Source organism: Pempheris klunzingeri, chromosome 7, assembly GCF_042242105.1.
Source record: "Pempheris klunzingeri isolate RE-2024b chromosome 7, fPemKlu1.hap1, whole genome shotgun sequence".
Taxonomy (NCBI): Eukaryota; Metazoa; Chordata; class Actinopteri; order Acropomatiformes; family Pempheridae; genus Pempheris; species Pempheris klunzingeri.
In genome coordinates this window covers 18,204,247-18,266,103 of record NC_092018.1, presented here as the reverse complement: position 1 = coordinate 18,266,103, position 61,857 = coordinate 18,204,247, and the positions used below count along the sequence as shown (strand labels likewise).

The 61,857-nt window shown below is 42.3% G+C and overlaps 3 protein-coding genes across 4 annotated transcripts; all 3 read right to left on the bottom strand.

Annotated features, from left to right (window-relative positions):
- Positions 1–1,701: 1,701 nt before the first annotated feature.
- On the bottom strand, positions 1,702–3,767 carry LOC139204394 (saxitoxin and tetrodotoxin-binding protein 1-like). Its single transcript, XM_070834415.1, has 6 exons — positions 3,605–3,767; positions 3,154–3,296; positions 2,948–3,015; positions 2,546–2,674; positions 2,299–2,394; positions 1,702–2,211 (listed from the first exon to the last, which is right to left on the bottom strand). The coding sequence occupies exons 1-6, from the start codon at positions 3,713–3,715 to the stop codon at positions 2,123–2,125; spliced, it is 636 nt and encodes a 211-aa protein (XP_070690516.1). The 5' UTR covers positions 3,716–3,767; the 3' UTR covers positions 1,702–2,122.
- A 1,590-nt stretch (positions 3,768–5,357) lies between these two features.
- LOC139204510 (uncharacterized) lies at positions 5,358–7,744 on the bottom strand. Its single transcript, XM_070834546.1, has 7 exons — positions 7,627–7,744; positions 7,061–7,203; positions 6,542–6,606; positions 6,307–6,441; positions 6,056–6,154; positions 5,869–5,969; positions 5,358–5,453 (listed from the first exon to the last, which is right to left on the bottom strand). Exons 1-6 carry the CDS (start codon positions 7,729–7,731, stop codon positions 5,914–5,916), a joined length of 603 nt encoding a protein of 200 aa, XP_070690647.1. The 5' UTR covers positions 7,732–7,744; the 3' UTR covers positions 5,358–5,453; positions 5,869–5,913.
- Positions 7,745–9,349: 1,605 nt separating this feature from the next.
- On the bottom strand, positions 9,350–61,067 carry ssbp2a (single stranded DNA binding protein 2a). Of its 2 annotated transcripts, XM_070833191.1 has the most exons (17): positions 60,980–61,067; positions 37,913–37,985; positions 34,449–34,510; positions 34,012–34,096; positions 17,745–17,834; positions 16,181–16,240; positions 16,022–16,088; positions 14,732–14,802; positions 14,570–14,637; positions 13,298–13,346; positions 13,180–13,215; positions 13,033–13,087; positions 12,881–12,951; positions 12,671–12,749; positions 12,478–12,506; positions 12,257–12,355; positions 9,350–11,594 (listed from the first exon to the last, which is right to left on the bottom strand). In XM_070833191.1, the coding sequence occupies exons 1-17, from the start codon at positions 61,033–61,035 to the stop codon at positions 11,565–11,567; spliced, it is 1,080 nt and encodes a 359-aa protein (XP_070689292.1). In that variant the 5' UTR covers positions 61,036–61,067; the 3' UTR covers positions 9,350–11,564. The 2 variants fall into 2 exon arrangements, with proteins under 2 accessions (XP_070689292.1, XP_070689293.1); XM_070833192.1 differs by lacking the exons at positions 37,913–37,985; positions 60,980–61,067 and adding an exon at positions 37,110–37,128.
- Positions 61,068–61,857: the final 790 nt, after the last annotated feature.

Genomic DNA, 61,857 nt, shown 5'->3' with positions numbered 1-61,857 from the left:
TCACCTGTTTTACCGTCGTAGCTATGGAAGTTCTCTGGGAAGTTCAGACACCCAACTTGCTTCTTGAAAATTTCAACATCTTTGGGTTCAATTTTTCCCGTCCTTGCTGAAAGACAAGGGAAATGTTAAAAAAAAAAAAAAAAAAAGGAGTCACCACATTCGAAACTGTGTTAAAACGGATGAACTCACTGAACTGCAGGATGTATCTGCCGGTGACGTCCCCGTTTCGAAAGGTGTCCGTCCACAGCAGGCAGTCAGAGCAAGTCTGGAGAATATGGCCTTTGTGGTCTGACAGGTTTTCTTTAAAAGTGGGCAGAGCGACTGATTATTATGCAATATTCTTTACATCTGTTGTTGAGTATGCTTTTAATCCTCCTGTTGATATCATGCCAAACACATTAACTGATTTATCTCCTCTCATGTGTTAATCTGTACATCATTTGTCTGAACTTCACTTACTGCGAAATGTGGTGGCAAGTCCCGACACTGTTGCATTTACTTCCCCCAAGATACACCGGTCACTGAGAGACAAAACCGTGTTGTGACTGAGCTTTGTTTTCACATCCTTATGATTAAACATGCCGTCTGAAAAGGAAGATCTTTTTTCTTTTTGAACAGTGCTACAAACTGTGCTTGAATATAGTTCTGCCCTACATATTTAATTACCTAAATCACCAAACTTACAAGCAGTGATCTCCCCAACGTAGTGTTACAATCTGACTGTCGGAAGAAGGAGACAAGTCTACCCAGGAGCTTTTCAGAGACTCCAGTGCCTTGTTGTACGGCTTGGGGTCACCAGCTCCCATCACATACACCCATTTTCCAAACACCTTCACATAAAAAGTCACAATTTGGGTAATTATGATAAAGATATCTGAGTGCTTTGAAATCCAATCAATCATTGTTAGGATGAGTGAGACAGAAAAAGGACTTTAAACACAACTTACCAGTTTGGGGTCGTCTGGCATAAAAGGTTTGACCAGGTCCTCACAGTCAGGTGCAGCTGCAGCACTGAGGGAAGCGACAGCCAGCAGAAATACTACAACAACAGGCAGAGCCATGGTCAGACAGAGAGGAGACGGCAGCACTGCAGAGGATGTTGCTGAAGCTACAACAGAGGACGTCTAATGCCGATTCATTTTCCCTCTGGGGTTTCTAATGAAAAAGAAGGTGTTGTGCAAAGGGGAGGAGGGGGTTTCTACATGCTCAGATGCACCAGTAAAGCTTTCGTAATGACCATGCAGATTTCTTTTTGCTCAGCTTTGAATAGCCGGCTCAACAGTCCTCTGTTGCCCATACCGCTGCCCCTGAATGAACTCAGGCAACGTGCCACATCTCGTCTGTTGAGACATTTAAAAAGGGGCCTGAAGCTGCTTTTCTTCAGTAGAACCGTAGTTGTTTCCTGGTGAGTCTGTGTGGACCCCTTGCGGCGACAGTTTCAAGGTTTGACGTCTTCTTTCTCCCTCTAACAGTGACGTTACCCAGCAACGGCCTTTTGTTGAAGTTTCTGGGAACTTTGGTGCATTTGAATAGAGCTGTAATAGTTTTGATGAAGCATATAATCTTGACATATGGGTCATCAGAGTGTCTGGCATCCCCATCTTGTATTTGAAAAAGGATAAAGGAATGTTGGAGCTCAGAAGCCAAACACTTCCTCCCCGAATAAGGGTCGAAATAAACGACAAGAACAGAGTACAGAGGGAGACTGAAAGCTGTTTTATTTACCTCACACAACCAATTAGAAACAGTTATGCACTCAACTATTGACAGATTGTTACGCTGATTTAAAATGAGGCATTTAAGGGGGATTTTCAGCCATTACTGTACATGCCAGAAGTTATTCAGATTTCACGTTTCCTAGACTAAATCAGGAAAGGTCAAACAGCTTAGCAGGCAGAGGCACACGGAAATACAGACTACAGATCTGACATGACAAGACACCGGCAGTGATTGAACTTGTCGCTGCCTCCGACACCAACTGGACAATGAATGATAAGTTATTCCACAGCAAAATATCATACCAATGCACATGCAGATCACTTTACAGCACTATCTAGTACATGTTAAACAGGGTGTGCTTGGGTTTATGCAGGCTGCTCACAGGGCTACGACACCTCTGTGTTTACTTTGTAGTAGGCTGAGCATCAGTTTGATTAGTCTCTGGATTCTCAGTCGCAGGTGAAGCACTTTCCCTGTCATCTGGGCACAGATCTGAAATAGGAGGAAAACTGTGAAGAAAGTAGCTCGAAGGAAATTCGTTTTCATCATTTGATCGGCAGAGCTGATCTGGCGGCTAACCTGTGCTTCCAAAGTGGTACTCGGGGAGGAATTTGAGGCACTCCGCCTGCTTCTTAAAGGTCTCTAATTCAGATGGCTCAAGACCTCCGGTCCGTGCTTTAAAAGAGGAATCCGAGAAATAAGATGGGCATGAGGTGGTTAGAGAGAGGAGAAGCCAGGGGAGAGACAAATGGTAAAGTAATATCTCAAACTACTGACCAAACACTATGTATTTTACACTAAATTTTGGAAAAACGAAAAGCCTTACTGAAGAGGAACAGGTATCGTCCTTTTGACTTCCTGTCAGGGAGGAGGGTGGTGTCTTCGGACAGGAGGCAGTCGGAACAGGTCTCATAGTACTTCCCATCATGATATGAAGTGTGACCGTTGATAATAACTGCGAATCATCAGAAAAACAAGGCTTCCACATGAATGTAGTGAAAGTGCAGAACAAGTCTTTTACTTTCATAGATCTATTTGAAATGGTGCATGAAATAAAATGCCGTATAATAATACTGTATTTGGAGCCTTGTGTGACTGTTTTCTTATGAAAACCACCTTCATCTTGTGGCTACGTGCATCACACTCATGACCTTACACAGCATATAAAAGAGAGATAGTAAGTAAGGGTGAACACAGAGATACACAGTTAATATTTCAAGATACATACAAGTGGTGTGACTGGTCATTCCTGAGATGGTAGCATTGGCTATGCCCTGAAGGCATTTCTCTTCCCCTCTGTAATGAGAAAAAAAACAAGAGAAATGCACACTCTCGGCTGTAATCTGTGACAGACAGCTTCATCGTTTGGTCGTGAGAGAAAATGGGACATAATGATGTGGTTGTGTAACAGATCATTTGCAGCAGTGTCCTTACAGGCGGTCGGCCCAGTAGATGGTGATGACTCCGCTGTCTGAGGACGCTGACAGTTCCACCCAGGAGCTGTTCACTGTCAACAAGTCGCTCTTCAGGCCGGGCTGGTCCCATGACCCCACATGAAGCACCCACTTCCCATAGATCTGCCACAGACACGGACACACAACATCCACACATCCCACTCACATCATATTATGCTCACATCAAACTTGAATTTTTTCCCCCCGGTAGAATAGTCTGTGACGGAGGTGAGAATAAACACAGATATCACAAAAATGTGTTTTATTTTTTTTTTTTAGCAGCCTTAATTGTTTTAAATTACAACATAGTACATTTCTAATACAAATACAAACACAAATCTCAGCTATTCGTGTAACGTTAACACACAGCACTGTGCTTCAGAGCGCCCTCACATACAACCAGAGCATAACAAATGATCTCTGATACTCACGGGGCTGTGGCTGTCCAGTACCAGAGGCTTAACCAGCTCTTTACAGTCCAGTTCAGAGGCAGCACCCAGAGAGGTGAGAGCCAGCAGAGCCACAACCAGCTGTGCAGCCATGATTCGAGACAGCAGGCAGCCACAAACTAACACTAATGTCAGGGATCCTGCCAGCCACAGTCCAGAACCAGGGGTGTTGTGCAACAGTGGGCTGGGCCACACACACACACACACACACACACACACACACACACACACACACACACACTGAAGGGAAGGAGCAGTTCACTTTTCACATCCTATCACTTGTGTCCTATTTATCCTGTTACATAACAGCCAGCTGGCAGAGTCTGAATAGCAAGACCCCTGAATGTTTCAATAGGTGAGCACCCATCCCCCGGCACAGAGTCACACACACTCACAAAGACAGAAAAATAGAAAGAAAGACACACACACACACACGTACAGGAACATCTCCTCTCATCTTTTATTTAAATAATGGCAATGGCCTGAAAAAATCAATTTTGGGTAATAAATCACCAATGTTTCGTGGCACTGCCCCCATCACTGGAAGGTTTGGTCAAGCACAGATTCAAAGCAAATTTGTGTTGTCATGGAGAAATGTTTCCGATATTGATGCAATCTTAAACTTACATATCTCTGTATATTATGTACTTAGTGATCTGTGTTATTTTTCACCTATCTTAAGGTATGGTATTGTAAATATAATCTTGGCTGCGTTGTTTGTAGCGAGACCACACACTCTCGTGCATTAATTCGTATACATAGGCATAGGAATGGACATATATGTAGAGGCATATATGTGTGTGTGTGTGTGTGTGTGTGTGTGTTGGTATTAGTTGATGTTTCAGCCATATGCTTCAAATCTAGTGTTGATACTAAGGGTGCCTTCAGTGACACAAGAAGGGTTTGCCTCACATGGAGGTCTCTTTATTGTGTGAATGATGAATGACATTTTGGATATGTATGTGTGGAAACTTCTTTAATACAATCAGACTGTCTCATGCGTCATGTTTTTCAATAATATCATACTGCTAATCTTTTAGTCACACTCCTATTGTCTGTCTCTCTCTCTCTCTCTCTCTCTCTGTCTCTCTCTCTCTCTGTCCAACCTCCACCCAACGCGAACCCCTACAGAAGCCGCCCACATTGAGCCTGGGTCTGTTCGAGGTTTCTTCCCGTTAAAGGGGAGTTCTTCCTGCCACTGTTGCTCAATATAATATCTGATGCTTGCTCATGTGGGAATTCTTGAATCCTTAATTTTGAATTCCTGAATCGTTGGGTCTCTCTCTAATTAAAGAGTTTGGTCTAGACCTGCTCTTTATGGAAAGCGTCTTGAGATAACGCCGTTGTGAATTGGCGCTATATAAATAAAGATTGATTGATTGATTCCTCAGCTGAGGAAAAAAACTCTCAACCCTTGGTCTGCACTTGTGTGTTTGAATTCTCATCTTGGCCCTGAAAACTCTCCTTAACAGTATGCCATCATTTGTCTGTGTGTGTGTGTGTGTGTGTGTGTGTGTGTGTTTGTTTCACCCTTTATTGCACTGATAATAGTTTGCGGCTGTGTTATGTAACACACACAAACTTTATTCACTTGCCATGTTTTACTTTTAATAAGATCCTCAAACCACAGTGAGTGAGGGAGAAATATTTCAATTTGATTTTACAGTAAAGGCGTTTAAGGTAAATTATCAAAAAACGCAGTGAAAATACGCAAGAGAAAAAAAGATAAAAGTTCAATTTCAGGGCAATAAGCACACAGTGCAACACAACTTCTGAACGGGCCAGCAGCCATGTGCAGTAAAACTGTTGCTCTCCGTCCTTCACGTGACCCCTGTGACAAGTAGACAGCATGAAAAGAAGCAACAAGAGTATGCATGAATGAAACAGTCAGCCAGTTCACAGCCCTGCTTAGTATGCCCATCATTTCACAGCCCATAGCAACTGCTGTAAGTTTTAATTTACTGTAATGCATAAAAGAAAAAGGTGGTATTTAGGTGGTGTCCGTCATGATTTATGAATCTGACAGTAAATGTGAAGTCAGTCTATTCACTTCTCCTACAGCAATCTGAATAACTTCAACAGTAAAATAACAATAAAATAACAAAATATAATTCCTCTTGTCTCACATTAAACCCCACTGCAGGGCGAAAAAAAATCTAAGATGTGTGTAAACTCCTTTGTGTGTATCAAAGAGAGCAAATTGAATACAAATTTGACTCATGGGGTATCTTCAGGTGTCAGGATACCTTCGAGGTGCAGCTGACAACAGTCCCGTCAACAGGCCTTTTTCTTTACTGCTCTTCCTTCTTTGCATCTGTGGCAGCCGCCCTAGTATCAGGGCACAGGCCTGAAACAGGGGCAGGAAATCCAGTTGATAAGTGCCTTGATAGGTTTACACATACCTGTTACTGTAGTTTTGAATGAGTTTCATACCCGTGGATCCGCTAAAGTGGAATTCTGGTGGGAAGTTGAGGCACGCAGCCTGCTTCTTGAAAACCTCAAAATGAGAGGCATCCAGTGCCCCAGTCTTTGCTGCAGGGCAGGGGGGGGAGAGTTAATGTAATCTCAATTAACCGGTCAAAACACATATTAAATAAATAATTAACACCAATGACTGCTGACATTTTGAGTTTTTGTTATACATATGTGCACAGAAAAGCTGTTAGAGACAACTGTGAACTCACTGAAGATGTAGATGTTTCTGCTTTTCTTGCTTCCCTGTTTGCTCTCCGACTCTGTGCTGTCTGTCCAAACGGTGCAGTTGGGGCAGGTCACCAGGTGCCTCCCAACAACTTTATGACTGGTGTTGTTGTAGTTAACTATTGAATATAAACAGAATATTAACATAGTGCTATTTTACTTGGAGCATTTCTAGTACACATAGAATATGTGTGTTATAACCAACAATAATTTACTTACATATCATCTGGGAGTAGTTTCCTAAGAAAGTAGTATTAAGGGTTCCATAATGGCATCCATCATTCCTAAGAAAAAGTAACTGCTATGAGCACAAACAAACTAAAGCAAATCACATTTTTAACCCCTTGTTGCCTGTTGTCGCGAATTCGCCTCAAACCTCTTCTGGTCTTGATGCAGCTGAGGTGGCCTCTGTATCCCACTAATGCTGGTTGATGCATATTCTATGTATTCATTATATATACATAGATGCATACATACATAAATAAATTCTTATTCTATATATTATTATTATTATTATTATTCTATATTCTATCCGTATGTACATATATATTTTATTATACTATTACTATATTGCACTAGTCTATGCTATGTTATATTCAAATTAACAATCTCCACTTCATTTAGCATCTGCTTGAATGCAAAAACACAAATAATTAATTTTTTTATATAATTGTAAATAAATTCAGGCAGTAAGGGGTTAAAGTTAATAACATTCATTTTCAGAAGATCAATAGTTACGTTTTGTCTGCCCAGTGAAGGGTCATATCATCGCTATCAGGTATGGGTGTGAAATCAATCCAGGAGCTATTGATAAGTTTAAGTTCTTCCATGGTCATTTTATTGTCGGATATTCCAGCATGCCATATCCATTTTCCATAAACCTAGACACAGATGTGCAAAGTTAAAACTCACACATTTGTACATGAAAGACAAATCTAAAAAATAGAGCAGTGTGTAGCACATTCAATTCAAATTGCTTACTGGTAACTGTTTATTAAAGCACCATGAGTTGTTTCTACTGTAGATTCAAGAAAATCTTATTTTTTTTAGGTGTGTTCAAGAGCCTCTGGGAAACCGAAACATTTGAGAGGTCAAAGTTTGCTGCAAAACCGGGACTTCTTCAATGCAACTACACTCCCAAACTCACATCATCCCTGTCATTGCATCATTAAATCCCCGTTTCCCTGCTGATTTTTTTTTTACTTCAGCAGCTCGATATTTTTGAAAACAGAGCTTGTGGATGGTTGTGGCTCACAGACTCAATTCTGCATTACCCTGAATGAAGGCTGAGGACACACACGTACCTGGCTTCGATCCTCCAGAGGTTTAAGCAGCTCTTCACAGTCTGGATCAGACGCAGCAGTCAGAGAGGAGAGAGCAAGCAAAGCTAAACAAAACTGGACAGACATTGTTAGAAGCCAACTGGATATCACACAGCAAGAGAAGAACAACTGCACTCTGGCAGGAAAGCTCTGCCCTGAAGACTAGCATAGGGGAAATATGAGAGAGAGAGAGAGACAGAGAGAGGGTGGGGTGGGGGGGTGGGCATATGAGGTAGGTGGATGACTGTACGTTTGTGAAATGGTGGGATTGTGTAACAAACGCATTCAGATGTATCTCTGAAGAGTACAAAGAGTGCATGTTCAGAGGACACTGCTGCAAGAAACACTATTCACAACTTACTCCAATATTTGGTTGGTTCTTATGCAGGAGATGGGGATGAATATTGAATATTGGGTGTTTACTGCATGTGCATGTTAGAAAGACATCTTTGCTGTAATAGATGCACAGTGTAACTCAAGAGAAACACCGTGGTCTTTCTTGTGGTTCCTTCCTACTGTTTTCTGTTGTACAAGATGAATTATTCCTTCAGTGGGTGATCGCCTCACTCCTTCTCTGTGTGTGCTGTATGTTTGAGGACGCAGACAGACGGAGAGAGAGAGAGAGAGAGATGCACTCATTTAACCATCACATAGTCTGAGATGTGCATATCTAAAACGATCTACGTACAGTGCTGACCAAACTATAGTCTCTGATTTGTACCGCTGCTGGATATAATGATGTGGCCGCTTTGAGTAAACCTCTAAAGCTGGCAAAAGTTTAATCCTCCACCTCCATATACTGGATTCCAACCACAGTGGAAATCAATTTGTGAAACAGCTGTTATTATGGTACCGATTCTGCCAGCTGCCGTGACTTGCTGCTCCATCAGTAAAAGTGAGCCCATAAAACATGGGGCATGGATGGCATGGATGGTGGTGTCTTCCTGAATACACCATGTATTTTACTTAAAGCAATTATTTGCTTTCTGACACTTAGATGACACCTCTCGACACCACTCTCATGTCTGAATGCTAAATACAAAGCCATAACCAGCAGCCGCTTAGATTTACGCATTTTACACATTCTATCTTGTTTGTTTTTTTCCATGCGAAAAACCCAAGTGTTAAAACAACAATTCACAATTTTATGGGCTGAAGCTAAACTAATCAGACGGCGGTTGCAGAGAGAGTGGTATCATTCTTCTAAAGTAAGCGAACACAGCCACACCGGGCTTACACTTGGAAGCTGTCCAGCGTCCTTGCTGAGGGGTGACGGCTAAAGGGCACCTTATTGATGGTAATGAGGGAGAGACTCTGCTTTTCCCCAACCAGATTTATCAGATGGTAGCAGGATAAGCCTGGATAGATTGCTTTCACTTTACCTACCCACATGTATTTTACCAATCCCAGGCTTATCCCGGTGACCCTCTGGTCACAAGCCTGCCTCTCTAGACAACAGCTCTATCACATACGACGGGGTTAGTAATCCTGGAATGAAGCTCAGTGGCAAAACATGGTGATCATTGTCAGTCTTTGTCCTTAAATGCTGTCACACTGGAGACACTGCTGTGCTGTGCAACACAGGGAGCCGATTAAACCACGGCACACGGTTTTGAGAGACATAACTCATGATAACATTATTTAGCCTCAAAGAAGTGGCTGCGTTCATGTCCACGGCACAAATGAAAAGAGATGACACTTTGACTAAGGGAAGAGAAGCTTTATACTAGCATATTCAAAACCCATGAAATACTTCTCTGTGTATTTACAAAAACATAATACAAGAATAAAAAAGAGAAAATGAACACATCACAAATGGAGTCCCATATACTGCCACAAAACAGAAAACATGATCCAATTTACAAATGCATCTTCTTGTTCTCCCACTTATGGCTTCAATCTAACACAAAAAAAACAAAATAAAATATCTCTGTTCAGTTGCGATGGTGCGTCATCAGTCCATCCCTCCCTTTTGCGATAATTTTCTCCAGATTTTTCTTTAAATAATAATAATAATAATATCAAATACACATACAAGACAGAGGAGCTACATTTGTGAGCTGTACACTTTGCAGTAAGGGATCGGAGAGGAGAATGTTCACAGGCATTTTGTACATGATGATAATACATCTTGGGCAGTGAAAAAAGTTTAAAACATTGATTAAAAACAAGCTTATTTTAGCTTTCTGTACCAACTAACCTTTCACATCGCACTGAGATCACAGTTTATCCGGATGACAATAAAGTACAAGTGACCAAAGTGACTTTGTAAGCTTGTGTCTCTATCTGCGATTTCTCTCTGTAAATGTACAAAGTGCAGGAGATAAGAGAGACCTCAACAAACAAAAACAACAAATCATATAACCACATGCACAGGTTCAGTGTCCTCTCTGGTTTGTTGACCTGGTCACTGAAAAAAGTCAATTCTTCTCATCTTAAACTTTGTCCTGTGTTTGCACAATGTAAAGTCTTTTACCACTGGGGCCTCTTACAGTTTGAATTTCAACAAAGTTTTAGCGCTGAATATAGAAAGATGCATCACATGATTATGAAAAAACGTATTAAAAACTTAGTCTGCACAGGGTATTAACCTTTGTGTAATTCCTCTTCCCCAGTCTTATCCTTACTGCTCTCTCCAGTCAAGTTACAGTCCACAATAGTCAGGTCTGATTTAAGAGACTGTGAAACTTTTGAAAGAAGAAACAACAGATGATCCTTCAACTAATAGAAAGTTAAATTCATGAGTAATAAAACTGACTGTTGCTCACTTCAGCACACTTTGGAGTTTTGCTCCTACAGCCTTACTTGGTCTGGTATGACCAGAAGCTTTTGGTTGCCAAGCTAGATATTACTCTATAATCGAGCCACTTCACTGACTGTATGCCTCTTATCCACGTGCTGTTGATGTTTCAACATTTAAGCCTTGACCAAAGCTCTTTTTTTTTTACATATCCATTACAAGATCAAAATACAGGCAAAAAATTCCAGGTTGTATTAATGGCAGTCATTTAGGAAATCGTGATCAAGGTCTGAATAAAGAGCTGACTTTGATTTGCACTTCATGTGATGGAGGTGAGGCAGAGGGAAAGATCTTACATTTTCCACATTTGTGGTTGAGATTAGAGCTGAAAAGTAAAAAAAACAAAAAAAAAAACAACTTCTTCGACACGTAGTATAAAACATAAACCACAATGTTAGTGGTCTTAATGAATTAGACACCCACAAAAGCTGAAAAGACTTTGACTTACTAGACTACAAATATCTGCACAAGACTCAAATAAACCTCATGGTGACATGATTGTAATGTCTCTTCAGTTCTCTTCCAGTAATGGACAAAGCAGTTTATCAAAAAGAGACAAAAGATGTTCCATGTGGCAACCAGTTAACTTTAATCTAACTGGTCTAAATCTAATTTCACCATCAAACCAAAGGTGTCTATATCTCTTTGAACCCAAGAAAGTTTTAACTTTCAGATAAATAACATACTGGCCTTTTGTTTATGGGCATGAACTCCATGATATGATGCAAAAGGCAGAGACATCTGTCTGTGACTGGAGTGTGTGCACGGTCTCGTACACACTGTATGGAAATATACAAAGAGTTCTCCTCCAGGATGTTTCAATTTGGTTCCTTTGTACAGTCTCATGGTTGCAGAGGAAGAACAGATGAATGTAGCAGTCACCACTTAGAACGGCAGAAGAAACAGGAGAGAAGAGACGAGGACAGAAACAATGGAGGGGGTGTAGGTTTTGGGGGGTGGGGGTGTAGTACAAGGACGGAGCCTGGGGCAACTGTCCTGACTAGGCAGGTGGTGTCGGAGGAAGAGTCACTGGCCTAGATGACATCACATCCCATCCCTCTGCTCGTCACCGATCCACACCAGCTTACTGAGCGACGGACCAAACCTGCTTCCAGAGCCCTCACACGCTCATCGTCATGTTTGGAGAATACTGCTCAGATGACATGGGGAGAAATACGCATGTATGAGCACTTTGATGAATGTGGGAACTAGAAACCTTCCCAGAGTTAGATAAGAAGACTGATACCTTTCACGGTCTGTGTATCTTAGCTTAGCACAAAAAAATCTGCCACCCAGCATCTCTAAGGCTCACTAATTAACGTGTTATATCTCGTTTATTTAATCACAAGTGACTCCTCGGAGTAATGTTGCCACAGTGAGGTTTCCAGGCAACCAGTTCAGTGCTCTCAGCCACGAGAGAGACCAACACATGAAGCCCCATAAATCCACAGTTTATTTATACACTGGATTCTCTACAGATGCTGTTGTATTTTGTATTGTATTGTATTTTGTAAGTGGGATGGGGCAGATGTTCGGCACGACACAGAAATAAAAAATAGGCCAACATTATTATTTATTTATTTATTTTTTCCCTTTTCGACAGAACCAGCCTCGCTATTTCCCGTGGCACCCAGTCTTTATGCTAAGCTGTGGTGTAGCTTTATATTTACAATACAGAATAGCATCTTCTCATCTAACTCACTACCCCTTTAAAAGCATTAACACTAAGTGAATCCATTTCTAACTTATATTTGTGGTCAACCTTATAGCAGACAACAGAAAAGATCCCTCCGTTCATGACAACTGACTTACACTTTCATTCTGAAAAGGGTTAAGAAAGTTCCCTCCCATCTCTCCGTCCTCCCTGGGGGTCCCGGGCTGGTTACTCATACTTAGGTTACCTGGAGAGTTCTGTAAAATAGTTTGTAAAAAACATGGTGATGGTAATTTTAAGCTACTTAAGTTTCAAAAAGTTAAATCAGCTGAGTTAATTCCAAACTGTAGCTTCAAAATAGATAAATATCTTCTGTTACCTTGGGGAGACTGTCCATGTCACCTGACCCTGAGAGAGGGAGCACAAGTATAAAAAGAACACAAATCACCCTTATCGAATGAAGGCTTTTTTTTTTTTTTTTTTGCTTTAATTGTTTGACAAATTAGGGAAAAACAAAACCTAAGATTTAATGTCAATGCAGCACATATTGCACAAGCTACTTATTGCTGTACCTAGTGACCCATTCATGTGATGGGGCTCCATCCCAGCCATCCCCCCTAATGGACCATCGCCACCTGCACCCATTGGGAACTGAGGAGGACACACACAGCGGACAACGATACACAAAATTTTGACATTAGCAAAACAACAATCGTCGCACCCACACATGAACATCTTTACGCTCAGACGCAGAGATACACCGAGAGAAAAAAACCTCTCACATTTGGTCGGCTTCCACCCGGAGGGACTGTGTTTATCATAGTGTACATGTTGTCACCAGAGTTGGTTGAATCTGAAATAACAGAAACAAGAGGATAAAACAGCACGAATACATGTACACACGCACACACGTTAATATGCACATTGAGCTTACCTGCTGGACTTGGCATTATTGGGGTCCCAGGTGGCCCTCCTCCTCCAGGAGGTCCCTGCAATTACAGTTTTGTTTTCCATTCATCAACTGATGAATTATAGCTTGCAAGCTAGTGAAGAGCAACAGTTTAAACTCAAAGCTACATACCACATAACTTCCTGGAGAGGCAGAAGAGTAAGGGGTCTGCAAAAACACAGAAGGAAATCATGAGAGAAATGAAATACTGGTTGAACTTTCTGCTCTGTGTCTTTTTTAGAGCACTTACAGAATTGGAGTTTGGAGGATTTGGCCAGGGTCTACCCCCACCAGGTCCCCTGGAACAAACAAACAAACACACACACACACACACACATTTTAGTCTTCTGCTTTTGGCAAGCTTCTTTGTTTCCAATTCATTTGGGTAAAGTTGGCAACAACAACGTCTTCTGTTGCCCAAGAGAGGTGATGGGAACAACAAGTAGAAGAAAAGACAGAATAGAAGAACGCTGGATCCCAGCTCAACTTCCAGGCCTCTAAGAGCCAAGAACATGCAGTAACGTTGTAATTAAAAACGGCTGACTGCATCTACTGTAGTGAGAGATTAAAGGGAAATTTTGTCGCTTTTTATGTGGATGTCTAGTCAGTGCTGTTGGTAAATAGAGTCAAAAAAAATACCTCCGTGTGAGCCATATTCAGAGAGAAAGCCAAGTTCTCCTCCTGCAAAATCTGTTAATTTTACGGGTCACCAGCGCTGTCATTCGACATAGTTGGTGACCTGGAAGAACTGCAGGCTTTGATTTCTAGTCTACAACAAAACTTCCTTATTCTCTTTGCTTGTATTGCAAACGAGTTACGTTTCTAACAGCGTAAATGCCACCCCAGAATGTGGCTGGATCGATGAGGATGCATTTTACAATGTTTTGGCTGTCTTGAATATTCAGCCGTATTTATTCGAGTAAGACTAAATGCCCAAAGAAATGCGGCGGAGAGTGGGCAAGGCTGCGTTAGCCGTGCAAGAGGATATGACCAGCGGGGACCATCCAGAGCAAACAACCATTGGTGGTGCCTTTGCTCAAATTGCCCTCTGATGCCGAGAGAAGCTGAACCATTCTTGTAAACACTGCGTACACCTCCAAACACAGCAGTGAGCGCACATATGCATGGCCGTAACGCTGCCTCAGATCACATTTCATTTATTGTGTGTGAATCCGTATGTTTTCTGACCTGCAGCCAATCATAATAACATAATGTGTGATGTCAGCTGTAAATGCATGACCCCGAGCAGATCTGGCAGGCCAAGAACATCTGGTCAGCACACCAGCACGGCTCTGAGAGCAGGAGAACTCAGCTTTATTGGTGAATATAGAATGCTCTGACATAATTATTGCTTCAATTGATTACATACACCATCAACACCGAATGGACATCCACATATAAAGTGACAAAATTTCCCTTTAAGGACATTTGTAGTTTATGTTGCCCCTTCAATGTGGTGAGGTCATTTACATTTACACCGTGTGTGTGTAGATAAGTATGTATATATGTAGATACCACTCACATGTTCATGCCAGGCATCCCAGGACCAACCAGGGCATTCAGTGGTGGTCTCATCCCACCTCCATAGCTCTAAAAAAAAAATACCAGCAGTTATGTCCACATGAGAGCAAAAATCAGAACCCGTCCTTTTTTAAATATCGCCACAAAAGCTGTGGTTCCGTACCTGGGGACCAAGTGGTACCATGCCTCTGGGTGGAGTCATCCGCTGCATTGGTCCTCCCATATTTGGATGTCCTGAAACACAGAAATACAGTCAAACTATAACCAGCCATTAATCTGTCCAAGAGCAGTGTATTTAGGACTCATGATTTGTCAGACTGGTGTCAGTTTTGTGTTCTTCATTTGGCCATTTATGACCAAGTACACCTTTATTGCCTATCTCTTCTAATAAGCTTCGTGCACCTCATGTAGTTTTGTATTCCCCACCTGTAGTATCTGCAGTATTTCAAAACCCCAGAAAGACAGATCTGTGTATCTGGCACCAAACATCATCTAACATTCACATTTGAGTGTGAATTGAGTAGAACAGTGACTGAGTCTTTTAACCTATGCATAATTTATGTGTTGTCTGGAGGAGTGAATAGTTTTTGTAAATGCGGGTGTGCTTAAAGGATAAGAAGAGGTCTTTTTATTATTATAATCCACTGTTTTCCTGCAGAGAGCCATCGCCTCAGACTTAGAGGTGTTGATTGTCATCCCGACCGCTTCACACTCAGCTGCAAAGCACCCCAGTGCATGCTGAAGGTCACGGTCTGAGGAAGCCAACAGAGCCACATCATCTGCAAAAAGCAGATATGCAGTTCTGTGGTCTCCAAACCGGACGCTCTCCTCACCTCGGCTGCGCCTTGAGATCCTGTCCATGAATATCACATACAGGATTGGTGACAAAGGGCAGTCTTGGCGGAGTCCAACACCCATTGAGAAGATGGTGACTTTGTGCCGAGAACGCAGACACAGCCCTGAGGTTCTTAGGCGACCTTCTGACCACAGCTCCTAGCAGCTGCCTCTGCGATAAAGGCTTTGAACATAGCCCACTCCCCAACCTCCCCCTGGATATATGCTCCCGGACAGGGACCTCTACCAGACGCTCCCAGCACACCCTCACTACACGTCACTACACGCACACACACAACAGTCAGAGCCTTTAACGGTTCCTGTGGGTGGTGAGCCCAGAGGGTGGCGGCTACACATTATTCCTTCAGCTGTGGATCCAGGCCAGCCTACCAGATGCTCGCCAGCGTGCTCCCCTCCCAGGTCTGGCTCCAGGAGGGGGCCCCGATTCTTACTCTTGTTAATAGTTTTGGGATGTCAGTTTTATGGCAAAAGCTCTAAGATCCTGTGGCTCCACAGAAAATAATTTTTAGTTAACATGAAGAAATAAATAATACCAGAGTGTTTCTGGGTGCTGACTATGCACATTTGTGTTTGTGCATACCCGTGTGTCTATGCGTACCTTGCTGTCTTGTGGGGTCCATTCCACTGGGTAACATGGGCTGGCTACCTGGGACTCCTCCAAGTCCCTGCAGAGGGAAGAGAATCCATCACCAGCAATATCATCACTGTTACACAGACTCTGTGCTCTGCTGCCTGCAGGTGTCAGTATGACTCTTACCTGATTGGGTAATCTGAGTGGTGGTCTGGGTCCTCCAGGGTATCGAGGTGACATAAAGGGCTGAAAAAAACACATCATAAATGCAGTTTAAAGAGAGAAAAACTTTAAAAACACGCACATGCCAAGACTCTAGCAAAACATTACATATCTGACAATAAAGGAAAAAAAATTGTTCTTCTTTTATATCCCCTTTTACAGAAAGAAAAGTGGTATAGAGCACTATGGGAAGTTTTTTCACTTTCCAAAACAGGAAACCAACCAGAGCTACTGTGTACGTCTTCTGTTGAATTTTGGGCTCATTTCCCTTTAACAACAGTTCCATGACAGCAGGGTTGGGAAGCTGACTGCATTTTAATTGGACTGGATTTATGGAAAAAAGAGCGAGGGAGTGAAGGATGAGGTTTGTTTATAATGATGTCAGTCTATGCGTTAACTGTCTACAGTTTGGCAGCATGTGAGAGAAGCTCTTTTGCAGCTGTGAGTGGGTTTTCTCTTGGACAGTAGCAATACCGCTGCTATGTCTGCTGAACTGATGCCACTGTGGTCAGAAAAGCCAGTCTGCAGTGTTGGAGAAGCAATACAATAACTTGCCACTAGAGAGCAATGGTCCACTTGTTTTCATCAGGGGCTTTTCTTTAATTACACCTTCTCTCATCTCCCAGTTGTGCTGAGGATCCATCAAAGGAAAACAGCTACAGTATTTTAGATGTATGCAAGTACTATAATGACTAAAGACCTGGTTTTCATACATGCATGAACAAACAAATGCAACAACTGAACATAGATAGCTCCTGAAGCAATACACTGAATGAATAAATAAATGAGAAACATGCTGAAAGCTGGATATATGGATGTATGATATGTGTGTATCTTCATTTATTTTGCCAGTAAAATTGAGTTAATCACAAAATGCAGCTGTGCATTCTGTGCTGTTGTCTGATCAACTCCATATGCAAATCATTTGTGGAGCCTGAGTGAAGACCTGGCAGTCTGGTAATTGTTGCATTTCTTTAACCGACAGCTCTTGACAAGAGCCTGTCTTAAAAGAGCAATTGATCATCAGAAGGAGCTGGCAAAGGCTGTTCGAGCTCAAGGTTCGAGTTTTTTGAAAGTGGGGCTGAGAAATGCCTACGAAGACTATTGATCTGTGTGTCAGATGCGAACGTCTGAGTTTGACTGATAATGACAGTTAATCAATGTGCAACACTCAAGAGTCCTTCTGATGGAGAACAGAGATCATCTGAGGAGAAGGTGCATGTTTTACTTTTTGTTTGCGGCACATTTATGTATCTTGTCAGACTCCTTCCTCTCCATTCTTTCCACACACACAGATAAATGCAGATTACACCAATATGCAAAGGCTCGGTACGCAGGTACACAGAGTACTTTCCATAAGTATGAGTGAGCGAAAGGAAGGAAAAGCTTCACCAACTAAATACTCACATATGGAAAAAATTAATGGTCTCATTTAATACTATGTGTGTAAGTGGCCTAAAGACTCAAAGAATTGTCTCTTTCCTCTCTCATCCTCTGTGTGTGTGTGTGTGTGTGTGTGTACACATACCTGAAAGAATCCTGGAGGGACTGGCCCCACTGGCATGCCCTCTCCTGGGGGAAGGTTTGCAAGGACGGGGCTGGGAGCTGCTGCAGCACTCTGAAAGATGCAAACACACACACACACACATACACACACACACACGCACACACAAATAATCAACTCAGACTGGTCTGCAGATATTTAAGACTTCTTGACTCAGCACTGGTGAAAAGTTGCTAAGCACATTCGGTAGTTTGAGGTATTTTTCTAGAGCTTTTCCAATATGATGCTATTTTAACGTTCTACTACATTTCAGAGGTGTATATTGTGTCTTTTTCTCCTCCACATTTATTTGGCTTAATTTCTTTAAAGATTGATACAATACATAATGAGTTTGTAAACTATGATTTACTCAACCAACAGTAAAATGCTACTTACGCATAAATGCATCAGTAAAATAATCCAATAATATACTATAACATTATTATTATATTATGATATTATGATATTAGTATAACACCCACAGGGGCATTCTGACTACTGTGCTTTTATTTTTGATTCTTAAAGTGCACTTTTCTTGGAAAAGAAGCATTTTTATATTGTCGTATTGCTATTTTTCCTAAATAAATGATCTGAATACATTCTCCACTTGTGCTGGTCAGCCACTGCCCACCATACAGCACCTCTCCTGATCCCACCACCAATGAAACAATGCAAAGGTCATGAAAACAAACAACAAAAACAAAATCAAAAACAATCCAAGGGTCTTCCCCCATGTCTCACTTGCTGTATCTCCCTCAGTGGGATATTTCCTGTTTCTGCAGATGCCCTCCCAGCTTTATTTTTATACCTTGTGCTTTTTGTTGTGCTTGTCCCAGACGGGCGGCGCTGGTACATTTCAGCACAGCCTCTGTCTGCTTCCTGTGGCATTGTACTACTAACTAACCCAGAGTTACCACCCAGCACCGGCCTCTTCCTCATCCTCATTAGGTATACAGACGAGACAACATGCAGTGTGGGAGAGTGCACATCCATATATATGATAATGTGTGAACAGTGAGCACATAAGGCCGGCGTGCCTGTGTCTGTGTGAATTTTTTTTCAGGATCTGCCCACTCTGTTCTATTTCTCTGATCTCCCCTCTCGCTTTCTCTCCCCCTCTGAAGGCATCGGCTCGGTGTAAAGAGCTCCAGTGAAATTCACCCGCAGTCTCTGAAGTTTCCGCCAGCTGACTTTTTAGGTCAGACAGGAACAAGGTTTAATCAGAGCTGAGATAAAAGCGGACTGACGACACTCCTGTATCCTCCTCTACTCCACCTCACCACCTCGCTATTCCCCCATCTTCCCTCATTCTCCTTCATATCTCCCAATCCTTAATGTTCGGCAACAGGGAACAGGATGCCATGCAGCTTTTTGATTCCATATTCTGCTGCAAACAGAGCCTGTATTTGTCTCAGCAGATGAATGTACAGATGGACACAGATGGATATTGTATCTCCATGGTTCATTGGTGAGAGACTGAATTTGGTTTGTTTGTGTGTGTTTTTGTCTGAGCGTACAGCATCAAGTGTGAGTTGTGATTTTGTAAGAGCTTTTTTCCATTTCTTTCCCTCCTTCTTCTCGCACCCTGGATTACACAGAATGCCTTTACTCCCTGGCAGCCTGGAGGTCTGCTGAGTTTGCCTTCACGCACAGAGAGAGAGAGAGAGGGAGGAAAAGAGGAGAAAAGAGGACAAAGCAGAGATTATGAGTGTGCATGTGTGTGCATGCGTGTGTGTGTGTGTGGCAGTGAGGGTGAGTGCACTTAATGTTTGTTTGTGTGGGAAAAGGAGAACTGGGGAAGAAAAAAAAATCTACCTGACCTGCTGACAAAGCAGCTATTTCCAAATACAGCAACAAGAAAAAAAAAACCCCAAAAAAACAAGCCGCCAGGATATATCCCTGCCCCAAAACCAGCACCACCCTCCATCTACGAAAAAAACAAAAACAAGACTGGCAACAGCACTAACTCCTCTGGCTCTGACTCTCTTGATTATGACAAGTCAGATTGACTCAAATGACATTAGAAAGACAGAATGACTCACACTGAGAAGGATTCACCAAGCCTCTTTCTGAAAGAGTCTGTGAATCTTTTCTCTAGTTTGTTGTTAAGACACCACCAAGCTGGAAGAGTCACATGGTTTTCATAGTGACGCTTATATAACATTTTGACAGTGGCATCTGTCGTACTGGTCTTGAGACCTGCTTTGCCATGTCTGTATGGTTCATATGAAGCCACCAGCAGTCGGTAAGCTTGGCTTTGCACAAAGGCTGGGAACAGCTAGCCTGGCTCTGTTCGTAGGAAACAAAATCTGTCTACCGCCCCCTTTATAGCTCACTAATTACCATGTTGTATTTAGTTTCTTTAATCTGTGCAAGAAAGAGGTGTTAGAATGACCCATTACTCTGGAGTTCATTTGCCAGACCATTTCTTGGCCAGGCACAGTAACTTCTCAAAGTCTCAAGATGTAGAGGTGCAGGTGGGCAAGTTTACTTTCCTTATGGCCAGCTCTGGGTTAGCAGATTCCTTCAAGTCTGCGCTGTCTCAATAAGGTTTTGGCACTGACATTCCTAACAATTACTTCCATGTAATAATGCTAATACTCTATGTAATACGAATATCTAAAAGCAAGCCAAGCGACAGGAAATAAGAGACTGTTTGCAACCACATCTTTACAGAGACATCTCAGCATTCAAAAAGTGCACTACACAATTATTTCCTGGGTGTATGTGTGTGTATAAATAAGTGTATATATTGTTTTATCTTATTTTATATTTGATCCTGCTCTATTCTGAATTTAATTATTCATATATACAATATGTTTTATGTGTGTAAAGGGGCAACAACTTTTATTTTGTCGGGCAACCCTGTGTGCGTAAAATTGCAAATAAATGAACTTTAATCGCTTTAGATACATTTTTGAGGAGGTTGCGAGGTTTACTAGACGAGGAGCTGAAATTCCGCTCCTTATTTATTTGAAGGTAACCAAACCTTACCAATTGCACCTTTATGGATTTATAGACACATAAAACCTGGTATCTGCACAGCTAGTGGATGGTGTATAGCGTTCAAGAATCATTTGAGAAACACTTAATGTTTAGTCCATTGGTAACCTCTTAGTATTACTTAGGAAAATGTCTACAACAGTTAAATTAAACATGCTGATGTTCTAAGACCTCAACTGTACCTCCCTCTTTCAAAAACCATGCTCATGTTGATAATTGTGTTGACAGCGAGATTGCAAGGCTTCATCTGACCTCATCAATGCGGTACCATTAGCTCAAATTAGCCACAACAGTGCAATGACCAGGAAGTTAATCTTTACTGTTGCTTGTCATTCATACACTTACACAGTAAATTGCTCTGAATCAGACTCGGTGAATTCCTGTGAGCCAGTTCTGTTTAAATACTGATTCACAGCCAAGCTCAACATATTCCAGCACTTAACCTTTGTAAACATCAAAAGCCCACAGATTGTTACGCACTGTTAATGAGTCCATCATTTACACTTCTCACACATCAGTGTTTACACTTTTCTGACAAGGCCGCACAAGAGGAACAATGAGATACTGAGCTGATGGATTTACACCTTAACACATCGCACCACAGTATACTTAACTGTGTGAATGCAACTGGCAACAATGCCTTGCGTAGTCAGTCTGATAGTACATACTGCTCTTGAGCTGATTGCTCAGTTTGTCATCAAACCTTCTAATAAAATATGTCATTTTAAAGCAGGTGAAGGAAAAAGAGTCCCCCCTTTGCATCCCATCCAACTCCATCCTAATTATCTGACTGATCTTTATACCAGCTCAACTATGCTTCTGCTCGTCTATTTCAGAGTTTTTTTTTTTTAAAGAGATCCCAGAGAGACTTGATTCAGTCTTAAGAACCTGAAAACAAGATTCAAACAACAATTCAATGTTCTCCATTCAGCAACCCCATTACATTAATATTATTTTGGATTTCTTTGTTCAATGTTTTGCTCTTCGCAGCTTCTTGTGTACTATGATCCCTACATACGTATTAAGTGGTGTTGTACCCAAAAGGTTTTTGTGATGAAACCTGAGGCAGTGGAACGGCCCCTCCATGTCCTCAGATGAACACCTGCATCTCCTGGCAAACTCATTTGTTGCATGAATTATTCAAACCACCACCCTTCAGGAGAGTGCTACAGTATACGAGACATACACAACAAGATGTACAGTACATTGCACTACAACATCACTGAACATGCACATCAGTACAAAGCCCTCTGCAGCAACAGCAAAACGTCCAAAAAGGGGGTAAAATGAGATCAGTGCTTGAAAAAGGACGTGCAAAAATAGATTTTGATGGCCAGGATTTAAAAACAGGTGAATACAAGTGTCTCTACATAGCTATGGTTTTGTGTGTGTGAGCGATTGTGTATTAAATGTATATAATTGTCAGTATCAAAAGGACTTTGCATTAGCCTGAGGTCAAGTTATCCAAAGACAGGTTTATATGTGTGAGGACTACAACAAACAGGAAGATCTCAGTCATCCAAGCACTAAACATGTGTACAATTTCTCCATCACACCACACTTCTTTATCTTATCAAGCATCCTTTTCTTTACAGGACTGTGCAGTGACTGCTGGTACAAGAGCTGACTCATTATTGACAAAACAAAGACACATGCAGATTGCAGATTGAAAACATTTTATGCAAATATGAAATATGAAACATGCTGCGCTCTCCTGTAGAAAACACAAAAACTATTGGATGGGCTGGGGTCACTGGAATGGAGTGCAATTACACAACAATTTGCTACTTTACAACCTAATCAGACTTTCCCCATACTACATTCAAAGTACACTAATCCCATCAGACTAAAGGGCTCAGTAATACTTAATGAGATAACTCGCAAACTCTTTCATCCCTATATGTTTACCGATTGTGTTCATCGCTAATGTGTGTGCGTAATGCATGCATACTTTGTGTGTGTATGTGTGTGTGTGTGTGTGAAGGTTGGGAGTCGTTTTCATTCAATACTTCAGAGACTGAGAGACACTCAGAGAATCGTGAGTGGAATCTCAAAAGGCTGTCTGTGTCTATCTTCTCTCGGTCTCCCTCTCTCTCGCTGTCTCACTGTCTTAACCTGCATCGGCCGCTGTCTGCTTTCTCCACCTCGCTGTCTCTCACAGGCACACTTTGCTTCGTGCACAAATTAACTCTGCCTCATTTTTTTTTTTAGATTCATATACCCCCCCAGCCTGGAGGTGGACTTAAAGGGTAGGGCTGGTGATATTCTACTGTATATTTTTCTGTATATTGTCAACAAATGCCGGTGTAGCCAAAGCCTCCTTCCTCCATTGTTGTGTAAAGACTATTAAATACATGTTCCTTCATTCTGAGTCAATCCCACATACAAGACACTGCCCTGCTGTAATGAATTATCATTAGCCATCCGATTATTTAGATAGGTATAGATATTATATAGGTATTTATAACCCCAACATTGTGCTCCCCGTTTGAGTAGTATTTGTGGGAAATTACAGAGCCTAGCTGTTTTAGAAAGTTACTGAGCTTTTAAAAAAAGAAATGAAACAATACAATTGTCAAACAATTTTCAAAGATTCATATCTTCAGTAGAAATGAATTGGCAAAGTCTAAATCTGAGTATTAGGAGACAGAATAATGCATTATTGGTTTAGGTAATTTAATGGGATTTACTGAGTAAGTACAGTAAAATCACACCAGATTCCTCATTTAAGCTAAAATGTTCAATAAAGCTGCAACTAACTGATTATTTTCATTCAAGTCTGAGGTGATGCTTTTAAGTGTCTTGTTCTGTATGATAAACAATTCAAAACCCAAACATTTTCAGTTTACATAAGGGATAATGGTGAAATGATTTTATTGATTTAAAAATTATTTTGTTGCTTCTGCTATCAGAATTGTATCCATAGCAACGGTCTGCTATACAGAAATAACAACCCGTAGAACGTCATCACAGACAAATCAGGATCAAGTATTTAACAAAGCTGTGTAATAATATGATATAAAACACAGAAAAGCTGAAACTCACAATTGGAACAACAACTGGAACCAGACTTAATAAGATTAATCCTTCATCTAAAAAGTTGTTGATTACTTTTTTGTTGTCCTCAAGTAATCGATTGATCAGTGAATTGTTCCAAATCAAAATTTTTAAACAGTGGAGGGGTGTGGAAAGGTTACCATCGAGTGTCAAGGCCACCCGCAGTACAACAGGATCTACAAATGACACATCACACAGGAAGGAACTCCGACCCTCCTCCCTCTTTCCCTCTTTCCCGCTCCCTCCATCCTCTCAAATGCCATTAGTCCACTTCCTGAACAAGGGAGGGGGGGGGGGGGATGGAAAGAAGAGATGGTACTAGTCTGCATGACACACACACGCACGCACACACACAAACACAGTCACAAGCATAACACACATTCACATATGCACGTTAAAGTGTGAGGGCGGAAACACAATGAGATGATTGATTTCTGCGTTAGTGTATATGCACAGAATACACAGTAACTGTCAGTCACTGTCAAAAAACATAACTAGAGTATATCTATATCTATAACTACAGGTTTGAATGAAGAAAACACAGTCAGGCAGCACAGAAGTAAGACAGACAGAGAGAGAAGAAGCCGTGTGTTTAGCAGAGATCAGAATGGGTGCTCTGCTTTTAACCATGTATTATTCACAGTCTCCCGTGGCGACCAGAGACAGATCAACACGCTCCACTGTCCAATCCTGAGCCAAACTCACTTTTCAATTTCAAGGCAGATAGGCTTAAAATCAGCCTCTGGCATTCAAAGCGCCCTTTCTTAACCAAAAGCATGCCATATGTTACACCAGTAAAACAGCAGTGAGTGGGGAAAAAGTGTTCCCTTTGTGCTGTATGGCAACAATATCTGGCTGATATCAATTGCCAAGAAAAGGATTATATGTATAATATATAATGAAGCCAATATTTTCACATTACACTACCCTTTCTATAGGAAATGGCTCCTACAGGCTATGTAGCCTGATATAGCTCATTCCTACATAGCATGGACTTCTTGAGCATGGATGCTGTAGTTTATTTTGAGGCGAAACCACAAACATTTCCCTGCTGCTGTAAATAATCACTGGAGCGTTAAATGTATATACATCCACGGCTGAAAATAGTCAGCAACAAATGCACTTTTGAACCTTGTTCATGCAGCGCTTGCTAAAAACCGCGGTGCCCAGCTGTCACTGAGCCTTTATAAAAAATGTAAATTTGTGAACCATTTTTTAAAGGTTTACACTGTCGGTAAAATGTAGGAAATCAAAACATGAAATGTAAAATGGCTGCTTTATCCTTTCATTGCTGAGTTCTGACGGACATGGTGACAAGATGAAATAACCCAGATCTCAGATATTACTGTGGTGTTGTTAGAACCAATAGAAATTAGGGCAAAAACAAGAGAATATGAGTTGGACAGAAATGGAAGAGGAAGACCAGCACAATATCTTTAACTCACCCTCTTTCCCTCCTCTTCAGCAGCACGTTATCCTGCACAACAGAAGTCCCAGTACCACCCAGGCACTGTCTAGTGTAACATTACAGGTGATTACCAGGTGAAATGGCAGGACAGCGCTAATCTATTTGGTCTCCGTGGGTGATTACAGGTAGGGTGATATCAGCAGCACAGGGGCTGACAGTGAAGGGGGGCCACTGGCCATGTTTCCTTTATCACTGATGTCATTATCGACCTCTGTAAACATCTCTGAGGCTGCGAGGAGCTGTATAATATGTGAGGTGGAGCTGTGGGCTGATGCACTGTCAGATACACATACAGAGCTGAAAATGATAGTCTCTTTGGTGCTGGGGAGCCACACTTTTCCCTCCACTATCTCACTTGGTTCAACGACACCGGGGTAGATAAGAGAGATGGACTGAACACAGAGGAGAGGGAAGGGTAGAGAGACACAGAGGAAGATTTAAAAGTCACAGCTTGAGATGAAGAGGACGCAATGGAATTGGTCTTTTCTATCAGGCAGATCGATGCAAAGCTGAAATATTGATTCACCTGAAATGCACAGATTTCGTGATCTTTACCACTACATCGATCCAATTCTATAAAATAGATCAAAAGAGCGGAGCTCGAAGAGTGGACTGGGATTAGAAAATGGGCAGAATTGTTGATACAAAATTCTCATCAATCTGGCGAGCCATCTTGGAGTTGTTCTAATACGAAAAGGGCAGAAACAAGAGGCAGCATGAGATAGGGCTATGGGTGTCTACAACAGCGGAACCCCCCCCCCAGTGGGGTTAGTTGGGGTCAAAGAGATAACGTGCCAGTCTGATCATGTCAGCGTTCTCGCTTTGCCCTCCTGCTCTCCCTCCGTAGTCCTGCTGCAACTTCTACAGCTCAATCTCTGGATCATTCACTATAATCCCTTCCACACATGACCCCTAAGGTTGCTGCTGTGTAAACTTTTGCTGCTTTTCTATACCTTTCCTCCAAGATGGGTCAGGGCAGAGTGGAAATAATGTGCAAAAAAAGGTTCTCACTTTGACTGAAATATTTCTTGTGGTTACCGATTTTAGAAAATATCAACTTAGACTCAAAGAGAAGTTAAAATTAAAGAGAAATATTCTTAAAGCTTGCAGGGTGAAGCTGCATGTGTGAAAGCTCAGATAGCCCTATATCACCTCTCCTCAGACTGCTGCAGACACACAACATATGCTCCTGACTAAGCCCCTTATTTTCATAATCAATAACAATAACTGCCGTCAAACTATAAACTACTCTTCCATATCCCACAGCTCTGTTAGAGCTCATCTCATTTCTACACCATCTTGTCTTCCCCTGCCCTCAGTTAACCTCTCCCCTCAAGCCCGCCTCTTTGCCCCTGCCCGCTGCAGAGCAGCAAAGCGTGCATATGTCAACATCACATTAACACTCCGCCTCGGCATGTCCAAACTCGTATGTGACATGACTCAGCGTAACACGCCAGCGGAAAGCACACTCCTCCGAGACCAGAGGGCTGCGCGCAACAGGCCAGCGACAGAGGAAGGAAGATGATAAGAGACGTAAAGAGGAATGCAGGAGGACGGAGAGCATGGACTGCTGATGTGAAATGGAGAGGATGAAGCAGCGTGGAGAGTGAGGGGGAGAGTGAAAGTGGGAGAAACATTGAGTGACTGTAACGTTTCCCTAAAGAAATGCAGAGAAGTAGTGTATAAGCAGCCCAGCATACAGTGAGTGATCACCACTGAAATTTCCCTTTTTTTATTCAAACTGTTAAAGATCGTGACAATCTTTTCCATCTCTGCTCATCCTATGGAAATTCCTGATCTTTTCCTCCCTTCACTCGGCTCACTCTTGATTGCCATGGCAATAATGTTACAGTGAGTCACCTCCACATCTCCCTCCTCCTCAACACCGCCAAGATGGAACATGGGAGAGAGGGAGAGAGAGAGAGAGAGAGAGAGAGAGAGAGAGAGAAGGAGGAGAAAGGGCTCTGTTTCCCTGGAAACAGACTGGGGGTCTCCCCAACCCCCATTGGTTCTCAACTGGTTGGAATCAGCTTGTTACCCACAATGCTATGAGCCAACGCAGTCTCTGTTTCTAGGTCTCTTCATATGCTTACGGATACAAACACACACACACACACTCAGACACAGACACACACACACACACACACACACACACACAGGTACTGGTCAAAATTCAAGTTTGCATTTAATGCTACTGAATCAAGCAGTTCATTCTCAGGTTTGCTTTATGCTAATCCATAATCAGATGAAAACCATCGGTCCATAACAGGATCTTATCTTGTTTTTTTGGAATTATCACAGTCAGGAACGACTTAACTTGCAACTGATTCTCTGAACAAATGTGGTGCAGTGTGCAAACTTTTTGTATTATTTCCTGATAAATTACAGGAATGTTCAAATATTGCAAGCCCACAGGGAAAAAAAACTGATGATTTAAGTAACTTCCTAACAATCTGTTTATAATTAGTTCCAATAAGAGGTAAAATTATCTTCAAACAGTGCAATGCAGATGGTGGTAATTGCAACAATATGCAACAAAGGCTTGGAAAAACAAGTTAGTTGATGAGTGAAGGTTAGAAAGGTTTGCTGAGAAATTAATTGAGGAGTGTGTTGGGGGGTAGCTCTGCCTGAGAAGAAGACATCTGGGGAAAGAAAGTCTCCTGTCAATAACGTAACTGTATTGCTGGATTGTTGAAGTGGAATATTGATTTTATTTGATCTGGCCTCCTGAGAATTTCTCTGAACGGGACAATTTTATATAAGCAAATTTCAAGCATTCTTTCAATTTGACAATTTTTTTGTTGACGAGTTTGGAGACAGAAAAGAGGTTGATTAGACCTGTTAGATAATTATAACAACACCTTGTGCACACAGTGGACATTTTGGCTGCTTGGAGGGACAACAGAAAAGCACCTGGGGCATCCAAATGAAGATGGTTTATCCTCTTGGAAGCATAGATGTGCTCAGTGAGTTTCATGATGTAACAAGTAGACATTTATGCCTAAAAAACGTTGGCTCATATTGACATCTTTACAGGGCTAAAAAGAAATGAAAAATAACCACATTAGATACAAAATTGCTACATTGCTTGATACAAAAGTACTGTGTGTTGCTGGGTTATTACTTCTGTGCTTACAGAATCGTGAATCAGGGCTGAAAACCCATCTTCTGAGTAAAACAAAGGTTGTACTATGAGGACCACAGAAAGCAGAAAACATGTTCAGGGTCAAGTTTGTGTAAGAGTGTCCTTCTGTTTAGTGTAACAACAAGCATTCATACTGTCCAGTACATGTTCCTCATTGTGGACAGGAGCAGTTTTCATTTAAACCCCAGGGTTGCTGCACCATCCTGTCCTTCAGCCTCACACAGGCTGAGCAGCACAGCATGTAGGCGCTTGTTATTTCAAACGCTGAACGTGCATCAGGATGTAAATGAATCAAGCTGTCCTGTGTGTTATTACATATTTACAAATTTGTATTGCTGCTGTTAAATTGAGCGGTGTGAATACATTTCCATGCATGAGTGACAGAGTATGAATGTAAGATCTAGCAGCGTGAGACAGAGCATTTTTATCAAAGGGGGTTGCTCTTGGCGCTGCCTCTTGATCGCCTCTTCCCCTCAAACTGCCGTGTGCCTGGTCTCTCCCACAGTGATGCCATACAATGATACCAGGCTGTCCTTGCTTTAAATACTTGTAACACTACTGCCTCTCTACTGCACATTTTGTGCTCTAGTTCATCCATCTATCACCCTCTCTGTTCATTTCAAGCCATTTAGATTTGTACAGGCAACCAGTGGGTTGCAGCGACACCAGTGTTTATTGCACCTTTCATTAAACATTTTTACCAAGCAGAAAACATTAAAACAGTGGTTTCCAACGAGGGAGTGGGGCCCCCTTAAGGAATCTGGGGGTCATGGGAGCATTGAAAGGGATAAGATAGAAAAATGTATTCTACTGTACACAACGGCAGCTTGTGATCATGGACTCAAGTGGACAACAAGTGGATGTGACTTCTGGGTGTGAGAGTGCCGTAAACTTGCCTTCTTTCTAATGGTCAGCAGGGTGTGATTCCACCGTAGGGACTCTATAAGTAAAAAAAATCCTACTTCTGAATTGATTTAGTAACTCAATAAACAATTTCCTAATACATTTATGGTCTCAGTCTCTCATTTTAGGTCTTCTTCAATACACAAGATGTTGATTTTTCAAATTACTGTCCCATTTAGAGTAAAACAGGCAGGACTACCTTGTGACTAACTAATCATAGGGGAGGGTTCATGCCTTTACCTAACTAATCAGAGAAGGGGGGAAAAACTCACGAAAGCGACGGCCTTAAACCGAGATGGCGATTTTAAAAATGCCAAACTCGAGGTTTCAAAATGGCAGTCCTCAAAACAATGTTTTGAGAATCGTGGGGGCTACATCTATATCTTAATTTGTGTATATTTGTGATTTTTCTACTGTTGACAAAGAAACAGAAAACACATACATGACCATTTCTTTCACTTTTTTTCTGCCATTTTATAAACCAAACGATTTAATCAAAGAACTTGTGGGAAGATAAACTGATAATGAAACCTAATTTTTAGTTGCAGCGCTCGTTCCAAATGAACATCCTTTTAAGGGGTCACCAGCCAAAAATGTTGGGTCTTAAAATATGGTTTAAATGACCTACTTCTCACTAATATCAAAACCCATCTCTTGGCTCTAGAAAGTGTAAAAATCACCCCAAAAAATGTGATTTTCATTGGGCTATTGGGCCACTGACATATTTCAATTAGTTTCACATTTCTCACAATTTTGTGGGATATTTATGGGTGAAAAAATTTGCCAGATGGTCTGTCTGTCTCACTGTCTGTCTGCATTCCAGTTTTTCAAATGTATTGCCAATCTTTGCCTGTCACCCTGAGAGGCTGAATGCCCGGCTGATTCCGCATATGTGGCCTGGTTCCCTAATATTTGCCTACTTGTCTTTTGGTTGACTGGATAGCATCTAAAATCTTGTTTTTTGGGACCTCTTTCCTCTGTGAGAAACCATCACACATTCACATACTGATGAGTCAAACATGGAAAACGAAAAGCCCAAACAGTGTGACAACTGTAACCGAACATTTTTTAGCCATTAAAAAAAGGGGTTCACAACCACCTCCAAAAAAAGTATATCACAGCATATTTTTATTCACAGTAATCACTTTTCATACCAAAAAAATTCATGATTCATCTGGGAGGACTAACTTTTCAACCAACGACTTGCTTCGGTTAATAAGCACATTCTTATCTAGAGGCTGCACAGCACAACCAGTACAACTGTCGGACACTGATAATCTCCTCAAATCAGGAGTGAGTTATCTTTCTCTGTGGAGTTTTTCTCGTCATTCTCTCAAACTCCCCACATTTTTGAACACGTCAGCCCTTCTGCCAGCAGTCTTCCTCTCTAAGCTGTCGACTGCCTGTTCCAGAGGAAAAGTAATCCACTGAGGGAAATGTGACCAATGTGTATGTGTATAATCATTCTCCAAACTGACAAGTGCCACACACAAGTACACAATGCACCAATGCACTTAACACAATTTATATGGAGATGTTTGCATTTCAATTAAAATGGACATTTTTTCAGTACAGCAAACACTTTGAAGGGACTAAATGTCATAATGTAGTAGAAGAAATGTCGCTAATAATAGCTTAATATTGGCTCCACAGGCCTCACAAGCAATTTCATGCAGGCTTGATTATTTCTCATTCCACTTTCATTTGTACACATTTTGTTAAAGATCACAGAAATTAGAGTGGATTCTCTATAGACGACCAAATTTCGTTTCACCTACTGTTTTTGCAGAACTCAGTTCAAAAATACTTATTTTCATATGTCTCTGCATTTATTAATTATCCTGAGACACTGCGACATAGCTGCATTGTAAATGTAATCATGCTAGTGTGTATGCTGTACGAAGATGGTGCCACTGTGTGACGGCTGTCAACTTTCAAACTCACAATTAATGATCTGCACGGATTGACCTTATGCATTGGTCTTATTCTTCAAAGCCAGCAAAGCTACAGTGGCTGACTCTAATAAGGCCATTTCCGGGCATAAGAATTTAAAAATAGCTTGTTTTTATGACTTCATGGCCCCTCGCGAATGGAAACCGCTCATTTAGTATCAAGAACACAATTTACAAAGCACTCAACAGAACTGTAAACGGCCTTTCTGATGCCTGAAAAGCCTCGACTCGGGATGGAAATCAATAACATTGCATCTCCTTTCACTTAGTTCATCAGTCATTTCTTTCTTTCCCTTTTAACATTAGATTAGCGAATTAATGTCCTAGAAAACCATCCTCACACACTCAAATCTGGTGAAGTGATTGACGTATATAGTACACGGCCAGATGCAAAACATCATGAACATACTGTTAAGACAATGTTTCTTTAAATCAGATTCACTGAAAGCCTATTGTATCTACAGCAGGTAGTTCAAACTGGGATAATAGCGCAAATCAAGTCAAACGCCTTGTCACAATCCCATCAATTATCAAAGGAAAGGGACCCAAAGACGATGTGAATGAGCTCCTACATCTCCCCAGCATTAATTAGGGCTTCTCTCAGTAATTAGCTATCTGAAAATAATTACCATCAAAATGTCTGATTAAAATCTCCATCAGTCTCAAAGTCAGGAGACTGAAAGAGAGACACCAGCATCAAATTAAGGCGTGTTAGGTTTTCCAACGACGGCCACCGCATTTGTACCCTCATTTTGTTTTAATTGAGTGGCAGATATGTGGGTAGTACCTCTGATTGGATCTGAGAAGCAGCGCAGCATTGGAACAGTTGATTGAAAGTGACCTTGGTCTAATTACAATTGGTCTAATTATATTTCTCTGATTACATCCCTGCAAGAAATGTTAGAATAACTTGCTGGTGGCCTCTGCAATTGATGTTAAGATATATTGTGAATGATTCCTGAATTGAAATGATTCTGATCAGATAAGGAGAAACAACAAGCTACTGTTGATGCGGTCTTGGGCACAATTAGATTTAATTATTGCAAATGTGTTTTGTTTGTTTCTTTTTGGTGCAGGAAAGAGTTAGAGATTAAAATATGAATCCAAACTGAAGTGTCTGTGTTTTTTTGGTCGTCTTATTTCTCTTCTTCTATCCATTTCCTTGTTGTTCCCGTGTTTCTGTCCCCCTCTCTCCCCTCCTTTCTGCCTGTCTCCCAGGGCTGAGGTCGTGCTGCCCTCCAGCTCCCTTCCTCGGAGCCAGGATGACATCATCGCATAGCTGCCTTGTCCTTGGGAGTGCCTATTCATCACCCTGATCATCATCGCCAGCATCAGCAGCATCACCTGCGTATGCACACACATATACACAAGCACATGCACCTACTGCAAGAAGATAAAAGAGAAGAGAGCCCCCGCCAGCTCTGCAGGATTGCAAGTCTAAAGGAAAGAGGGAAAGAACCACAGAGAGGGAGAGAGAGTAGAGGAGGGACGATCCTGCTGGGGTAGGCAGAAACCCCTGACCTGTGCACTTCCAACAATACATCTCAATAAACCACAGTACAGACAAATCTGATGAGTCAGACTTCAGGGTACACTGGGAAAACAACAACATAAAACGCAGACGGGAGGAGACCCCTCCGCATCCCCCACTCCCTCCACCTCGCAACTTCCCGCGTGGAGAGCTGCACTTCCTCTCTCTTTAGTCACCAGCTAATATAAAACTTCAAGCGCTCTGGCACTGTTCACTGTATTCCGGTTAGTGGATGGTGCATGAGAGAACAGCAATAAACAATGTTTCCACCACGTGGGCCACTGTCTGCCTGCCCAGTTTGCACAATACTTCAGGCATATATGTATATGTGTGCGGCATTTTAGAGCTGCTATACTCTGGTAGAATTTATGTAGCAGGTACTACAAACTTTTAGTATGTTCTCAGGCATTCAATTAAAAAGATTCATAAGGAGATAAAACCATTTTACAAGGCTGTAAAGACGAGTTGCAGCCACATGATAACCACACAGTGTATGTATATTGTTCAGGGATTAGATGTGACAAACTGATGAGGATTGGTGAATTCCCAGTCTCAACTTCACAGAAACAAACTTTGCACCTGTTCTTTTGACATCAACTGTAAATCCTCAGCCTCAGTTTTTATCAGATGTATTTTTTTCTTCTTTTATTGATCAAAAAACAACAGCAGCAAGCCACTGCTATCATCCATATTGCCCTTTGCATGATCTAGTAAGCCATATAATTTCAAACTGTGTAATGTTAAAAAAAAAAAGAAAGAGACAAGAAGAAGGAAATGGTGATACTGGAGTGAGGTGTTAGAAGCGTTGCTTTGATGAGAAGTGGTCAGTCTGGGATCATCTGGGTCATTTAAGCATTTTAACATCAGTCTGAGCACCTCTCCTCATTGATTAATAGGAGACCAAAAGTGCCCATAATCAAATCATCCTGCCTCCTCCTTTAACACTGACAGTTTACTGCAGCGTCATTTTTATCAAATTTCAGCAACAGCTTTTAATTTCAGAATGCACGTTCCCAAAATCTGTTTTGATTCCATTATGTCATTTTTCCCAAATACCATCATCTTTGACACTGCTACTTATTATCACAGAGTCTCAGCCTGTCAGTTGAGACGATAATAATAACAATAATAACGGCCCATCAGTGCAATAGAGCCAGAAAGAGCAAAGACCAACTACATCAGCGCAGACTCACGTAGTCATGGAAGGCCTTGGCCTCACTGGAGTGTTCGCATGTGTCTCTTCTCTCCGGGGCCGCACAGTACAGATCCCAGAAAACACTGCAACACACACAGAGGCAACCAGGGAGAAGAATGATGACAAAAAAAGAGAAACATGAAAGCTTGACAGATAAAAGTAATAGTCAATTTTAGCAGCAGGGTAATCCAGCATCGAGGCAATAAGTTTGACTCTATTATCGCTGGAATGCATGACTTTAGGTGAGTGTGTTACAATTTGCAAACAGCAACCTGAGCAAGAGCTTTTGGGGACATTTAATGAGATGAGAATAAATGAAAAACAGGAGGGGAAGGAGGGAGAATGATCATTTTATTTAATACTGTCCATGATAGCATGAAGAAAAACAACATGATGAGAAATGTAACCTGAGTCATTAGACACAAAAACACTCACCACCACCATGAGTGGAGGAACCCCGGTGGTTCTCCTAATGTGATGTTCTTCTCCCATCGGATCTGGGCAGACAGACAGAGAATGAGAGCGAGAGAGACTGAGCGAAGCACATAAGTATAAAAACATGCCCGACATCTAAATTACCTGCTTTACAAGGTTGGAGAGGTTGCAAGGGAATTCTTATAAAACACGCCATTATGTAATTATATTATGATTCTCATGCCACGGATTTATAAGTGGATAAGTGAATATATGTGTGCCCGAAAGCCCGCCTGTTCACAAGTATGTGAAAGAGTACGTGCGCAGATCTGTGTGCGTTCACAGTCAGGGGAAGTGCACAGTCTGAGGTCAGAGGCATGTACCAGCGTGAAGAGCCCCATCAAACCTTTGTACAACCCACACACCCTTTAGTCCACTCCTCTACCACATTATCTGTGCTTCTGCTTCCAATGTTTCATTCACTCTTTGCTTCCTCCTAGCCTTCCTCGTGACCGCTTTCCATCCTCTAGACCTTCTTACTTTACTTTTTTCCTTTGCTGTATTTCCTCCTTTTCATTCCCTTCCTTCCTTTTTTTCCTAATAGACAGAGGCAGAGTCAAGGCTGTTCGAGACTAGTTTGTGTGGTGTGCTGTAAGATGGTAAAAAGGCAAAAGTGACCTTCAATGAGGAGAATTCTTCTACTATCTTGCCTGTTATACAGCTAGCACTGAGTTGGTCCTGGATGAGTTTAGGTTAACATTCACATTGCTCTGGCAATGTTAAAGGTCCCATATTATGTTCATTTTAAATAATTCATACTTGTATTTGAAGGTCCTAATACAATAGATTTACATGGTATAATGTGCAAATATTTTTCTCATACAGGGCTGCTGCATCTTTTTTCAGCCTTGAACAGAACAAATTCCGAGCTTTGCTTTTCCTGACTGTTGCTGTTAGTGAGTTAAAAGCAATGGCGGACAAGGAGGTGGACAGTCCACCCGCTGAAGGTCACATGATCCCCTTATGACATCACAAGAGGAGCCATATCTAAATGAGGTGTTTTCACACACATTTACTGAAAGACAGAGCAGGAGAAAAAATGAGAGGTTGGTCCTTTTTGTCAGAGTTTGTTTTTGTTTCTTTGCTAAAACAGAAAGATTGACAGAGAGGTAGCAACAGTAGATAAAGGGGGCGGGGTTTAGGAAATGGTCAGTTCCACTGTTGGCGTGTAGGAACAGGTTCAGACAAACATTTTGACGCCTTAAAACCTCAGTCAAGGTTAGTGAGTTAGGTGAGCGCCAACGTCACTGACAGTAGGGATGATTTATGTTCGGACACAATGTCGAGTAATGTGCAGACACGTACAAAGACACACACACACACACACACACACACACACACACACACATCCAGCAGCCTGAGCAGCAGCTGTGGGCAGCAGTCAGGCAGCTCGTATCAGACTATAACACTGTTGTTTAGTCTGCCTCTCCTCTCTATAAACAGACTTACATCACTCTTTCTCTCCGAATTTTAGAGTGATCTCATGATCATCTTTTTAATTTCCTTCACTGAAATGTTTCATACGGGTTAAAAAACATGACTAGTGCACTAAATGCTAAAATCACTGCACTTTCAATCAGACTGTCCTGACCTCAGCTGCAGATCAGACACAGCGACTTTCAGAAGGAATGCCTTGCTTTGAAGTGTTATTTTGGGGGGGGGGGTCAGGAACTGCCTCTCTTTGTTTATCCCACATGCTTTCAGTCCAAGTGAGCAGTTCTAGTAAAGACATCCGTTAACTTGAAACACTACGGGCAGCTAGCAATTTCAATACACGCCATGACAAAGAAGGATTCACTCCCTCATAATTGCTCCAACGGTACAAACGATGCAGAATGGGCATGACATCCCTCATTTCTCCCATTTAATTGGCTGTAGCTCAATCCAAACATGATTGCAGGCAGTTCAGGTCAGGACACTTTTTAGCGTGCTCTTTCATTCCCCCCTTCATCTGGAAAGCGTCGGGGAAAACAGCGTTGACTGTGCCCGCATATCCTGTCTTCTTGTGGTCAGCACACCCGGGAGGTTCGTTCATTTACCTTCACCATGCAAGTGAGATCCCTTTAGCATGATTACTGGCAGATGTGGGCTGTTCGTTGCAGAGGCTGCTCTCATGCACTGAGGACTGAGATTTCGGAAAGCCTTACCTTTAGAGTTTCTACCCGTATGAATAAACCTCAAAATATGCCTTAACATTTTCATCCTTGCTGTCCTGTGTTTTTCTCCTTGTGTATTCTGTTTGGTTAAAGTGTTTTTTGTTGTTGTTGTTGTTGTTATTGTTTGAGGCATCAATTTAGTTTGACAGGGTTGCATGGTTTCTTGTTTCCTGTTCTTCTGAGCTGTCTGTTTGTGATTTGGTATTTACGGTTAGGTATTCGGGTCTGATCCGTGACTCGTCGTTCTGGGCTCTTGTTTCCTGAGCCTGAGGATACACTGTAAACAGATGTGGATGATAAAAAGTGGATAACAGGCCTTTAAAACCAAGTTTTACTCCACCCCACTATTCCAGCAACAGCAACATTATGCCGGCATGTTTAGCCTGTGTATGTGTGTGTGTGTGTCTGTGTGCGTGCTTATGCATGCAAGCCCATGTGTATTGTATACAAGTGGCTGTGTTTATACTTGTTGCACTCTTCGCCAATGCGTTCCCACACTTGAATACGACACCGCCTATCCTTTTCATCTCCCACATCTGCGGAAGAGAGAGCAAGTGATATGGCAGAGAGGAAAGGGTGTCAGAGAGACACAGAGGTGTGTGCATGCACATGTGCACGAACACACACGAGTCAGAGTGATGAGAACTGGTGCCAGCTGATGATGTAACCTTTTCCATCCCCCTCTCTTTGTTCTCCTCTTCCCCTGGCCGATGTACAACAAGCCTCCAGCCACTGTCTTCTACATTGTAATTTACCGCCATTTACAGCGAAGCACCAGAATCAGCTGACCTCGTTTTCACCCTATCACCTTTTTACCTCTGCAGAATTAACGTGAGCGAGCACGCTTGTCAGGAAGAGACAGAATGAGAGGAGAGCGGAAAGACTGCAAAGGAAAAGTAGGGGACTCAGAGATTGAAAAAGACTGAGACGCAGCTGCTGAGCGGATCAGGGAATGATGTCAGTCGAAGACATCAGCTCCAGGCCGAGCGTCGTAACTCTCCCTGTGCTCCGGCTCCAGTCCCACTAAATCCAACACTAATGTTAAAAAGCCTGTCTGCTGCTACAGACCTGTTGGCTCAGCACTGTAAGGCCGGGCTAATTCAATTAGCTGCTACACTTACTGGACACACTGCATGAGGGTCAGACCACCCTTCAGAGTGGACACATAAAGAACGTGGGCTGGACTCTTCCTCTCTCACACACACACACACACACACACACACACACACACACACGCACACACGCACACACAGTATATATGTGACTTACCTCTGAGAGAAAGGTCTGTGCTGACTTCTGTGCTCCTACATGCAGCAGGTATTCGTACACATACAGAGCTAACCTGCACATGAAAATAAAGACAGTGGGAGGAAATGGGTAAGTTTTTTCAATCAAGATCCAAGCGGGCGACAATAGCTGTTAGGTAAGTACAAAGGAGGTTCAAACCATGAGAAAATGGGACATTACAGAGTGGAGGCAAACAGATGTACATTAAGAGAGTGAGACTGTAAGCTGTAAACAGTCTTGGTTTAACAAGCAGACACTAAACATTTGAGGAGTGACCTTAGATAAACATTTTTAAAAAGTCGTTCTCTTAAATGTTTCCTGACCATCTAAGTCCAGCTTTGGGGAGAGGAACTGTAAACTGCTTTGGGGCCTGAGACAATTATACTTCCTACTCCATATTTGGGGTAAATCCATACTTCAGAGGCATTTTCTCTCAGGATCGCCTAAAAATAAAGATGAAGGAGCCTTCGCGTGGAAAGGAAATGCCGAGCAGCTCCAAGACGCAACGTGCAGCGATGTCTGAGGGCGTCGCAGCCCGTTCGCAAAAACCTCACGAGAAACTGAAAGACGCACACCTGCTTAGGAGCACTAACATGTCCCGAACGCCAAACAGGCAGGGCGACCATTTAAGACATCGGAAATTCACCCACTGTTATGGTAAATCTAAAACCCACCTGTCTGAAGAACAAACATCATGGTTTAAGATAAGAGTAGGCTTGTTGGGGCCGTACTGTAAAACACCTCGCCCTAGTGCCTCTGGCTCTCCACGCACTTCCTCCCATAGCTTTGATCACAGTAAGAATTAATTACAGGCTTGATTTGTTAATCAATTCTCCTCTCAGTGTGTCTGTGCTGGTACTAACAGCAACTTAGAGATTCAGGTGGGTGGGGGTGATGATCTACTGGGTCTATAAATACAAGATAAACATTGATCCACAGAAGATCAATAGCAGATCACACGGACTCCTAACGGCACCCTGTAGATTTGGACAAGAGTCTACAGTAACAACACTACAGCGTCACTGTACATGAATAATGAGATGTTTGCCCTGAATTTAACAAAGGGGGGCAATGAGCAAGTATATTTGTGCTTGCTCCTCACATTTCCCTGAAAATCAATATTAACCAGGTTAGGGGCCATTGGTGTGATTTGAAAAGTGCTCGACAAACAATACTGTGGATTATGCATTTAGCCATATTAGAAAACACACGCTCGGTTAGAAGCTGGTTTTGCTGAAGGAAAACATTTCAGCTCTACGCACAGACAACATGAAGTTGAAGCATGACAGAGCATGAGCTCTGACCTGGAGCTTCTGTGTGTGTTTGTTTGTACATGTACATGTGTATGATTGTGTATTGTCAAGTGTGAAGGATGGTCACACCAGGACAGCACAACCCCCATTGAAAGGTGCTAGCAGCCTGCTGTAGCCGATCCAGACTCCGGTTATATCGAGGTAAAAATAAACTCCCCAGACAGCCCTGTCTGCCTGTCTAAAGATGATGGACTGCACACCTTTCTGCTCTGCACACAGGTACTCAACCACCCCCCCACCCCCGCCCCCGCCCGCCTCCATTTCCATCTCTCCTCTATCTCCTCCGTCTGTGTGCCTTTTCTGTCTTGATGGCACTGCTTTCTCTTGCACTCCTTTTGGTGAGAGGCCGTGTTTGTTTAACGATGAAAGGATGAAGGGAAGCAGCAGAACCTCTCCCTCTCTATCCTTCCCCTCCACTTTTCATCCCTTCCTTTCTCCGTTCCCCCCGTGGCCTGGCGGTAATGTTTAACCAAAGCGATAGAGACAGAACGTTTCACAGGGACAAGGTTAACGGAATAGTGCGAGGCTTGACAAAACTCTTGACACCTTGACAACTGAACATGAATAAAAGATGCACCCAATTTTTTTTTCAAGGCACTGTACAACTCGGAACATTTCTAGGAACAAACTTGTTTGGTTGCTCTGTTCTGCATCGTTTTCATGTCAACCTGTCTAAATCTGTCACTCTCCCCTGCGAACCTTTGCATCAGCACAGCAGCATCAGTGTAGAGCGATTTATTAATCCTGAAAGATCTAATGTATCGGCGACGAATACACTCACAGCGATGATGACAAGACTGATGGACTGCATGAATGAATGCATTGTGTAAATCAAGAAAGGAAAGCTAGTCCTCAGAATACTTTGGCCTGCATCCAGCCAGCTATCTATTACTACACAAAAACGCAGCCTCACTCAGTAGCTGCATTTGAGGCAAACTGAAAGGTTTGACCTATGATTGATTTCACAGGAGCTATAAGATGTGACCTCTGGCCCCGATATAGAGAAAGGGTCGAAGAATGTGAGGAAACACAGAAGAGGTGGAAGGATGCGGGCAGCAGTGGGGAGAAAGGTGACTCGGTGAAAGAAAGAGAAGCATAAGAGGGCATCAGGGGTAAGCAGGATAATGCACCTTTTGGAGTAAAGATGAAAGGTAAGGAAAAACAGGGGGGGGGGGGACCTGATAACAGTTTAAACGCACTGACACTTGCAAAAATACACACATAAATCAGACCACTCCTCGCTCTCCCCTGCTATCATTTATATAACACACAGCAACAGACAGCAGAGTTGGAACAGGAGTGATAAGCAGACAGCAGGAGCAGCATAAGAAGGCACTTTGTTAGCATTCAATATCTGTTGAACTTTAACTCAGAACTGCTAATTTCCGTAAAGAGGAGTGATAGGCTTTGAAAACACACAACCCCCTTATCCCACTCTCTCATTGTTCAGTTACCACTTGTTCAGCTGAGCCTCCTGCTGATTAAAAAGCACCCAACTATGTGGGACTCGACTGACTGACAGTCAAAATACTGAGTGGAGATAAGGTTTGAGGGTCAGAGGATGGGCCGCTCAAGGTTAAGAATCCTCTAAATTTCCGTGGACTCTCTTGTCATTAAATAAACTGCCACTTTAAATAATCTCTGCATTAAGATTTGAGGTACAAGTGCTCGAATTGATGCAGCCAGCGCGTTTGTGTTGGTATCTGACTGCATATTAGTCCCCTCACATTTAAGCTGTTTTGGTGTTTGCCCTTGCTGTCGGACACATCCCAGAAAATTGAGGACATTTTTATTTCCTTCCTGTCTGCCCTGGCAATTTGTGTTGTAAATAAGAACCACTTTACATTAATCACAACTACAACCTGGATGATTGAAGAGATCGGGCACCTCCCACTTTGCTCCCTCTTCCTATGTGCTAAACTGTGTGTGTGTTTTGTGTGTGTGTGTGTGTGGGTGGGTGCACAAATGCATGTGCTTGAGGCAGTGGTGGTGAGTGGGTACAAGTGGCGAAGGTGTGGCAGAGGGGGGGACTTTAAGATCCACACCTGACCCTTTTCTCCTCCAAATTCAAGTGGTTTTGTCTTCTGTGACTCACATTTAATTAAATTCATATTTGCAAGCGACCGCCATCCTGGCTGCTCTTGTAAATCTGCACAAGACCAGACAGCCGGTGAGCTCGAACAGTCAGAGACCGAGCTTAGCCTAATGAAGGCAGCAGGCAGAAACAGTGACTGGCTTCTATGCTGCCTTGTTACTGATCCGTACAGAGAGGAAAGCAGGGAGAGGAGAGTAGTTTGGAGCTCGACCAGAACCTCAGCCAACACAAAGACATGAACCGGTTTTCCAAGATCAGCAGTTAGGAGAGACCAGTAGATCACTGCTAATCAATTTACTGCCATGGTGATCAAACTCTGGCAGGCCAGGGCTGCAAATCACAACAGACAATGGCTTCAGTGATTGGATTTGCCTGTTATAGATTAGCTCCGGATTATTTCACCCTTGTTAAAGATGAAATGGAAAAGTGATTATACTTCTGATCTGAATTGACATGTTGATTAACATATTTCCTGGACTTACTACTCTGCTGACATAGCCTAATAACACATATTTGACCAGGAAAATCAAATTGAATGTTAAGTACTTGGAAAAGTGAAAATCCTAAATAAATTCTTGCTTGTAAACATGCCATTCCCATCACCGGTGTACAAGTCACCTCTATAACAATTACAAGAGTATGTTAGCATTTCCTTTTACTGCATTACTGGTGAAGCTCTCAGGTAGAAGTCACTTTTTTTTCTCTTTTGTAACACCCCATATGTTTCTGTTAAAGCTGCACCTGGAGATATTTTTTGTGAAAATACTCATCACCTAAAGTGCAACCACAGTAGAGACAGCCGCGTCTCTCCCAATGTAAGTTAGATTCTATAAATTTGCTTTCTTTGCCCAAATTAAATTCTTGAGTAAACTTTCTGAGTGTTGGGTGCGGGCAGTGTCAGGAAATCATCTCTACCCACAAGAAGTGATGAATACAAACTGTTTCCTACGCAGCACTTAGAAAGCGATGCAGTCAGGGAAAGATGTCTCATCCCCTTTGGTACTTGGTATTTAATTATCATTGAGTGCATTGAGTGCTGTTTATTTATGTCAAAATACGTGACTTCCGGATATCTAAGCCTGCAATAATGTATTTTCTAGCCGCTAGGGGGCAGCAAAACAAGTTGATATGTTAAACTTGTAGGCAAACACTGACTTATTAGCACTGAGTCTTGTTTCTGAATGTAACTTCTTTTAGCGCTGTTTTGCTCTCCACCACCTCCTGAGGGCAACATTTGGTTCTTTAGCTGCTAAATGCTCCATTATGTTCACCAGGTTGTCACTGACTTTGTCGATCAGTTGTTGAGGAGGTAGATAGCGTGAGTTTTTAGAGCCTCTTTGCTGAGAAACCACCATCTGGAAATGATGCTCGCGTTAGAAAACCAAAATATGAGTTAAAACACTCGATCTGAGGAACCTTTGACTGAGTTAGGCGATAATTCCCTGCAGGTTCATCACTACGTTTGATGACTGACATTACACATTACACTAATATAAACACATTCATTATAGCAGCTTTAAGTCCAATTTTAGAAGTTACCTGCTGCTATATCATATTAAGTGAAGCTTTTGACATGACAAGACTATACAGATGTGCTGAGCATCCCATCAGTATGATTCATCAAATGTGGCGATGCTCCATTAAAATCAGATCAGTTCTGTCTGAAACATGACAACTGTAGTGAGACATTGTGAGGCTACAGTAACTAATGCAGACAGATGATCTGTATTCCATGAGCAGGTCCTTTCAGCCTGGTCTTTGATATATAAGCACAGCTTCTTACCAAATAATAGAGCCGTTTTGTTTAAGAACAAACCACTTTTCTTTGAGAGATGGTTGTGATTCACTATCTGCTGGCAAGTCAATTGTTCGATGGGGAGGGGCTATTGTTTACTTACCTCTTATCTTCATACAATTTCCCAGTAACCCCTAAGGAATTTGCAAAAGTTTTTCATGCCATTCTAACAGACACCTTAATGCTTTTTAGGAATGTAGTTAAGGCTGCACCAAATGCATATCTCTCCCCAACCTAGCTGTCTCTCCAGAAAGAGCAATTTCTTTTTCACTATATCCCCAAAGTAATAATAGAGCCATGCATGCCCTTTTCAAAGACATGTTTTCTCTATTCAGTATGTTACGGCATATGGGAATCAGTCAGTAAATGATATATACTGGAAGAAAGTCTGAAAAAGGTTTAGGAAGTGTCCTCCAAATCATTCATTAATTCATTAATCAGCCTGCCAATCACTACATGCAGAAATTCAAAAGAGACATAAACATGAACTGATCTTTCTGTGATAATTATCCAGGAACAATCTCATATTTCCCACCAAGAAATTCTGGCAAGACCTCTTCAGATTTGTTACTGATAATATTTTTAAAGATTTTACATTGTTATGGGAAATGTGGTGTTTGGTTCCTTCAAAAACACGAGAAGAGAATTTTTTTTTATAATAAATTTGATAATAATGTTGGGAAAATGTTTGATTCATATGTAAATGTAGCAATATAAACCTTGTTTAGTTGTATCCCTGAAGGCTGTTGAACAATCTGTTTCAAATTCAGCTAATAAAAAGGATATCAAAACACTTAATATCAGCGTTTTTTACAATATTGTTGTCTATTGTTATATACCCCTGGCTCTTTTGTTGTTCTATTTGTATACAATCCCCTGTATACTTAATCTGTATTATGTTCTTTTATTAATTAAATAAAGAAAAAAAGTGGCTACTGTAACACATCAGCAAACCCTTTCCTCCAAGTGTTAAAACAACAGAGCCCCTTTTAGAGCTAATACACCTTTCAGTGACACGTGGCACACTGACACTGGCGATCAATCTGAATGGGACTGCACGACCTCGGGCAAGTTTGGCTCAAACACTACACCATGTTACTCTGGTGAACTGGTATTTGTACTGAGGAGGCGAATAGTGTTGATTTATATTGATACTGAAGTTAAATTTATGTAACTCACTACCTGAGTGGTCCGATAAAGTAGAGAGCAGGAAAAAGATTAATGGATGTTCAATAGAGAGAAACAAAGTTAAATTCTTTGCAGCGGTTTCACAGTTATATCTATGGAACAGCATTAACAGACCGAGTCTCTGGATGGTGTCAACCATATTAACCTTAACACGTGTTCAGTAGAGTGCGTTATACAGACTTTCTGTCTTAAACAATAGTGTCAGATTTTAGTCTCCCATTTCAAATAACACGTCTAGACAAAAAACAAGCGTAAGAACAAACAGCCAGATAGTGAAACATGCCCCCCTCTCCAATTTCACCATGGAGGAAAATTACAGAAAAAGAGAGAAAATGAGAGAAAGAGAGTGATGGGGTGACAGGAGTGCAGCAGGGAGAGATGAAAGGTTCTGGAGACGAGAAGAGAGTGAAGACGTGGGATTAGAGAGACCGAAAAAAAAAAAAAAAGCCAGATGGGGAGGATGGAGGTGATGGGTGTGAGCGGATGAGCCCCAAGATGAATACTCTTGAGATCTGTAAACTTTCATATTCTAATGTTGAGGATTCTCACTGAGAATTGTCTCAGTTAGCCAAGCACCCTGCTGTGACCTCCTTCTGCAAATTAACACAAAACCCCCCACAAAAACTAGACCTGATTCCTGCCGATCTATAAGAGAAAAAGCAGTCAATACACACTGTGTTGAAAACATAACATACAGACAGGACAGAATGAGAGATGCATAATTATAATATACCTTTGAGTATGCACTGTATTTCACTATATCTTTATAAATGAATTTCAACGGGTTCTGTGTGAGAGGTAATACCAAAGGAAAAATAATCCTAGATTGAACTAAGGCACAGTCAGGAAGTTGAAATACTGTAATTATCTCCTGGATATGCTTACCCACTAAAAAAATACTAAATTGCTACCTTAAATCTCTGCTGTGTGTTTCAAAGCAAAGACTAATGTTAGTAAAAGTGACACCGACACACTAAAAGTATCTACTGAGAATTACAGTTTCTTTGAAGCACTTTTCTCTCAAGCGACTGGAACACTTTACAGAATAATAAAGACATAAGGAGAAATAAAAGGAATAAAGTGACTGCCTTAAATTTCCAATGGAAATAGCAGTTAACACCTTACAATAAATAAAACCTGCAGTAAACTCCAGTTTGGTAAAGCTCATAAAATTCAGTTACAGCTTAATTTTGAATGCAGTGCCTGTGTTTTGTGTTGCTGTTTATGGAATATCCCATTATGTGACCTTCATTCAGTGTTCATGAGGATCTACTTCACCTGTTTGCTAATGAAGCGTTTGGCATGTGTTGTCATGAGAGATTTATTCTTTGCCTTGTTACATAATTCTGCAGCATATATGACTGATGCAATACAGGCCGTGACAGCAGTAACCACTGGTACAAAGGCAGCTACACAACACAAAACTGATTCATATTAAGTTGAATACCACTTGGATACAGGCATTGGACGCCCACAGTTTTAAAGGTTTTAAAATTAGGTAAAAAAGACGGATGGTTCGACAGAAAACCAAAGCTCTCCTGAGGCTAACATGCATATCCATATTTTGGAGTTTAAAAATATCTAACAACAATTGACAGATAGGAATTTTTTGTAAACGAACAATCATGATACCCCTGTGGAAACACACTGTACTGGACATTTTAAAGTATATATCACTTTTAATGGTCTCAGCTTTATCATATATGTGTTTGCACTGCTGAGCTATGTAACTATTCTGTTACTTTGTCCGCTTCCTTCATAGTAATCATCTCATCTCCTGCATGAGACAGTGGTAAAGACCTATAGTTTACAGTGGTTTACTCCTTTATGTCTGTATCCTTGCCTACTGAGGGTGCCCACCCTTTCATGATATACTGCAGGCCATAAGGGCAAGACACCTCTCTCATCATCGTCATCGTCATCATCACTCCCAGTCTACAGCGAAGCCAAATAGGCTCTCACTCGGCAGTCAAGCCTCCAGAAGCTCACCATCAAACAGACGCCACCTGTGGATGAGGAGAGCGTTGGCAGCTTGGGCTGCAGACAACTCTGGCGTGAGTAGCGAGAGACCCCGCCATAAAAGGGAGTGCAGCGATCAAGCTGCTGCCCCTGCTGAGGACAGCCCTGTGTGTGACAGCCAAACACTTTCCCTGATTAATCAAGCCTAGCAGCGGGGCTTTATGTGCCATTAAGAGCCTTGCTAAATGACTTCACTTCATTCATTAAAGTGGAGCATCCTCTGCGGGTGGAGCGGCCTGTGTTTGCCAGACAGATAGACAAGTGAAAGCTGGGAGAGAGAGCTCGTGGTGGGGCAGCAATGAGGGTGGCAGGGGCACTGAGGCAAGATAAACAACGACAAATATAGACCCATTACAATGTTGAATAATTCATCTTATATGCAGGGCTTCAGGAAAACAACAGAGGGAAAAAAAACAACAGCCCAAACATCCATGGATATTATAGAGTCTTCATACAGTGAAGAGCATCTTCAGAACAGGGCTATTTATTCACTCACCTTGTCTGGGAAAGCTACAGCGACAGGATCATGGTCAAATCACTTAATGTGGAAAATCAGATTCCAGCGGACTAATCCCTAATGCACTTTCATTAAGCAAAAAGTGTAGTTTTAATGAATGTGTGCAGTGGACAGCTAGGTGTGAGTGGATTAATTGTTAGCTGCATACAGCAGATGCTTTGTTTGCACTACTCTTTTCACTCAGCTACAAGACAGTTTGTGCACTCATACACAGTTTGAAAGAGGCAAGAGAGAAAAAGCTAGAAAAAAGAAAGATTACAGAATGCAAAGGCGGCGATACGTGCTGACAGTATCGAAGGGAAGGACACATTTACCAGTCAACAGAGAGATGAAGATGTAGCGATGGAGAGGGAGATAAAGAGATAAAGATTAGCACCAACAAGAGGACTGGAGGGTACAGAGGGATAGGAAGAGCAAGGAGAGAGAGAAGAAGAGGGAGGCAGGAGGAGAAAGAGAGCTAGAGAGAGAGAGAGACGGAAAGGAGGGAGAGAGTAAATGATTAATGAAAGGAGCTGGGAAGCGCAGCGAGGGGAGGTCAGGACAGAGGGTAGGAGTGATGCTGCAGCCTGAGAGCAAAACTAAAAAGGACAATATTATGAACATGCCTGCTGCTGTCACACACCTTTATCTGGGATGGTCTCTGAGAGAGATTGAGCTGGTGTCAGGCTGACGCATCCCTCTAACGCTAGTTTTGCATAAGTGGAAGTGAACCCGACTTGAAAACACTGTGAGAATAGGAGAATTGCAGTCTGTGAATGTCTTCTCTTTTAATTTAGAAAGATAAAAAACTATGGACAACAACACAACTACACAACACTGAGCTGATTTATCATGTAAGTTTGACAAGACTGCAGAAAGACTTTCATTCTGACGATATCTCAGTCAAATACATGCCTTCAATTAATCCCTAACTGGCAGTGTGCTGTGGCTCTATCACTGGCTGCTCACTGATGCATTTCTAATTGGTGTTTTTGCTGATGGTCACAAGTTAAATCTATATTCTCCATTACCCTTCCACTGCATCCCTTGGGGTCTCTCTAATGGCTCCTGCTAAAGGCAGACGCACTTGCATTGAGATATTCACATTAAGTATATTCCGTCAGACGCTGGCTGCCGCGTAAATTTCAGCCACAGGTTCAGAGCATAGTTGGGAGTTGGGGGGGGGGAGCAGTAAAAAGTTCACTCCAGCTTTGAAGATTATCAAAACACGCGTCGTAATGCTGCATGGAAACAGCCTGAGGAGAGACACTCGTACTCAAATAAACTGCGCTTTATCTGATCATGTTCCCTGTTTCGCCTCCACTGAGACGCTCTCAGACGCTGCTTTGCTGAGCAAATGTTTGTCGTAGCCTTTATCCCTCTCACTTCCACAACACATAGTAGAGCCCTTAGTGGAGCTTTGGCTGGGTGACAGGCCTGAATGCTCCAGCACCAGCTTGGCAAAGATCAGTGCAGCCTGCGCTGGCTGAGAACAGCCGGGGTGAACGGAGCTGGCTGGCCTCAGAACTGTGTGAGAGGTTGTCCAGCCGCACAAATAAAATCTCTATGACATTATGCAGGTGGCTGATAAACGCTGTCACAGGGGTTAACTTCACCCGAGGGATAACGATGTTGACATGCAGTGTTATGCTGTATGTCCTGCAATCAGCTGATAAATACATTCGTTTTTCATCACATATTAAATATGCCAAACCATACATGTGGCTGTGAACAATAAAGCAGCTCTCAGGGAAATTTTCCTCCAGCAAAGACAGGAATTTGCCAGTAGAAAGGTGAAATGTCATGCGTAGTAGTATAAGCCAAAAGAATGGAGCTCATATCCTGACGGAGAGGAAGACTCCTGCGTTCCTTGGATCACCTCAGTGTTTACCTTTCATTAACTAGAGATCCCAGAGTCCTCTCCTCCCCCCCTCCCCAGGACAGTCTGATGCAAGGTGAAACTAAATGCTGTAAAGCAGCGCTTGAAAAGACAAATATTAAAGCAACCGAGATTATAATGTTTGAGTTATAAATTGTTAAATAGACACTTTATTTCTTTATGTTAACATATTTGGTTGAATTACATGTTCTTGGCCATTCATTCTCTGGAATGCTCATGTTTTATAAGGTATAATATCTATAATTGACTACGGTGCATTAAACAGCCGTGGATTTGTGAGAAAGAATAATAACGTCAACTCATGTGGTAGAGCAAACTACATGGTGAACAGGACGGACACTGATAACTTATCAAGATACTCTGACCACAAGTGCAACTGTAGCTCCAAAAGACTACACCCAAACCCAGTTATCAGTGAATAAGTTGGGTATAAAAAACGGACAGATAGAACACAAGTCTAACAGAAAAAACTGACAATCAACTACATGTAAGCTAAATAATGTGTAAACCATGTTCTCTAATCAAGCTAAACAGTTGAAATGACTTTGTGGGGGCAGTTGAAATAAATACTTGATACATAACTTAAAAAGCTAATTTGAATCCCAAACTACGGACGAGAAAGAATGTTTAGCTTCAGCTGATGCTACAATCCGGGGAAATTTAAAATGAGCACTTCACTGTCACATGGTTACTGTCATTACTGAGCCTGGATCAGTATTAACACTAACCTGACTCTTCTGCCAGTCAGACCAACCACATTAAATACAGTTTATTAATCAATGTCATTATAAAATTGCAATTTTAATTTATTATCTCGGCTTAGAACTAATGTGAAGTTACAGCATCAAGTTACGTCTGTTCAAATCATCATTCTGTGGAATAGGTGTCCTGTTTCTTTGAGAGATAAAGTGGGAGGCCTAAGTAGATATTGGCACGACTTCACTGCATGCAGATACTAATCTGCTATTTCAGACATAACAAACAGGGAAGCTAACACTTGCTGCCATCATTGATAAGCTGCCCATTATTCTGAAATGTAATAATATAGTGTAAAATGCCCACCATAAAAGCCTGAAGCCCAGGGTCATGTCACCATAACACTTGTCCGACAAACGCTCCACAACCTAAAGAAATTCAGATTACTATCACAAAGTAACACAGGAAATCCTCACATTTTGCTGTAGCTGGAGCGAGGAAATGTTTAGTGCTTTTGATTGAACAATGACTTTAATGCTTTTTATCAAACCTAATCGTTTCCAACATTTATTTCAATCTACTCACAGCTGTAGGTGACAAGATCCACTAAAACAAAAGTATCTTTTCTAGCTTCATGTCACTGGTGGATTTGATGGTCAATTCTTGCTAAAGTCTATGCTTTAATGATGGTATAGAAATATTGCTAAATCTATTATTTTGCTTTGTGCATTAGCGAAAATACTGACTGTGAGTTCAGTGGGTGGTGTGTGCCAGACTACACTGGACTGACCGGTAGCCGCTCTGGCAGGATACACTCCCCCGCTCGCTCTCATCTCGAAAACAGCAAATTAGTGCAGCTGCAATTAAGACTTGAGCAGACAATACAATAAAAAAGGAAGCCTGATATGGCCACAATCAGACAAAGTGAAACAGTTCTTGTTCTGTCAGCAGCGCAGAGACTGTACTGTCTCACAGAGCAGACAACAATGCCCAGGGCTGAGATAACAGGAAATGCCAGCTTATCAGAGAGAGGGAGACACACAGAGAGATGGTGAGAGAGCGTGATGGCTAGTTCACTGTTTACCAACAGACTAATTGAGCAAAAAAAAAAAAATCCAGTAATGTCCCTATATATATATATATATATATATATATATATACCTATATGTGTCTTTTGCGCGTAGGTTTTTTGCCAGTGAGATTTTTCCATAAGCGAAATTTGTTTGCAGAACATGTAAAGTGGGTAAATCAAATAAAAGCGGAGGCAAATCCATCACTTTCTTAATTCGAGTTCCATTTCATTGGCTTTGATTTGTTTAGATTGAGTCACCTCTCGTGGGGAGTTTGTTTAATTTCACAGCTGAAAGAACACCGATGATTTTTAGGAGTGTTTTCCTTGTTCAACTTTCTCTACAAGCTATTATAGTAAATCTTGAATGCAACACAGCCATAAAGCCTAGAATATTAAACTGCTGTTTACAGAGAGTTTGATGACAGCACTTAGCGATCATACGAGGTTAATTACTGGATTCTTTTAAAGTCTATTTTCAGAGTTTCACAGGAAGAGAAGGCTTTAATTGGGTTGAGAGTGGAAAGGTTATACTGAGCAGCTGTACATGAAACAAAAAAAAAATCCAAAAGACAACAAAATATATAGATATCATGAGATGACACCTCTCAGCATCGCATATAACAATATTAACAGAACTAGAGCCTCATATAACTTTTTGCTTTGTCTGTAAAATGCCAGAAAATACTGAAAGATAAACTGGTGACAGAGTGCATCAGCTTCATAAAAACACAAACACACACTTTGCTGAGGCCGTTCAGTTGCAGTTGCTATGCCTGTTAAACTTGCTCTCCTAGCAGAAAATAGGCCTATATGGACTCTACAATGATGACGGTGGCAGATCTACCACCGGAATTAATTGTTGAAACAAAGGGATCCTTAATTTGAGACATAAACAGACTTCTCATCTGTAGCCAGTGCTGGCTGGAGCAAAAACTGTCTCTGGCAGATTTTATCACATTTAGCTAGCTAGCCAGTTAAGCTAAAGTTAGCTTCACAACTTGGTTGCCGAACTCTTTAAGGTTTGTTTAAAGACGCAAGCTGACTCGTGTGTAATATAGATATATATATATATATATACATACACACACATATATATACATTTCCCACGCTTTGAACCCTGCGGCTTATACAACGATGCAGCTAATCTATAGATTTTTCTTCGCTAACGGCCATCAGGGGGCGCAGGAAGTGCAAAAACGAGACAGACAATGCAAAGAAGAAGACGCTAGTTTTTGGTGCACTCAACGCAAAATGCAGCATGACACGCACGAACGCAAAATATTTTTCACACAAGGTGTGTGACAGAGATGTTCTGAGGCTCTTCAACTCCGACACTGAAGAAGACGACTTCAGTGGTTTCAGTGCACAGGAGGAGCATGAATAAAAACAACAGTTTGGAAACAATTAAGGTATGTAAATAAACATTTACAAAATCTTTCACAACGTATATGTCTGCGGCTTATAGTCTGGTGCGGCTAATATATATAAAAATCTTTTTTTCTTTTCAAATTTAGTGGGTGCGGCTTATATTCCGATGCACTCTATAGTCCGGTAAATACAGTATATATATATATATATATGTGTGTGTGTGTGTGTGTGTATGTGTATGTGTATGTGTGTGTGTGTGTGTATATATATATATATATATATATATGTGTGTGTGTGTGTGTGTGTATGTATGTATGTATATGTGTATGTATATATACACACACACACACACACACACACACACACACACACACATACATACATACATACATATATATGCACACATATATACATATATACATATACATATACACACACACAGAGTGGGGCTGAGGTGTTTCCTTGTCGCTGAGCCTGGCCGATGTCTCTGTGTCCTACGGTACCATGAGGGGACCTGGAATGGGACTATCCTGTCCGTCCAGCGACACACCGTCATTGTTCAGCTCACACAATGCAACATTCCACAATCAGCAGCAACTTCAACAAAACCAGAGGCAGAAGGAGACGACTGGGAGGACGGGCCTGCTCTAATCTTATAGGATTAGAATTCCTTTCTACGTTCTCTAATGGGCCTCTATTCTTTTGAACAACAAAGCTTTAAGATGAGATAAAAAAAAAAACTGATACAGATGAAGGCAATCTAGAGCAATTTAGGGAAGAATGTGAGGTTATTAAGGCATGCACAGAGACTCTACAGGAAGTATAAGTAAATGACTAACCATTCAGAAAAATACATCATGCTGGAACATAAGGTGGTATAAATTAGCAGAGAAATTACGCACCGTGATGCCTGTGAATAAATAATACCACTTAATAACAGGAATAACACACAAGATAAAAAAAACATGTACATTTTCCCAGTTAGTTAGCTTCTAACACTGGAGCTATCCCCATGAACAATCCTGCTGTTGCCCTATTCTGTACCTCTCATTTATCCTCTCTGCTTCTCTGTGGTTGAGAAATGGCATTTAGTGGACCTTAAAAAGTCAAGAACTCAATGTCAGAGACTTAAATCCTAACCGAGAGGATGTACTGCCTTGCATTCAGAGGGGAGAAAATGTCATGGAGGACTTTATAGGGATGAGTTGCCAGACGGCCCGTATGTGAACATGTAAGGACGGTACAGTTATGGAGAATTAAACTGAAGAACTGTGGCTTAACTTCGCGAAACAGACGGGGGACAATTGAGGCCAAGACATAGAAGAGGAGAGCGAAGGGCTATGCAGACAGAAGGCACAGTAAGGGAATATGTGTGTTTGTGCGTGTGCAGGAGAGAGGGGGATACAGAAGAAAGAGAGAGAGAGAGAGAGACAGTCTGAAGCAGTTCCTAAGCCTGGCCGTCACGCATGCTTAACCTTGCGCTAGCGCCTGTGTGATGCAGCTTGCATATCAATGATGGAGGAATATCAGCAGAGAGGCCTCCAACCAACCTCCACTATACTCGGCAGGCAGGGGAGGCACAGCAGCAGCCGCACTTACATTATGGCACTAACAATAGGAATGCAAGTTACACCACACTGCTGAGTACAAGAGCAGTTGTCATACCAGTAAAAGTGAATGTGACACAGATGACTTGTGTTCATATAAATAGGGGGAAACATAACTGTGATGCATTACCGGGACAGGTAAAGGAAATGAATTAGGATGCTAAAATAACTTGTGTTTCTTACAAATAAAAATGTTGGATCGGGAAAATAAAAGCAGCGAGCAGGCTTTTGCTCAACTGAGCCTGTAGACAGTAAGTGTTGTTCCCACCGACAGCATTTACTTTTAGCTGCAACGCTCAGGTTACAGGAAGCGCTTTGAGGGAGCGTCCCTGCCGTGCTGTGGTTTGGAGCAAAGCTGTGCATATTTGGTATCACCGGGAGCAACAAAAAAAAAAAAAAACTTCCAAGCAAAACCACAAGTGTTACCACTAACAACATGAGCAAAGCCTGACAGCACGGATCGCAGTCCCCGGTCATGGTCAACAAAGCATACTATGAAATGCCTCTCTTTCTGCTTCACGTCTCACACTTATCCACAGTGCACTCACCTGGATCCTCCACTCCCCAAATGTCAGTGTCTTAATCCCAAAGATACACCTGATACACTGTAACTATTGCAGAGAGGAAGAGAAGAGAAGAGAAGAGAAGAGAAGAGAAGAGAAAGATAGGATGTGATGGTGTGTTTCTAATTAAAACAGAAGCATTCAGGGACACCCGTGGGGTCCTAAGGGACCAGCTACGGGTGATAAACTTACTCATCCGTACCCTCTGTCTTTTGAGGGGAGTGATAAAAGACTTTGAGGATGCTGTGCCCTCTCCGCCTCTCTTCCCCTTCTTCCCCGCACGCTATCTGATGCCGACGGAGGCCTTTTGTCGCTTCGATCCTTCCCAAGGACCCCAAGGCGTCCTGTGAGGGAGCCCTCTCCAGGGTCCCCTCTGTTGATTGACACGTCACCATTTTTTTCCGCCTGCGTCGATCAGAGGCTGTCCCCCCCCCCCCCCCCCCCCCCCCCTCACACAGCTCAATAAGAGGCCGCTGCTTTGATAGCACTTCTGTGGCAAGTTACATCTCTGGCAGCCGGGATAAGAGACAGACTAGGAGGGATGCCAGCAGATAAAAGAGGACTTTTAACAGCCTCTATGTGTTCAGCAGGTTAAAAAGTGTTTTCTATCAAGGGCTTGTCAAGCTGTCATCATCACTTTCGTTTGAAGACAGTTCTGTATACCAAGAAAGAGAAAGAAGACATGTTTCCTCTCTGGTTTTCTTGTAATCCCAGATTGATGCTAATCTAAAATGCTGCGAGGATTAAATACATTGGCAGCAGTTTTAAGTCGATATCTTTCACTGGCAGTCAGTGTCGGTGACAGACGACAATAGAGAGCGGTGACGGCTCTCTGTGTTCTCACAGTTGCTCACAGGCATCCCATGAGAGCTGAAGAGGCTATTAGCAGTGTAATGATCACTGGATGTTGTAGTTCATATTCACACAGGCAAGCGTGACAGACAGATGGAGGTTGACTTTGAGGGATGAAACATATGGGGAAAGTGCTGTAAGAAGACAGCTCAGATGGGCTTACAGACTTAACACACACAGCATGCTCTCTGTTGACCCAAAGTAGCAAAGAGCGAATACAGACACACGCGCATTATCACGCACTTTTATATTGTTCTCTGTCGACTTAAACAGGGAAGAGCGGAGCTTTGCTGGCCCACCATGTGGCTTTTATGTATGGAGTCGGGTGGGGGGGGGGGGTTCTCAACTTGGGCTTCTTTACTCCGTCACTGGACTTAAGCCAACCGAACCAGGTGTGGCCACTTACCAGTGTAAGTGATCCACGGAGAGAGTGAGATGCTTGTAGAGTGCAGAGGTCCGACACGCAGCCATTATGGAGCATTAGACCATGAGGTCCTGCGGGGTATCACCTGACCTCGCCTGACCTGGACACAAAATCTCTCTCATCCAACCTTTTGATCTTCTTTCATTCAGTCCTTCTTTTTCCTTTTCCCCTTGTTTAACCTCTCAGCTGTTGAACAAATGTCGAATTTTAAATTTGTTTTCCACCATTCAAGTTTGATGCTCATTTTCCATACTCAGCCTCCCCTTTTACCCGCCAAGTTGACCAGCAACATATGTTTCTCCTCTGGCTATTTTCTTTTGCTCATGCTCTAACAAATGATCTTCCTCGCTCGCTCCTCTAATGAGCGCGCCTCTGTCATTTCTCAAGGACACCGAGTTGTTGAACAAACAAAAAGCTCATCAATTACATTCATCAGGTGGCAGCTGGCGCAGACAAAATCTGATTCTCGGTAGATTCGATTCAAAGCATTGTGAGGATACAGTACGTGAGTGTGAGATGCTGCTCTATTTTTATTGTAGTTCTCCTGTAATGCGACTCACTGTCGGAGCCAGAGTGGCAGCCTGAATTGCTTTTGTCGGATAAACACTCCCAGCATGCACTGCTTTGCCTCAGTCTGCGCAATGCTGCATTGGCAGCCTCCTGGCAGGATTCTGAGGTGTCTCGGTTCAGAAGTAGCTCTATGTGTGTGTGTGGTGTGTGTGTGTGTGTGTGTGTGTGAGAGAGTACGAATGTGTGCAGAATGATGATCCTTACAGCACCAGAAAGGCTTAAGTCTGCACCAGATTTATGGTTGGCACCTGAACAACAATGGCACTTATTAGAGTTGGACTTTTCACAATAGTCAGTTTGTGCTTATTTATCTGATGAGAAAAAAAAAACCCACATAAAACACAGGTCATACTTTCTTGGAGAAGCTCCAAAAAAACCAGTTACGGGCTGTTTGTCTGTGCGATCAGGAGAAATGGGGAGCAGCGAGGAGACTTGTGTGTGTGTGTGTTTTAAACAATGCTTCTTCCATGATTCGCTACACACACAGGAAAGGGGAAAAAAGGAATGTGTGCTATGTGCTGCAATGCAAGTCGCTCAGGACCACAATCCCAGAACTATGTGGAATGTGTCCTCTAACTGCCAGTGACTGAAACCTACACTCGTTGAACAACTGCAGTACACAGTCAGTGGTCGTGTACTGTCACTCTGAATCAAAATCAAGTGCAGACCGTTACACAGGTACAGCCAGAGAGGGAGAGAGAAGAGAGAGCCGAACAGTGTTGCTGTCTGAGAACCAGAGAGAGCGTTCAGGCACATAGGTGTAAAGTAAAGACTGCACCGCTTCCTCTCGCCTCTCGCCCTGACACATACTGATGTGGAGCACAGGTCTAACTCAAAAAAGGTGCGCTTGAGGATTTTATTTAGTGTGATGCTGTAAAATATTAAAGACACGGCCCTGATTTTGAGTTGCAGCCACTGTTATGCAATTCACATCTCTGTCTTAAACATTAAAAGGATCCCTTCAAATAAATTATAAATTAAATAGGGATTTTCTCACTTACCACTTGTGATCTCTAGCCATGCAAATGGATTGTTTTTTTGCAGATGTCCCTGTTACTCCGCATTATCCACACACCTTACTGTCAACAGCTTGCGGCTGCAACTACTCTCTACTGAGGAAGAAATGGTCCTAATGAAAGTTATTGATGGCTAGGTCAGGGACATGCTTCTGTGGAGTTCTGCAAATGTCATTTTTCAGAGCTTTGAACGACACAAACTAAATTCCAGTCCCATCATGTAAACCGGTGTGCTGCTGTGTTATTGTCAAAAGCAGATATCTCACAAGCGTGGTACCTCCAGCCTGAGCTGTCTGTGTGGCATGATACATCAGTCTATATGTTGTTGTCTATTTATGTATTCGTATGGTTTGAGTAACCTGATCCTTAAAAACATCCATTTTTTGCTCATCTGTTTCTCTTTATCTGCATATCCTCCTCTGTAAAGGGTACAGATTAAATAAAGGAAATGAATAAGAGATAACAGCTTTAGCCACATCTTCAGTGCTCTTCGTGAAATGTGTGTCGAACATTTTGGAAGTCAGCGTTTTACCATTTATGCAGAAATGGATATACAATTTGTAGAAATCTCAGGTACACTGGATTAACTTTACTTATTTAAGGAAATCTATGTGCAAAACGTTAACTTCATGCATAATTCTTTTATGTAGGAGCGAGAGAAAAAAAACATCAAAATGTGTTTTTGTAACAATGAACAGCATCACAAAGAGTGTGGACACAGAGAGTCCAAGTGTTCACACAATTTCTTATGAGGGAGAAAAGTAAGCCTCCTTTATTCTGTTTCTTTAAGTAGGATTGTTATCACACTAGATTAGGCTATTTTTTTTTTATCTCCAAGTATGCAAAACCAAAACCACAGGTTAAATGTGCAATATATCAACCTGGTAAGGCAAAAACATATATTCACAAAATGCATCTGTAGCAAGGACACACCACACAAATCAGATGCTTATCTCTCTCTCACACACACACACACTAACACACACACAAACACAAACACACACCAGTGAACAGAGTAGCATAGAGGTCAGCTGCATTTAGAACTCCTGTACATCTACATGGGCGAGACGCCAGGGCCCCGAGTCTGCGGGGGTCCATTCTGAGGTCAATACTACAACACTGTAAACTAATGATCCAGCAAATTCCCTCAGTCCTGCTCTCTCCCCTCCTCCTTCTTTCCCTCAATCTGTTGTTGCCCTCTGTCTCTCCCACTCTCTGATCCCCCGCTGCGCTGCAGAAATGAGAAACAACTGAAGACTCGGCAGCGCCGGGGCTGCTCTGCTTCTCTGATACACACCACTGATAAACAAGGCTGCTTGTTAAGAGACAAATGAAACTCTGCCTTGCCTGATTTTTTGCCTTTCACTGCGTTTTCATCTGGTGTTGTCTTGTCACCCAGTCCTTTCATTTGCTGTGGCATATTGGCATTAACGCCCAATGGAACATCACTTTTGCCTCGAAATGTAAACACAGAAAACAAAGTGATCTGCAGCAAGACAGAAATCTAAATTGAATGCGATGCCAAACAGTGAGACAAGTAAAGTAAGGAGGAAAAGTCTGTCCTCCTGCTTTGATCTCATAGACATCTAAATCTACATCAACACACAGGGACAGCGTAGTATCTCTGGGATCATGTGGGAACATTTTTGACAAAAGCCACAGTAGAACAGAAATGGCATGTGTAAGGTTGGCTGTTAATTCTAACATCTTATCTTGAAAAAGTAACAACTAATCTCCAATATGATCAGAGGAGAGGGGGAAATATTAAAACTGAATAACACAGAAGCATTTTTTCAATCACAGAAAGGGTCCCTGAATGTTAAAAACACCTTTACCTATGAACGGCCACATCTAAGTTTAGGTAGACCTTTCCTGTCCAGACAGCAGGTAAGCCACTACCTTTAGGCAGGGCTGCATCTAATGCTTAGTTTTAATGTTTCCCATTATTCTGCAGATCATTTCTTCAATCAATCGATTAATCGTTTGGTCTATAAAACATTAGAAAACAGCGAAAAAACCTGCATCACAACCTCCTGGAGCCCAAAGTGACCTCATCAAATGTCTTGGATTGTCTGACCAACCGTCTAAAACCCCAAAAATACTATAAGCAGCAAATTTTCACATTTGAGAAGCTGAAGCAGATTATTTTTGCTTGAAAAATAGCTTAAACGATTAGCCGATTATGAAAATATTTGCCGATTCGTTTTCTGTCGATCGACTACCTCATTGGCAAGCCATGTTAACACATAATGTCTGAGGACGTGAACTGAAGTGTCGTATCAAAGGTGAACTGAGCTGCTCAGAAAAAAGCCAGAGAACTTCTGGATAACAAAATGAGCAACTGCTGTGTTTCACTAAGAGAGAAGCTCATCACACACACACACACACACATGCGCGCGCGCACACACACACACACACACACACACACACACAATATACACACACACACAAAGTATCTACCAGGCCCGGAGGAAGCTCTCTATCTCTGCGTCTGTCAGCACATGCACTAAGTCAGCGATAGAGCCACCATGTTCAGTCCTATCCTTTTCATATCGATTGGGATAAAGAATGGGGCTCAAGGGACGGAGCTGGACACTCAATCGCCCTGTTGCCAAACATAAGCGAACCAGATTCTAAAGACACAGTAAATAAGTGAATAAGAGAAGAGGGGAGATGATTCATTCAGACTTTTATGGACATAAGAGGACAAATAACCTTAACTGCTGTAAGTTTTTCTTTGAATAGTTATGTCACACTGTAACTCCCTCTCTGAACCCCCTGTCTGTTGCAAAAGGCAAACTGGCTGCTCACGTTCACAGTCAAAAGGCATATCAACAATAAGTACATGCTCCTCCTCTTCAGCGGGTGCTGATCTGTGAGCCCTGCTCGCTGACCGTCTGACCCCTCGGCATCCAAAAAGCCCTGAGCAGCCATGCCTGGTTGAACAGGAGCTTCACCTCACAGCCCTCCTGCACAGGATCTGTTATTCTCCACTTTTAGGACATCTGAGTTTAGATGCATGAATCAGATGATAAGATGCATTGTTGAAAAGCAGCACAAACAGATGATGTGCAGAACTGCAATCTTTTTTTTTTTTTTTTTTTACAAGTTTAGGTATCTGGAACAACCTGAGAGGATATGATAATTCTATGAAAGCCATATTTATTCAGGCAGTTGTCCACCTCTAAGCCTGTCTATATTACACCATGCAGAAGCTCCTGTGTCACGAGTTAAAAGCCCGGTTAGCTCCATTCTTGGGTCAAACCTTGAACCCTGTCAGTGTGCAGCAACCACAGCACAGCCATGGGCAAGCTCCCACATTAAAACCCGCGCATCTTCCTAGAAAAAAACAAACAAACAAAAAAACAAAACAACAACCCTGTCCTCGGCAAACGTGGAGCCAAGATGACTGTCGCAAATCTCATCTACTGTGGAGGGGACTGGACTGGACTGGACTGGACTGGAGGAGCACGGCGCGCTCAACGCAAGACAGCGTCTCTGAAAAGCGACACCTGAAAACACACGGCGGCGTGCGAGCAGCCAAATGCGTGGACTTTTGACAGCGGATCGGGGAAGGTCCAGTTTCACTCCGCATGTTTACAAAAAGACTGCCACATTGTTACTCAGTCGGAACAGTTAAATACGGGGTTGGGGGAAAAAAAAGAAGAATGTACAAATGCATATTTTTAAACGAAATAGCTCAGAGAGAGAGAGAGAGAAGAGATGAAATGGACAACAAGCGCAGAAATGCCAGGAGATGACAAGGGAAGGATGTTGCTGGATTCTGAATTAAAAAAAAAAAAAACGCCTTGAATGTGACATTAGCCGGCCAAGCGGGAGCTGCGCCTTCAGATCTAACCTTCTTAGTCTAATTAGAGGCAAAACCCCGCCGACAAGATGTCTATCTTTCCCCAAATAAATGAAGCAGTCAACTTTCCAAGCGTTGCAGAGCGCTGAGCAGAGAGCTCCATGCCGCTGTGCCCTCCCCTACCGCAGCTCCGTGTGTGTGACTGCCCCTGGCCGCTCGTGAACTTCCCTCGCAGCCGCGGTTTCCTCCCCCATAAATAAAACTTACTTTTCTCTGGCTTGGCTGTCGGACGGCACGTTGCTACTCTTGCCTTTGGCGTACATGCTTGCAGAGAGCTCCGATTGTCACGCACCTGTCAACCCATCACAACCTCCCTGGGCACAGCCCCGTCACCATGGTGACACAAGCAGCGTCGTCTCCCATTGGATGTCCCGCTGTTCGGGACCGCCCGCTCGCCATGGCAACCGCCAGTGAGTGACAGCTGCTTCGCCACGCCCCTCCAGGAATAGCTCCACCCCCGTCTCTCTCCCTCTCTGTCGCTCTCTCTCTCTCTCTCTCCATCTCTCTTCCTCTCCCTCTCCCTCTCTCTCCCTCTCTCTCTCTCTAACTCTCTCCTCCACTCTTTCCCAGTCTGTCTATCTGAAGGCTGTCTGTCTGTCAGTGTGTCTCCCATCCCATCCCTGATTGGAAAGACTCTCCTGACATGCACACAGACTGACACACACACACTCACACACATATATATTCTCTCTCTCACACACACACACACACACACACACACACATACATACACAGACACACATCCGCACTCCCTCCCTCTATCCTCCTCTCTCGGTGCAAGGGGGGGATTTGAAACCGTCCAACTAGGATTTTAAACAACTGGCTTTGGCTGTTCCTTTTATAGACAATCACACCCTCTACCGACGCACACACAGCGCACTGCGCAAACAACTCTCGCAAATATGAACTTCATTTGCATTGGTGTTTATTTACAAAGGTGTTAAGATATCCAAACATGTGTAGAGCTGAGCGTGTTGGGAACAGAGAGGCGCAACACATCCAGCGTGCACAGGGAGGGTGTGCTGTGGGAAGATGTGGCCACATTCAAAGCCTTCCTGTATATACATGCTTGAAGCTCTACCACT

Coding starts and splice junctions, on each gene's coding strand:
- ssbp2a (XM_070833191.1), bottom strand. CDS start 61,035: ATGTACGCCAAAGGCAAGAGTAGCAACGTGCCGTCCGACAGCCAAGCC. Junction 14,803..16,021: donor GGACCCCACAAGACAGCAAG/GTACGCATAGAC, acceptor TCTGTGTTTCAG/GACATCCAAATATGGGAGGA. Junction 14,638..14,731: donor TGGTACCACTTGGTCCCCAG/GTACGGAACCAC, acceptor TTTTTTTTTTAG/AGCTATGGAGGTGGGATGAG.
- LOC139204394 (XM_070834415.1), bottom strand. CDS start 3,715: ATGGCTGCACAGCTGGTTGTGGCTCTGCTGGCTCTCACCTCTCTGGGT. Junction 3,297..3,604: donor TACTGGACAGCCACAGCCCC/GTGAGTATCAGA, acceptor TGTCTGTGGCAG/ATCTATGGGAAGTGGGTGCT. Junction 2,675..2,947: donor AATGACCAGTCACACCACTT/GTATGTATCTTG, acceptor GATGATTCGCAG/TTATTATCAACGGTCACACT.
- LOC139204510 (XM_070834546.1), bottom strand. CDS start 7,731: ATGTCTGTCCAGTTTTGTTTAGCTTTGCTTGCTCTCTCCTCTCTGACT. Junction 7,204..7,626: donor CTCTGGAGGATCGAAGCCAG/GTACGTGTGTGT, acceptor ATCTGTGTCTAG/GTTTATGGAAAATGGATATG. Junction 6,155..6,306: donor CAGAAACATCTACATCTTCA/GTGAGTTCACAG, acceptor CCTGCCCTGCAG/CAAAGACTGGGGCACTGGAT.